The sequence below is a fragment of the Talpa europaea genome (genome assembly GCF_964194135.1).
Source record: "Talpa europaea genome assembly, chromosome: 4".
NCBI classification, from domain to species: domain Eukaryota; kingdom Metazoa; phylum Chordata; class Mammalia; order Eulipotyphla; family Talpidae; genus Talpa; species Talpa europaea.
In genome coordinates, this window is record NC_140070.1 from 117,233,556 (window position 1) to 117,305,644 (window position 72,089).

Genomic DNA, 72,089 nt, shown 5'->3' on the forward strand with positions numbered 1-72,089 from the left:
CTGGAAAAGAAGACTCAGGCCACCTCTCCCCCAGTAGGCGCCTTTTCCAAGAGGCGTGGGAGACCCGGGCCGCACCTCCGCGGGTCTGCGTCCCGCTCAGCCAATCACCGCTAGGAACGCCGTAGTCTGCTCTTTGATTGGTCCTGGCGGCGACGCCCCCAACAGCACCAGGAAGGGCCTATTACTTTGCTTTGACCTGGACGGTGGCCGGCAGAGGACAACAGCCTCGCGAAGCGGAGGCAAGGCTTTGCAAGGTGTGGGACGCAGCTGGTGTGCGCTGGGCTTGGAGAGCGGCGGGGCTTCAGGCAAATGGCAGCGGCCTCTGCAGCATCGGTGCTGCTGGTGGCGGCGGAGAGGAACCGGTGGCAGCGTGTCCCGAGCCTGCTGTTGACACCCAGGTAATGGTGGGAGCAGGGTGGTGGATCGATGTGCAGGGGCGGGGATGGAGGTGTGTGGGCGCGAGGTGAGAGGTACGGAGTCGGGAGAGGAGATGTCAGAAGAAAAGGACCCCCCAATTCTTTTCGGAGGGTTCTGCTTCAGTTTCGGCTTTGAGGCGGAGACCAGCGCACACCCAGCCCTTCCTCTTCTGCCTCCTTTCAAATTTGCGTACAAGAGCTTGTGACAAAACAGCTTCACAACCCAGTAAAAGGTGAATTCACGTTTTGTTAACGTGATTCATTCCAACATTGAAATCCACCCTTCAGCCCTCCTTTTGCCTCGCTAATCAGTTATGGGAGGGGGGAAGAGGGAGGAAGGGTGTGGAGCTGGAACTGCCAACTCCAAGTTCCTTCACCTCCTCCCTTATCCCTCCTCTTGCCACTGACATTTGCTTAGTTCCTAAGCCCCAGGGCAATCCCTGTGTGCGAGCAGTTTTAAGCCCAAAGGAGTCAACAACTTGCCTTTGTTAAACAAGTTGTAAGAGATGGAGCCAGGTCACCCTGAAACCTGTTCAGTTTCCCTATCCCCCAGTTCCTGAGAAAGACTCCTGGAATTCTTTTTCAATGTTGGAATGAATCAAGTTAACAAATGAATTCACCTTTTAGTGGGCTGTGAAGCTGTTTTGTCACAAGCTCTTGTATGCAAATTTGAAAGTTTGAGCAAAGCTATTGCTCACTCTCGATAACCTGACTCAGGAGCAGTTCAAATTTTGAGCTGTAAGCTTTGGTGACAGTGACTTTGAAGAAGCAGCCGTTTTACTGTTACACCTACCCAGGAATCTTATCAGAAACTTATCTGATAGAACAGATAATGAGTTAGAAAATGCCTTATAAAGTTCAGGGAAGATGATTTCCTCCTTGAAAATAAGAAAGTAAGGTCAGATGAATTGGAAAGGTGTAAGTAAGCAGCAGCCTTCTGATGAAATCATTTTGTTGGATTCAGGCGACAAAACTGTGGGTCTTCCCATCAACCCTTCATGACAGCAGCATCTACTTGAGTGTGTCAAGGCACTGAGTGTGTGGGGGTCTCTATGTAATCCTGCTGGCTGCATCTTTGCCCCAGAGAAATGCTAGTCTTGTTCAGTTAAATGCTTGTATACATAGTATTGATACCGGAATTGTCAGGCCTAGTCTCTCAGCCAGGAATGGATCCCAGGCTGCAGGGCAGCACTGAGCCCCGGCCACTAGACTCCCACGGGTTGGAGTCTCACAAAGCCGCAGCAGGGACTTTGCAGACGCTCAGGCAAGCAAGCAAGAAGAGGCAGGTCAGGTTTGTTTAGAAGAAAAAGTTTATTGAGGAGGAAAAGAGCAGAAATAAAGTGGGACTCCCAGGCCAGGGAACCAGGCCTGGGAGGGGCAAGGAAGCCAAAGTAGAGTCGTGTCTTAGGGAATATATGCCTTTTTTTCCCCCTCATTATTCTAAAGCTGCCCCAGTCTCTTTGTGATTGGTTAGTTCTCTGCTGTCTCACTTAATTTGCTACTGAGTGGGGATCTTCATATTCCTTATCTAACAGCTTTCTCTTTCCCCATTTGTTGCATCTTTAAATTTATGGCCCAGTCTTCTGGATGGGCATCCCTGCATTGGAGTTAAACAGCTGCCCTTCTAATGTGACCATAAATTAAACCACTCTCCATTTCTCCAATCTCCGCCTCCCTTTACCACCTGAAGGAAACCAGGACCAGCATTAACAATGTTGTCCTTGGTCCTGGCATGTTTGTTTTTCCTAATGGAATGGGTTACTTTCCCTTGCTTGTCCTTATCTCTGAAGCCTCCCTAAATTTTTCAGAGGTCCCCTCCTGCACTATCCCTAAAACTGCCTAATAACCCTAGCTTGCCCTGTCTCAGTATGTACATATTATACATATATCATTACATAGTATCTAATCTGCATTGTGCTTTTTAGGGCTTGTTATTTAGAGGATCTAAAGTGGTTAGTCCTTTACAACCATAGTTTTGCCAAGTCTTCCAGATATGCATAGAAAAGACTCAGGTGAAATTGCTTCTACAGTTTGATAGTTGCTCAGCTTATTCTTAGCTGACATCTAATGAACATTGTGTTTTTTTCCCCCCACGAATCTGGCCTGCTCTCTGTCAGCTCTTGGTTAAAGTTTCAGTGTTAATTTATTGCATTAGTAAATAAGACAGAACTTAAACATTGTTTAGCTCTCCTCCCATAACTGCCTTAGGTGATCTCAAAATAGTTTCACTATTCTCTTGGCCCAGGAAACCCTACAAAATTATGCCAGGCTAAAGGTTCAAACCTTCATGTTCATTTTAAGAACACTTGTGAAACTGCCCATGCTCTCAGGGCATACATGTACAAAAAGCCACCGAGTATCTGAAGGATGACGCTCCACAGAAGCAGTCTGTGCCATTCTGATGTTACCTTGGTGGCATCAGTAGGCCACACAGTGGTATTGAACAGAGTCAGTGGCCCAAAAAGAATACTGAATTTTGACTGCACCTGCTTTAAAATGCCAAATTCAGAAATGCTGAACTTAAGAGTTTAGATGTAGATTCTCTGGCTATTGAGCACATCAAGGTGAACAAAGCCCCCAAGATGCAGTACAGAATTTACAGAGTTCATGGTCAGGTTAACCCCTGCATGAGTTCTGCCTGCTACATCAAGACAATCCTTCCTGCAAAAAGAGCAGATTGTTCCTAAAATAGAAGAGGAGGTTGCACAGAAAAAAGAAATTGAAAAAGCAAAGAGTTATACCACAGAAATAATTTCAGAATAAAATAAATGCAAGTGAAAGTAAAAACAGAAAAAAAATTCTTAGTCCTTAATGAATTTTATCTTAAGACAACTCTAGTGATTTAGTCTCTCTGTTTCTCTGTTACTTATTAATGCAAGAACTCAGACTAAACTTGTATGCTTTTAAAACTGAAAAGTAGGGCCTCCCCAGTGGCGCAGCAGGTTGAGCACAGTGCTGTGAAGCTGTCCACAGCCTCTGCAGTGCGGGTTCAGTTCCCGGCCTGCTAGGGAGAGACCCTTGTGGTGCAGCAGAACTCTCCTGTCTTGCCCGCTGCTCCCCTCAGCAGTGTATTTTGGTCAGCCTGCCTGTTCTGTTCCCCGCTCTGTCTCTGGTGAACTCTCTCACCCTCTCACGCCTCTGGCCTGTACCCCAGTTCTTGTATAAAAAAAAAAAAAAAAAAAAAAACTGACAAGTATGGCAAAATCTTATTTCTTAGTAAGTTTTCTCATTAAGAGGTAATAATGAAAAAAATATTGAGAAATACTGACAAAAAGTGACTTTCTGGGGTTCCCAGCAGTCAGTGGGTAGGGACTCTTCTTGATCCCCACAGCCAACATTCTTCCTGCCATCCTTGTGTAGATATTTCCCTTTACTTCTCTGAGCTTCAGTGTTCAAACCTGATTTATCAAGGATTGATTCAATCAGTGCCTTTCAAAGTTTAGTTTGATCAGCATTTTAATAAAATGGAATCATATAGAAAGTATCCAAACATAAGAAAACCCTTGTGTGTGTACTTGGTTGTGAAGTCAAATATAGTTTTTACTTTGGGTTCTAGTAAAAAAAAATTGGGAAAAAATTAACTAGATGATCTTGAAATGCCTTGATTTTCTTTTTTTTTTTTAGGGAGAGAGATTTATTTTTATACAAGAACTGGGAGGTGCGGGAGGGTGAGAGGATTCACCAGAGATAGAATGGGGAGCAGAACAGGCAGACAGACCGAAAGCACTGGTGAGGGGAGCAGTGGGCGCAACAGGAGAGGACTGCCGTGCCATGTGGGAATCTCCCTGGCGGGCTGGGAATCAAACCAGTGCCCAAAGGCTATGGACAGCTTCACAGTGCTGCACTCAACTTGCTGCACCACCGGGGAGGCCCCGAAATGCCTTGATTTTCTACACATCTCTGGCTTGTGGTCATATGCCAACTTCAGGAATAAGCAGTTTAAGTGATTTATCCAAGAACATGTTGTACCTGGGGGAACAGCCAGAGCTGTAACTTTTGACTTCTATTGTTTAACTAAGGTCATATCTGGATTTAGTTTCAATTTTTTAAAAAGATTTATTTATGCATACAAGAGCTGGGGTAGATGCCAGAGGTGTGGGAGGTGAGATGATTCACCAGAGACAGAGCTGGGAACTGAACAGGCAGACTGATTGAAATACACTGCTGAGGGGAGCAGTGGGTGAGACAGGAGAGGTCTGCCACGCCATGTGGGTTGCTCCCTGGCCAGCTGGGGATCGAACTCTTGTTCCAGAGGCTGCAGATTGCTTCATAGTGCGGTGCTTAATCCCTTGCACCACCAGGGAGGCTGAGGTTTCAGATTTTTTTTTTAGTATAGTCTTTTGAAAGAACAATGGTGAATCTTACATATCCTGTTTAAATTATAATTCCATTTGGATTCATTTTTTAGGAGATGGACATGGAAGCAAAGAACCATGAAGTATGCAACAACCACAGGTACTAAGTCTTTGTTGCTACTTGGCTTTGATTGTGAACTAAGTAACTACTAATTAATGTTTACTCCCTTAATTTGTGTATCTTAGATTGAATGCTCATATACTTTTGAATTTTGGTCTTTTCATGATAATTTGCTCAGTAAATACTGAGTTATGGTTTTCACCTCTTTTATGTTCTTGCTTTTGAGTTTAAAATGTATAGAGAAATAACTGAGACATTTTTATTTATGCCCTCATCCCTGCCTATCTGACCCCATTAGTATTTTGACTTGGAAAAGCATGACAATGAATGGTGTCAGTGCTTTAAAACAGTCCTTTTAAGTAGCAGAATCTTTTTTTCAAATAAAATTTTACATGGAATTCCCAACTACAAAAACATATAAAAGTATAATTTTTAGTTGATTGTATGTAGCCTCTCCCCCCATACACATGCACGCATACTTATCCTAGTGACCCACGTCCTGTAACAACCCTTAGGCCTACAAATGTCAAAGAACATTTATATATGTGATGATGGAAGTATGTTTTATTATATAAATACAAAAGCATAACATAGCACCAATGCCAGGAACAGGCTCAATGCTTATTTATATTGCAAGAGCTGCATATCCCTATGTACTAAGTGATAGAGGCAGTGGGGCAGAGTTCTGGAGTGAAGCCAGTCTGGGTTCAAATCCTGGATCCATTATGTCTTTTAACTGTGTACTTTCCAGAAAGTATTGTCTCTTTCAGTCTTAGTTTCTTCTAAAAAATTAGATAATAATAGTATCTACTTTATAAGATTACTGTGAGGATTTAACTCCTCAGATTGAGTCTTTTTGAGGTCATGGGGCATACAAATTACTCACTTTTGTGAGTTATTAGTAACTGGGATGTTTGGGGGTTTTCTTTAGGTTTTATAATTTAATCTTTGGCATAACAGAGCATCTTTTCATTTTATTTTAAGTTGAAAACTGAGTAGTTTAAAGATTTTTGTTAATCAAAGTATCTTGAATTTCAGTGTGAAGAAAGCTGCAACTGTTTAATATTAATTAAAATGGTTATATTAGACTCTGCTATGCTGATGTTAGCAAAACAAGTGTTTATTGGTTGTTAACTGTCAGAAAATATTTATTTTTTATTCTCATTCCTTGTCCCCAGTAACATTTGTGTTTCATTTTCATGGTGTTTTAAACAGGACGAAACATCACTAAGGTCCTTATTGCAAACAGAGGTGAAATTGCCTGCAGGGTGATGCGAACAGCCAAGAAAATGGGTGTACAGTCTGTGGCTGTTTATAGTGAAGCTGACAGGAATTCCATGCATGTAGACATGGTACGTTGTTAAAACCTGGAAATCAAATGTTGTAAGTGATTGTATTTGTTTATTGTTAAGTCAGTTTTAGATCTTTATGTTGACATTTGTAGATGCTAATGTTATCTGTGTTTAAGTAGATAAGTTCAGAATCTCACTAGTACATTTTCCAGACATAATACCAGTTGAACTAAATAGTGTGCTTTGTTGTACAGTTGACTTATATCAAAGACTCTATCTCATCATGGGTTGGTGAAAACTGTTCACAGAATGTAAATGATCCCAAGCTCTCTTTCAGTGACACATGTCCAAATCCCTGATATACCAAGAGAAGGGAGAGGGTTCCAGTCTTAGCAATACTATTTACTGGTCACGGGATCTTAGACAAGTTATTTAATGTTTCTGAGCTTCAGCTTAACTGTGAAGTCATAACTGAAAGGGCCCTATTCCCCTGAGGTTGTGTTATCTATTAATACTAGTTACATATTTAAACACGAGACAGAGCCCAATTGTTGACCTTCTTAATGCCTGGAGCAATACTCCCAGCAACTGACATAAAATTCTTGGTGACCAGCTTCTCCTGGTTTTTCAGCACTGCCCAGCAAACCCATTGACTCTTACTTTTCTTTCTTATTCTGTTCCATGACTCAAACCTGTTTTACTCCATTCTCACCTTTAACTCTCCTTCTACCCACCTATTCTCAACATGTGATCTGATTTCACAGAAAAAGATAAAACTGAACTTCCTACCACAGTGTGCTTGCCTGTATTGTATCTTACCCTCATCCTTTCTTAGGCCTGTTGTATACCTGTGCTCTGACTCCTCTCACCTTTTAAAGAATCCTCCATATTTTCTTTTATCACTGTAGTCTCTCATTTCATCTACTCCTGTGACTTTGCTGAACTTCACCCTCCCATTTAGCTGAGACTTTATTTTGGGGATGATACATCCAACTGCTCACTCAACATCTATCTATAACTGGATGTATCACAAGTACCAAGCTAATCTGGCTGACTTGAACTCATGACCTGTCTTCTGTTCTAAACCTGCTTTTCTTACAGATTTACCCCACCTGGTAGATGGCAACACCATTGCTTATAAAAATAATGCCAGAGGTCTAGGAGACTTACAAGACTTTGAATATATCTTCCTCATTTTTCCCACTGTACAGCCTTTACCTCCCTCCATCTAGGTGAGCACCAAGTGCTAGTCCATTTCCCAAACACTTTTCATTCTTTCAGCTCTCTACCACTTGTACTTTAAGGGCAAAGTGAGTATCATTTCTTACCATTCAAATGCTATCTCCTCATACGAGGCCTTCCTCCTTCCACTCTTGACCCCTTCTCACATTTCCCAAAATGATAGTTTAAAATAAAAATTGTTACTCCTCTGCTTTAATGCTTTAAACTTTTTTTCTGATCCACCATACTAGTAATAGTTGAAAAAGACAAAAGGAAAGGTATTCAATATTGGTTAATGTGGTAAGAAATTAGTGTGTTGGTGGAAATGTGTTGGTGATATCATTTGAAGGAATAATTAATCAGGAATAACTAAAATTTCATGTTCTTTAATCCAGCTGTGCAAACATTCCTTTAGATCTCTCTCCAGAGACCTGTTTGTGCATATGTATGTACAAGTAGAAGCATGTACTGAATTGCTGCCCACTTTAATATTTGCTCTTACAACCTAAATGACTATGAAGAACTTCATGATTAAATGAACTATGATATCTCCATATTGTAGGTATTATGCAATTGTTATAAAAAATGGGGCATACATGTTTATATAAATTTGTATCAATAAATAGAAATATGGATGTGTGAAAATATGCCCAGGTTGATCATAGAGGTTCTATCTGAAAGGGGCTTGTGATGAGGGAGGGGGCAGTGTCAAAATGCTCCTTTGCCTTGGAGTATTATTCACATTCTCTAGATGAAGAATGGATTTGTGCTTTGTGGAATTACAAATTAAAAAATTCACTTGAAAAAACTGATGTGTTCCCTTGGTGAAAAAATCCAAGCCTTTTTTAACCAATCCCACAAGGTCTCTGAAATCTGTGCCCGCATCTGTCCAGCCAACATTGATCCCTGCCCTTTGCTTACTGTGCTCCAGTCACACAAACCTCCTTCATTTCTTCAAATGTACCAGGTTTCTTACCTCCTCAAGACCTTTTTTTCTGCCCCCCACCTCTATTCCCATTCCCAGCTCATCCCTCCCCCATTTGCCACGCCAAGTCCTGATCATTCTGCAGGTATACCTTCCTTCCCAGTCTTTCCCTGACTACCTTCAGTCTTCCTCTTATGTGCAATATATTCTTTGTTTTTCCTTCCTGGCCTTTGTCACAGTTACCATTAAGTGTATGAATCTACATTTGGTGTCTGTATCTCTCTCTAGACAGGGACATTCATTTTGCTTATTGTGATGCAGACAGTTCCAAGCCTCAACACACAATACATAGCAAGAATTCAGTAAGTCTTTGAATGAAGTTTTCTGTCTTCTTCAAGGGATGCTTATGGTTGTGTGAAAGTTTAAAAGGAACAGTATAAGATCATCCACAAATGTATAAAAGGAACATTGTCACCATACTCTAATTATATAAACTTCAGTAAGCTTAATTTTATTTTTTGCTATACATATCTATTTCTTGTCAAATTGCAAATTTTTGATCTTAAACACATTTAAGGTTATTGTTGCTAATAATGATACCATGACTAATGCCTATTATTTTCTCTTAAGGCACTTCAGTTTCACTTAAGTATGTGATTTATACATAAAAACAAGTATTGGCACTTTCTTCATGTAAATGATTCTAAGACTGACTTTGTAACATAGACGCTTCTCAATTCTTGAATTGTTTTTGGAGAGCCAGCATTTTATTTACACTAACAAAATGACCCTGAAGCAGTTCTATAGAGGATACTAGCTGTGTAGGTTTTTAATGTTTCTTAAACAGGCAGATGAAGCATATTCCATTGGCCCAGCTCCCTCACAGCAGAGTTACCTTTCTATGGAGAAAATCATTCAAGTGGCCAGAATTTCTGCTGCACAGGTAAGAGTCACGTAGTTGCAGATCTGAGACACTAAGGAGGGGAGGAGGAGGGTAGAGAGCAAAGGGTGTTTGAGGTGGGAGGAGAACGTGATGGAGTGTGGTAGAGGACTGTGAGGACTTGGTGTTGGGAAAACTATGTTGACCTCACCTGAGGGGAGAAATATTGTGAAAAAATAAACAAGGATGTTTGAAAAAAATCTATTTTAAAAAATAAAGAGGCCAAAGAGCTTAAAAAAAAAGTCATGATGAGATTTGTAATGCAAAAGGAAAAAGCTTTGTACAATTTAAGCAATATTATTTCTTAGTTACAGAAATCTTTTTCTAACTTTAGCCCTTCCCAAGATTTTTACATTTGATTATTGGGTTGTCAGTGTAAATCTTTTTCTTCTTGATTTCCCAGTCTTACTCTAAGGCCCCACTCCCTGGTTTTCTAATATCCTAGGCTCAAAACTTTGATGTTATTATATTATGTCTTTATCCTTCAAAATAAAAGAGAAACCAACTTGTATGGAATTTTTCTTTGAAATGTCTCTACAAGTAATTTATTTTAGTCACACAGCCAGATACTTTGACCTCTTATCTGGATTTCTGACTCTCGACTGTTTCTAAACAGTTCTCTCTATCGCTGTGTTCCTAAAACACTAGTTTTATTATTATCCTCTGACTTTCCCCTCAAGTAAATTTTTGGTGATTATAAGATAGAGTTCAAACTCTGAAGTCTGACGTTTAAAAACTTTCCAATACTTTTCAAAACATTTCATTTCTCATTGCTGGTTCTGTATTATAGAGCCATAAACTTTTCTCCATCTCCTTATACCATGTATATTTCTTCTCCTAAGCATTTGCTTATATTGTTCCACCGCCTGAAGTACTCTTCCTCCTTCTCTTAGCATTCATACATTTACTCTCTCAGCAAGCATTTACTTGTCTCCTACGTTGTGCCAGTTAAGCATAGAAACTGAGATGAACAGGATAGACACAGTTCCTACCCCCAAGTAGGTGAGACAGATAATATACCTCTAAATAAATATTTGATACAACTAAGAGTGTCATAAAGTTATAAGTGGTTGGAAGAAAGTAAAGCAGGATGGGGGATAAAGACTGGATAGGGTGCTGAATGGCTGCCTGCCCCCATTTGAATGTAGCTGGAGCCAGTCATGTGACCAAAGAGGGAGGATCACGCACAGGGGCTTGAAAACAAGCTTGGTGTTCAAGGAATAAAAGTGTTCAACGCGGAGGGAGGAAAGGCAGTGAGTGTCTGTCTCATTCTATATTCGGTCAGTAAAATTGAAATTCCATTAGATATTTCAACAGAGGGAATTTAATTTAGGAATTACTTCTACCAGCATTAGAGGGCTGGAGGAGGGACTTTTTGCAGCTGTTACTCAGATCTTTGTGGAGGGGCCTCCCCTGGCTGCAGGGGTATAATGAAGCTGATTCTGAGCATAACAAAAGAAGCGGAAGACTAACATTGTGCTGTCTAGCCTGAAGAATAGGGAAGCTTTTCTTGTTTGCACTTTACCCACAGTGACTCCTGCTGGCGGAACCTAACAGGAAGCCAACCCCAGGAAAGGTATTTTGAAGATCACCATCACAAAGACCAGTATGGAAGGTTGGGCTGGGAGCTAAAACCAGCTGTCACAGGAAGAAAACGGTAGGGCATGGTGAAGCAAAGAGAAGTGAAGGCAACCTCATTAGGGGCTTTACGGACCTACATTATTCCCCTTTTTAGAATCAACATTTCTGATCTGAATACCCTAGGCATTAATTTATACATGCAGATATTTAAAGCATTTCACACTAAGTAGCTAATGGATTTTAAGCTGGGGAGTGTGAGGTGATTAGATTTATATTTTAATAAGATCATCATGGCTGCTGGTGGCTATGGATAGTGGGGAGGGGCAAAGATGGGACTAAATCAAAGAAAGCTCGAAGAGTAATTAGGAGTTTACTACAGTAGACTTACCCTTCACTGCTACCTGCATTCTTGCTTCATAAAATCTTTCATGTCTCCTCCAGTCATGTTGAGGTCTCCCTTTAGCTATTGATTTGCTGTTCCAGTCATTTTTGCAGTTAGCTTTTGTCAGGGTACAATTTATTAAAGTTAAAAATTAAGCCCCCACTACTTGCCCAGAAGGCAGGTTTGGGAGGCTGAAATAGATAAGGGAATTGATAAGTCTGCCTTGGGGATAAGGCCATAAAACTCACCACTATGACCAGAAAAACCAACCCAGCTCTAGGAATGCAGAAGCAGAGGCTAGAACCTGTTCCTGTGTCAAGGACCTGCTCTTGCTGGGAAAAGGTAGTAGTAAACCCTGGCTGCAGATTGGAATGACCTGAGGAGCCTTGTAACGCTAATGAAATTAGTGGCTTAAGGCAAGGGCCTAGAGTAACCTGGAAGGGAGTATAAAGGGATTTTCTGGAATGCAGTTGATGTTTTGTTTCTTTACCCTATTGCTGGCCACACAGGTGCATTCAGTTTATGAAAATTGTGTTGTCTGTAACAGTTATACACTTATGATGTGCAATTGTCTGTGTGTATATTATTCCTTAGTGAAAAGTTAAAAAAAAAGTTTGCCCAGGCCTCAGCCCCTCAATTATCTGGATTAGCTAAAAGCATGAATATTGTATGAAAGTGATCCACTTTCTTTTAATGTGCCATCAGGAATGAATAACTTTATTGCAGCTATTTTGAAATCACTGACAAGTAACTTTAATGAGTATAGCAAGTTATTAACTAAATTCTGGTTATCCATATGGTTGACCAAAAGGAAATCCATTTGTCTCAAGTATCAAAGGTATGGTAGGAAAGTATTAGTAGTAATACTTTAAGGATACCACTTGTTCATTCACCAAAGAAAGGAAGCATCTCATTTCTGTTTGAAGGCAGTCAACAAGAACTTTTGATCTCTTCATATGTGTAAAGAAGCACAGGGCAGAATAGGTACAAACTAATGAAAAAAATTATTTGGCAAAGAAGAGTAGGAGATAGCAGTTGTCTATCTTTACTCTTAAAAACATGTTAATACTATGGCCTGAACCATCTAAATAGGCATGCGATCCTGTGACCCAACAAAGTGAATTGGTAGCTAAATATCAATATATGCTTGATGATAAGGAAATTAGCCTTCTAGTGATAGTAGAATTTTTTTTTCCTTTTAACTCATTTATATGCTCAAGAGTGCTCTGATTAGGATATATCAAATTGTTCTTACAAAGAAAAATTAAACTTCTTGAGGCCATTCCTAGAATGTATGATTGAACTTTATTTTTATTAGAAGCTAGCTGCTTTTCTTTTTAGTTATGAATGGAGAGCATTTAATTTATCATAGTTTTAGTGAATGAAATGATACATTATTTATATGAATAGATATACATATATTTATATGAATATATAAATGCATAATGTATTTATGTGAATATATATGAATAAATATAAATATTAAGAAGGGAGGCTAGCAACAAATACTTTGAAATTGAAATTAAGGAAACAGTTACATTCAAGTAACATCAATAAAAATCTAATGCTTAATAGTAAAGCTGGCAAAAGCGGATCAAAACCTATGTATTGGAAACTAAAACAAGGAAAAAACCAAGAAAGGCATAAGCAAATTGATACATCTGTATCATTGGAAGAATCAATATTAAGATGGCAGTTCTTTCCAAATCTATAGATTTAACAATGTGGTCTTTATCTAAATACCAATAGATTTTTTTTGTTGCTATTGACAACTTGATCCTAAAATTGTTACAAGATATAGGGTACAATGCTCAGCAACCTGATTTAAAAATAGTTAACATTCATCAAACACTTAAACATTAAAGGACTCTGGAAAGATTTAAATTAAAAAATTCTATTCTGTGGCTTAATAAAATAAATTTAAAATAAATAAAAATTGAAGCAGTAAGCTTCAGATGTCGAAAAAGTTTGCCTTTTTACAGTCTCTTGCTTATGTACATACTGAACTATTATTCTAGCAGTACAGAAATTCTGTCAATGCTATTGAACTGGGAGCAAGAGTTGCTTCTTTCCTCTTTAAAATATCTACACCTAGTCTGCTTTTTGCTTTCCTCTCCCTTTTTCAGGTATTTTTTTCTTCATTTTATTATAAATAGTGCTATAATGAACATCTGTGTATATGAATATTTATATTTCTCTCTGACTTTTTTTTTTTTTAAAGATTTATTTATTTATTTATTTATACATGCACTGGGTACAGTCAGAAGCGCGGGAGGGTGAGAGAATTCACCAGAGCCAGAGTGGGAAACAGAACGGGCAGACCTCTCCTGACTCACCCGCTGCTCCCCTTAGCAGTGTATTTCAGTCAATCCTCCTGTTCTGTTCCCCACTCTGTCTCTGGTGGATCATCTCACCCCACCACCCCACCGCTGGTCTGTACTCCAGTTCTTGTATGTATAAATAAATCTTTTAAAATAATACTGAATGAAATAAGCTGACAAAGGACAAGTATCGTATAATTCCACTTATATCAGGTACTTGGATTAGGCACGTTCATAGAGACAGAAAGTTAAATAGAGATTACCAGGAAATGAGGAATTACTATTTGATGAATACACCTTCTGTTTGTGATGATGAAAACATTCTGGAAATGAGTGACAGTGATGGTTGCACAACATTGTGAATGGACTTAATGCCACAAATTGTACACTTAACAGTGGATAAAGTGATACTATATATATATTTATATATACGCACACATATATACACACACACATATATTACCATAGTGAAAGAAGTACAGATTCTTCTGGTTCAGGTAAGTCTTCAGAACTTAAATATAAATGTTTTAAACATCTCTTTGGAAACAGATTTTGATAGAAACAGAGTGCTTATTACCAGCTTAAAGAGAGGCCTTAAAGAGAGGCAGAGGAAAATATTGCCTGCATTAGAGTTAGCCAGTGGACACTAGAGGAAGTTTATCCTTTCATTTCTCACTTCTAGGCTATCCACCCAGGTTATGGTTTCCTTTCAGAAAACATGGAATTTGCTGAACTATGTAAGCAGGAAGGCATTATTTTTATAGGTCCTCCTTCATCTGCTATTAGAGACATGGGGATAAAGAGGTGAGTTTACATCTTTTTAAATATAATCATATTAAAAAGATCAATTGAAATGATTTATTTTACCTATAATAGACAAAGTAATTATACCATCTTGTTATTTACCTAACACTTCAGTGGTTAACAAAAATACTCAACTATTTCTAGTAATTTATTAACTTTTTGGGATTAATTAGCTGTTTCTAATCAACATAAATAGCAAGGTGGAACGAACTACCACATGGAAAACTGGATGGAGGAATACTAACTAGTAGACATTTTTATATTAGTATTTGTTGTCTTAGACTGTAGTTCTTTATCTATGGGATGCTATATTTTGAAAGTTCTATTGTATTTTACAAAAACAATGGACTGTGTTTATGCTTCTCTTCTATGAAATAATTCATAGAATTGGGGCATCTTCTGGGTTTGTTTGTTTGTTTTTATTTTACAGCACCTCCAAATCCATAATGGCTGCTGCTGGGGTACCCATTGTGGAAGGTTATCATGGTGAAGACCAATCAGACCAATGCCTGAAAGAGCATGCTGGAAGGATTGGTTACCCAGTTATGATTAAAGCAGTCCGTGGTGGTGGAGGAAAAGTAAGCTTGGTATCCTCAGGTTTTCCTTTTAAGACTAATCTTTGTTCAATTTCTTTTTGTAAGACAATTCTCTTTCTATCTTAGGGTATGAGGATCGTTAGATCTGAAAATGAATTTCAAGAGCAGTTAGAAGCAGCTCGCAGAGAAGCTAAGAAGTCTTTCAATGATGATGCGATGCTGATTGAGAAGTTTGTGGATACACCCAGGTGGGTTTGGCTTTTTTTCTGACTCAGATTTTTAAAACTAAATTATGAAAGAAATGCGTGCACATTATATAGAATATGAATCCTAGGAGTATAGAAACACATTAAGTTTCCTAATCCCATCCCCTGATTATAGTATGGTAGACATTCTTCCAGGCATTTTCTTTCAGAACCTGGAGTCCCTGCTCTAATGTCGCCTGCCTTGCGGTAACTAAAAGATAAAGGACAGTTAGTGGAAATGGTAGAATTTCACAATTAGAATTTGAAAAACAAAACAGTTGGCTCTGATATTCCAGTTTGAAAGTTGTGACTCACATTTGAAAAGCAAGTAAAGAGCTGAACAGAATGAAAGCCAATGACTTTTATATCCATCAGAGAAACAAGACTGCAGGGTGAACCACCACCCCGAAATCTGATGGGTATGTGAATACAGCAAATCATAGCTGAGATCACTTCACCTGGAACAGAAGCTACAGATTGCATAAACTGATAGGAACATTTAGGAAATTTTCAGATTACTGCAGGTTAAGTGTTGACTAGCACAACAGTGAGAAACATCTTGGGGCCCAACATTAGGGAACTCCCCCCAAATTTTCATGGATTTTTATTTCCAGGAACCCTACCAGGTTCTCACAGAAAAGATCTGAGAAAAAAATTGGAACAGGAAGTGGAAAAAATAACTATTTCTAAAGTGTAGGGACCATGGATGGAGCTAGAAGGGATCATGCTCAGTGAAATAAGTCAGAAAGAAAAAGAAAAATACCGGATGGTATCACTCATAACAGGAATTCAGAAAACCTAAATAAGGGACCAGGTAAAAGACTAATTATAATAAAGTAGAAATCAAAATCAGCAAGTAACTATAAACTAGAAACACGCTATAGGGGTGGTGGTGGTGGTGGTGGTGGTGCTGATGGAGGGAGTAGGATCAAAAGAAGGGGGGGTGGGAATTGTATGGGGTCTATAACCAAGATGAAAATGCATACATTGTGCAAAAATGAAAAATGATGTAAGAATTATATAAAATATAAAAATATAAATAAAAAGTTAAAAAAATACAGGGTAATAGTTAAAAAAAGTTTCTTCTCTATTTGACAATGTTTATTTTTATTTTTATTTTTTTTAAAGATTTATTTATTTATTTATACAAGAACCGGGGCCAGATTCGTGGGAGGGTAAGAGGATTCACCAGACACAGCATGGGGAACAGAACAGGCAGACTGACGGAACACACTGCTGAGGGGAGCAGCAGGCGAGACAGGAGAGGTTTGACACACCATGTGGGACCCTCACCGGCTGGCCGGGATCGAACCGGTGCTGCAGAGGCTGCAGACAGTTTCACAGCGCGGTGCTCAACCGCCTGCGCCACCAGGGGAGGCCCCAATGTTTATTTTTAAAAATAAAGAGAAAAATTATTTGCTGATCACTGATTTCTAAAACACTCACATATGAACATATATATGGATATGTGAGTGTATAGTGTGAACCTGAGAAAGTATCCTTCGTGTTTACCAAATGATCTGTGTTAGTCTTATTTTCATGTTTTGTGCATTTACCCTTAATATGATTTCTCATAATTTTACTATCAATACTCAACATTAAAGTACCTTTTTAGGGCCTCTCTGGTGGCACAGGGGCTTAAGTCTCAGCAGTTATGTCTCTATGAAGCTATCTGCAGTCACTGCAGCACGAGTTCAATCCCCAGCCAGGGAGCTACCCACATGCACTGCAGATCTCTCCTGTCTTGCCCACTGCTCCCCTCAGTGTATTTCAGTAGATACACCTGTTCTGCTCCCCACTCTCTCTGGTGAATCTTCTTATCCCCCAACCCCTCACACCTCTGGCCTACACCCCAGCTCTTGAAAGCATAAATAAATAAATCTTTAAAAAATAAATAAATAATGCTTTTTAAAATACTTTTTAAATTTATGATTAAAGATAATATATCCTTTTGAGTATATATAATTTTCTAACTGCAACAGTTTATAAAAACTGAATATAAGAGTTGATTTAAAAGAAATCTGCCTAAAGTTTTTATTGACTTTTTGAGCATATATGTGATGCAGCTGTAATTGACATTTTGGTGTTCTCAAATTTACACGCTTTCCGATGACAATTTGTACATTTTGTGACCTACCCCTATTTTGATGTCATAGTCTCATATTTTCTGTCTTTTCTCCCAGCCCATTCATATATAATTTTTCACTTTAGTGGTCAACCATAAATGGAAATTTTTCATTGATTTTTTTTTATCCGATTGACTCTAGTTCTATTTCTAAATTCATATCCTCTATTCTGAGGTCAAAATATCACTTCTTAGCTAAAATAAAAATAGAGGAATTCTGGCCACCTTGGCCAACAGTTTGGCTTCATGAATATAATATTTGTCACCCTTAATGAAGTATATTAACATGTGCATTTGCTTTTAAATAGGCATGTAGAAGTTCAGGTGTTTGGTGACCACCATGGAAATGCTGTGTACTTGTTTGAAAGAGACTGTAGCGTACAGAGGAGACATCAGAAAATCATTGAGGAAGCCCCAGGGGTAAGGAAATTGTAAACAAATTTGTGGGTTTCTCTATAATATAAACCTTAGTCACTCTGATTTTCACATTAGAAATCTGTGACACTAGGGGCCTCCTTGGTAGTGCAAGGGGTTAAGCACTGCACTATGAAGCAATCCACAGCCTCTGCAGCTCGAGTTCGATCCCTGGCCAGCCAGAGAGAAACCCACTGGTGAAGCAGACCTCCTGTCTCGCCCGCTGCTCCCCTCAGCAGTGTATTTCAGTCAGTCTGCCTGTTCTGTTCCCCACTTTGTCTCTGGTGAATCCTCTCACCCCACTGCATCTCTGGCCTGTACCCCAGCTCTTGTATGCATAAATAAATAAATTTTAAAAAAAAAATTAAAAAAAGAAATCTGTGAAACTAAATGTCTACCCCTAAGTCCGCTGGACAGACACTTCCCAATAGTAATATAATGTAAACATCCAATGCAGTGTTGGGGATGGGGGTGAGGGGGCTCCTGTTCTTAGACTACCATCCAGAGGACGCAACAGGGCCATGTTCCTTCTGCTTGGTATTGAGGAAAGTCTCCTCTTACCCAAGTATCAGGCTTATCGTGAGTAGCTGTATAGTGTTTCCATGTAGATTTTAAATTGTAATTAACTAGAAAGTTTAAGACACGGAATGGTTTGATTAATGGAATGTAATTTTTATGAAGAAGTTTCTCTCATTTTAACTGTAGTTTAAGATGTTTCCAAAATACAGTAGTCATCTTCCTATCTTAAAAGTTCTGTTGTGAAGAGAGATTTACTCCTGTTTGTTAACTTTTGCCCCCCTTAGGATTATTTACATGCCTAGGAGCCTACCTCTTGATTGATTTAAGATGTTATCTAGGTCAAGGCCTACCCCTCAGATTAAAGATTTTAAGATTTACATTTCTCTGGAGCCTGTAATGCTATAGAAATCTTTCTTGTCTGAAGTTACATAATTGGTTTTTTTCAATATGTATTTCTAAAAGGTCAGGAATCTGAGGTTTCTGGTTAATCACTATTCAAAACTTAATTTCTGTTGCAGTATATATTAAATCATTTGAAGTTAATGTGAACAATAATTTCAGTAAAGTCTTATTTTCAAGCAGTGATGGCTTATATATATGTGTATATATATATATGTAGAGCAGTGTTTTAAAATGTTAGAAGCCTTGCCTACCTTTTTTTTTTTAATTAACCTTTCTTGTTTACTTCAAATCTCAAGGTTTACCATTATTCCAAGATCATTCTTGGACACGTGACCCAGGGTATCAACTTGAAACAAAAGTTTCAAAGTTTTCATATTAATATATATAATTTCAAATGACTGTAATGCTTGAAAGCTGATATTGTAGATAGGGATAGAGATATGTCACTATACTGAGTTTTTTTCTGAAATGTGTAGAAATTATTAGAGCCATCAAACTTGGATACAGTCACAAACTGGTATATCTTGAAATGTATAACATTAGGTTTTTTTCTCTCTTTAATTATTTCTTTATGCAATATTTGATACATGGAAATGTAATATTCAATCTTAATGGAAAGTTTAATAGGGTAAGATAATAATGGGATTTACTTTAATTATTTTTTCTAGCCTGGTATTAAACCTGAAGTAAGAAAAAAACTCGGTGAAGCTGCAGTCAAAGCTGCCAAAGCAGTAAACTATGTTGGAGCAGGTATGTTGAGATTTGCTTTAATGGTGCACGGGTGCCTTGGGGAAGGGAATTCTATGGGGACTCAACTTGAGGGGGTGAGGGGAAGCAAATATTGTTTTAAAAAAAATTAAAAAAAAAAAAAAAAGATTCCCTTTAATGAAAGAAAGGAAATAATCATTTACTTGTGTTTCAGAAGTCAAAAGAACATAACTTTTGAATCATTGACTTTCAGTCTTTGACCAAATTCACTTTAAGAAATATATTTTTCATTGAAATTGACTATGTATGCATTAATGTTTGTGCTTATATACATTTGAAAAATACATTTCACTAAGTCCTAATTATGTGTAATGCTGTTTTGATATTTTCTATCCTATTTTAAAAATCACTGAAAATTTTTTTAACAAATTTATATACTTTCATTTTCTAGAGCAGTTTTAGATCACAGCAAAACAGCAGAAGTAGTTTCCACATACCCCAGCCCTTCACCCACACAGCCTCCTCTACTACAAACATCCCCAACAGAGTGTACATTTGTTACAATTGACAAACCTACACTAATATATATATAATTATCACACAGAAAGCATAGTTCATATCTGGGCTCAATCTTGGTGTTGTACATGCTAGGAGTCTGGACAATGTAAATTATACATATCCACCATTATAGTATCATAAAGAGTACTTTGTCCTAAACATCCTCTGTGGCTTGCTCTTCATCCTTCCCTCTCCTCTTCATCCTTCAAGACAGTATATCATGAAGGCATATGGTGTCAGTCTTCAGAAAGTTTTTCTTTAAAATTGAACTGGCTATTCTGGGTAATTTTGTCCCTCCACATAGACTTTACTGAGTCTTCCTACCCATGACTTTAGTCCTTAATATCTTTCCATTTATTTAATTCTTTTACTTCCTTCATCAGGATTTTGTAGTTTCCATATATGGATTTATACCTACTTCATTTTTGGAGTGTTAATGTAAATGGTTTTGTGTTTTTAATTTCAAATTCCACTTGTTTCTCACTAGTATAGAGGAAAACGATTTACTCATATATTAACCTCATGTTTTGAGACCTTGATGTAACCATTTATTAGTTGCAGGGGGTGGTTGATTCTTTCAGGTGTTCTGAGCAAGTCATTTATGAGCAAGTCATTTATGACCACAGACAGTTTTATTTCTTTCTTTTATGTGTATATTCATGTCTTACTGCATTCACTAGGCTTTCCAACTGCTTTTTTTTTTTGTGATTCTTGTATTGTCTTTAATCTATTGATCTAATGAATTGCATTAATTGTTTTTCAAATATTGGACCAGCCTTGTATACTTGGGATAAATCCCACTTGATTATGGTGTATACTTCTTTTTATACATTGTTGGATTCAATTTGTAAATATTTTATTAAGGATTTTTAAAATCTTTGTTCATAAGGATTATTGGCCTGCAGTTGTCTTTTCTTCTATAATATTTATAAGGTAATGCCTTTGTTTGGCTTTGGTATTAGGGTGGGAGCAAGTCCTTCAAGCTGAAACAATACTTTGATAGAGAATTTTATACTGTCTAATAGAATGCCAGTAGATAGGTATTCACATAAGCTTTAGTTACTATGCAATCTTTCAGTGGGTCACCAGTAAAATAATTTTTAAAGTAAGCTTCCAAAAGCCCACAGTTAGAGAGAGAGAGAGAGTGTGTGTGTGTGTGTGTGTGTGCTTGTGTATATGGAAAGGGGTTGCATTTTTCACCACAGGGTTAGAGTGAGATGAGTGAGATGGGAAGTTGAAGTATGAGATTTCCAGGGATATTGGTGTGCTGAAGTATGACACAGGGTCCAAGTATGGTCTCAACTGCCACAACAGCTAAGACTGGTTTCATAACTTGGGCTTGCCATTTGCTTAAAATCGCAATTATCCTTTCTGTGTCTATTTCATGTGACTCCTTATTTTGACTAAGGCTCATTTGCTGCTGCAAAATGTGAAATGTCTTCATGAAATGCAAAGTGTTTACTAATGAATGAAGGCAGCAGAGATAAGTGATATGTCATGGAGGATTTTGATATGCTTCTGATTAAATGCCATTGAAATGTGATCATTGCATTTTACCTTTTAGGAACTGTGGAGTTTATTATGGACTCAAAGCACAATTTTTACTTCATGGAGATGAATACGAGACTGCAAGTGGAACATCCTATTACTGAGATGATCACAGGAACTGACTTGGTGGAGTGGCAACTTAGGGTAGGAATATATATATTTTGTTAAAGATCTGTCTTGAGAATATGTTACTTTCTTGCCTCTTAAAAGAAGAAACTGTTTTGGACCTAGGTTGAATTCTAGGTGGTTGTGATGAGTCCAGGAAAATGAGAGGTTAAAGTGACATTACATTTGATGCTATGACGGTATTGTCACTCTCTGGACTTAGATTCCTAATTTGCCACTTGCTACCATTTCCCCTTAGACAGGGGCAGCCAGTGAGCATGTGAGCCACACTGAGGCTTCGTTGTGACCATATTGTCCCAGCACTAAAACCTTGTGATCTGCATGAGAACACCGCATTCTAGCCAGGCCATAATAGATTTTAGAGGCAGGATATTTACTTGCCAAGATGAAATACCCTAAGGTAGGACTGGGTATAAAGAACCAAGGAAATGGTCTTGATTAATAGAGTGGTCCAGATGCAAATGCTGACTTACAAACTGTTGCTGGTCCATAGGGAGATAGTATAGCCATTCAAAGTAATTGTTGGAAAATTTTCTGAGCTTTTTTGACATTGCAATGACATGTCTACTGTTCTTTTTCAAAAATATAAACCCATAACTGTTCCTTTATTTAGTTTGAGAAACTCTGACCTGAACCAGAGTTTCAGACAGAATATTTCTTCAAATATTAATAATAAAAGCTTAGTCTGTTTTTGTCCTTTATTGAAGCAATAGATTTTCACCTTAGCCTTTTTTGCTCTTTTAATATGAAAAAAAAATTAACTAGTGTGAACATTCTTGATCTTTGTAGAGTTCTTAGGGTTCTTTACATGTCCTGACTCTTTGTTGTTTTTTCCATGCTATGATACTAAAGTTTTGATTATCTTGATAATTGTGTTTTTTCAGAACTTCTGTAATATGTAATACTACAGTTTATGTAATATATAATATGAAATATGTCTCTCTTGCTGATTCGTTGGGAGTGATTGGTGGTTTTCATTGAGTAAAAAAATTCTTCTGGACCGCTAGATCTTTGGGTATAGGATACCCAATGAACCAGGCTAATGAACCAGCCATATCAAACTAGTAAGTGTTAGGAAAACTGTAGTAGATTTAGAAAGTTCTGGAAAGATTGCTTATGTTTCCAGAATTCAAGGAAAGACAGATTTTTTTTTTTTTCTGAAGCAGTAACCCAAGAGAATCCAGAGTCTTGAAATCATGGAGGATTAAGGATTCCTATGTATTAAGAAAAAGGTTTAGATACTAAGGGAGCAGGCAGACCTTTATTTCTGCAACTCAAGAAATTGTAAGAACTTTGATGGCTCTTTAGAAAGAGAAGTGGGCCTTTATACTTTGGGAAGGAATTCTGAGTTTAGGGACACTGCTGGCTTGGTTTATAGAGTTCAAGGCACTTTGGACCCTGTTTTTGAAGCAGGGGAAAAGAAGGGAACTTAACATTTGGTGATTCAAGAGTTCAAGTTTCAGCACTTGCCTCTATAGTCAAAGTTTTTCTAGAATGAGGATATAATGAATATATAATCCAGGCTGCAGATGCAGATGATGAGTAGTGTTCAGGGAGAAGTGATGAAAGAATCCAAAGTGAAGGGGTTCCAATGAGTCACTGTCTAAGCCGGATAGAAGTCAGATGGCATGGACTGCATACCCAGAGGCATGGTTGGGGCCAGTCATTTCTGGGCTTAGCCAACTTCAGAGGAAAATAGATAGGAAAGGTAAGCCAAGTAGAAATGGCTATCTAGTCAGATACAAGATCACATTTTAGAATATGGAACTTAGAATATAAAACAAATATGGAATTCTTTATTAAAACATTAGAGTATTTTATAAAAGACAAGAATGAAATGATAATAGCTAACACTAATATAGTGCTTCTTATATGCCAGATACCCTTCTTTGAAGCATCCAGGGTTATAAACTTGCTCAGTACCCTATACAGAGTAAATATGGAGACAGAAAATTTGAACCCAGGCAATGTGGGTACAAAGTCTGAGTTTTGAAACAATATGCCATAAAGGTATTCGATTTAGTCCTTTGTCCTCTCATTCTTAACTGCTGTAGTTCCTGATACATTTAAAGTGACAAAACCTTAGTTTGTTTTATGTTAACCTGTTTACTTAATGTTGTTTTCCCTGTATCTTTTGCTTTCTCAGGTTGTAATTTTCTCATCTTGGAGGAAAATTTAAGGGGAGAGTAAAGAGAGAGAGAGAGAGAGAGTGGCAGCATGTCCTCCAATAGCCTTTTCCAAATCATACTAGCTGAAGAGAGAGGTTTGTTGTATTGGTACTTGATAGCAAAAATAATAATAGTAGTAGTAGTAATGATAAGCAGCAGTGCAGTGATCACCTGTTTATAGTCTAGTATCATGCAATACACATAAACATAATAAAATTAAAAAATCATCTTCCCCTTTCTTCACTCACTTGTTCATAAAGATTACAAAGATGACTAATGCCACACTTTAGCCAAAGCTGTGGATGTGTCCTATACACCAACTAATTTTTTGTGGTTGTAAAAGTTATTTATATATGCATACAAGAATGGGGGTATAAGCCAGAGGTGCAGGGGGTGAGAGGATTCACCAGAGAGAGCAGGGAGCAAAACAGGTGTATCTACTGAAATATACTGCTGAGGGGAGCAGCTGGTGAGGCAGGAGAGGTCTGCTGTGCCATGTGGGTTGCTTCTTGGCCGGGGATGGAACTTGTGCTGCAGTGTCTGGTGACAGTTTGATATTGCTGTCTTTAAAACCCCTGCGCCACCAGGGAGGCCCCACCAACTAATACATTTCTATTAAAAAAAAGATTGATTTAATGTTTTAAAGGAAAACTGAGTCTATCTTGCTGGTGAGAAATTTTAGTTTCAGTTACATACCAAAAAACACTGGTTTTTATATTTATAATTTAGTTATCAGCTTGCCTACTCTCTCTCTTTAAAAACTATTGAAATCATACATCATTTCAAGCTGCATCTGCTTTTAAATCTGTTTCTGCTTTTGCTCAACACTCACGTGGGTAGATAAAACAATCGTTTTTATTTGGCTTTATCATAAGGTCCAAATATATATTTTATGTAGACAAGACAAGACCAGAGTCTCGTGGCTGTTATAAGGTGGATTTTCATAAGAAGCACATATTCTTTTACCAGATTGCAGCTGGAGAGAAGATTCCTCTGAGCCAGGATGAAATAACTTTGAAGGGTCATGCCTTTGAAGCTCGAATATATGCAGAAGATCCTGACAATAACTTCATGCCAGGAGCTGGACCATTAGTGCATCTCTCTACCCCTCCAGCAGACCTTTCCACTAGGATTGAAACTGGAGTACGGCAAGGTAGAGTGAAGGAAAACAAAAAGTCTCAGTATTTTTGAATTTTTAGTGCATTCTTATTTTTGGACACGATCTTTTTCTTGTGTCTTGTGGAAATGTCGAGTTTGTTTTAACATAAAGACTTTAATTGATTTCTTGGTCATTTTTTCCTTCTGGAATAATATTTTTTTTTTAAGAATAGCTTGTAATGGTCTCACTCATAGCAGGAATTTAGAAAACCTAAATAAGAGACCAGGAAAAAGACTAATCAATATACAGTAAAAATCAAAATCAACAAGCACTATAAACCAGAGACACACTATGGGGGTGGGAGGAGGGAGGGGCGGGGAAAGGAAGTACTAGAGTCAAAATAAGGGGGGAGATGCAATTATATGGGGAATATAACCAAAATGAAAATGCATACATTGTGCAAAGATGAAAAAAGATGTAAGAATTACATAAAATAAAATAAATTAAATTAAAAAAAGAATAGCTTGTAATTTTAAACAATACATTCTTGTTTGAAATACAGTGGTACTTGGTCAAACCTAAAGAAAAATATTTCATGTGTACTGTTTTATTTTTTTATTTTGCCGGGTTAAAAAAATGATTTAAGGTGACTGATGTCTGCTATATCCAGGCATTCTACCTTCAAGTCAAACTGGAGAATTAGACATAAACTTGGTACAAAATAAACTGTAATAAAAGAAGGAAAAAAAAAACCACCCAAAACTGTAGAAGAGCCATCACAGATCAGCATATGATTAATAACAGTAGTCATAACTCATAACCCCACTTACTATATATAGGCCATGTTCTAGGTGTTGTGTCTATATGGACTCCTTTAACCTTGAGAACTACCCTATGGGTATTATGTAAGTTTTGGGTGTATATATTATGTATATACTTCATCATGATTCCCACCAAAAGTCTTATTTCTATCCACCACCATAGAATTTACTCCCTTTGCCTATTATACCCAGCCTATAACACTTTTCCCCTCTGGTAACCACCAGCCTGTTCTCTCTATCTATGTATTTGCTTATTTTCATTTGCTTTGCTTCTTTATATTCCAATGAGTGAAATCATATGGCATTTGTCTTTCTCAATCTGAATTATTGCAGTTAGCATACTATCTTCAAGTTCCATCCATGTTCTCATAAATGGCAAGGATTTATCTTTTTTTAAATAGTCAAGTAGCATTCTGCTGTGTAAGTTTAGTGCATCTTTTCTCCCCATTCATCTGTTCCAGGACATTTAGATTATTTACATTTATCTTGGTTATTGTGAAAAATCCTGCAATGAAAACAGGGGTAAAAATATCTTTTCAAATTATTGTTTTCATGTTCTTCAGATAAATAACCAGAGGTGGAAGAGTTAAATTATATGGTATTTCTATTCTTAATTTTTTAAGGAATCTCCAAACTATTTTCCACAGTGGCTATTCCAGTTTGCATTCCCACCAGCATTATATGAAGCTTCCCATTTCTCTGCATTTTTGCCAACACTTGTTTATCTTTTCCATAATGGCCATTCTAACAAGTTTGACCACCCTGATTTTTTTTTTATTTTTTTTTTAAGATTTATTTATACAAGCACTGGGTACAGTCAGAAGCACGGGAGGGTGAGAGAATTCACCAGAGCCAAAGCAGGGAACAGAACAGGCAGACTGACGAAATACGCTGCTGAGGGGAGCAGCAGGCGTGGTAGGAGAGGTCTGCGCTCCATGTGGGACCCTCGCCGGTGGCCGGGGATCGAACCGGCGCTGCAGAGGCTGCAGGCAGCTTCGCAGCCCAGCGCTCAACTGCTGTGCCACCGGGAAGGCCCTGACCACCCTGATTTTTGATGAGGCAGTCAGGGCACAGAGAACTTAAGTGACTTGGTCAAGATTATCCTTGAAACCAAGGTTTAGATCCAGGCAGTCTGGCTCCAGAGTCAATGCTCTGAAACTATCTCTGTCTGCTACCATCGTAACTTTAGTTGCCAGAGAAATTATACAGGTGTTGAGTGATGGAATATAGCAGTTCTCAGAAATAATGTTGGGCTCATGTAATTAGGGCACAGTTTTTTTTCCTAAAGATTTATTTATTTATGCATACAAGAGCTGGGGTACAGGCCAGAGATGCGGGGTGGTGAGAGGATTCACCAGAGACAGAACGGGGAACAGAACAGGCAGAGTGACTGAAATACACTGCTGAGGGGAGCAGCAGGCAAGACAGGAGGGTTCTGCTGTGCCATGTGGGTAGCTCCCTGGCCGGCCAGGAATTGAACTCATGCTGCAGAGGCTGCAAATTGCTTCATAGTGCTTAAACCCTTGCGCCACAAGGAAGGCCATAGGATACAGTTTTAAAAGGAAGTCTAGCATGAATAATTGGAAATGCAGCTGGAGACATAGGTTGAGAGCAAATCGCAGAGTCGTGAAGGCCAAAATGAGAACTGGAATTTCTTGATGATGTTGAATTGGCAGCATTTTGAGAGTTTTGGTTTTTTTTAAAGATTTATTTATTTTTATATAAGAACCGGGGTACAGGCCAGATGCGTGGGAGGGTGAGAGGATTCACCAGAGACAGAGCGGGGAGCAGAACAGGTGGACTGACGAAATACACTGCTGAGGGGAGCAGCGGGTGAGACAGGAGAGGTCTGCTGCACCATGTGGAATTCTCGCCGGCCGGCTGAGATTGAACCCGCGCTGCAGAGGATGCTGACAGCTTCACAGTGCAGCACTCAACCACCTGTGCCACCAGGGAGGCCCTTGAGGGTTCTTGCTAAATCATAGCAAGGTTTGGTAGGCAGTGAACTTTCAACTTAGTAGTAGAAGATCTTAGAGAGAAAAGAGGGCACTTGTAATAGAAAAGAGTGTTCAGGGCCTCCCCTGGCGGCACAGTGGTTGTGCGCTGAGCTGCGAAGCTGCTTGCAGCCTCCGCAGTACCGGTTCGATCCCCGGCTGCCAGGGAGGGTCCCACATGACGCGACAGACCTCTCCTGCCTCGCCCACTGCTCCCCTCAGCAGTGTATTTCACCAGTTTGCCTGTTCTATTCCCAGCTCTGGTTCTGGTGAATTCTCTTACCCTCCCGTGCTTCTGACTGTACCTAGCGCTTGTATAAATAAATAAATAAATCTTTAAAAAAGAAAAAGAAAAGAGTGTTCAATGTTCTGTGGGACAAGCAAAGCTTGCAATGTAGCTAAAAACTACTCCAAGGAAAATAGAGACAATTCTGAGGGTTCCCAGGTTCATATCTTGATACTAGGAAAGATAATCTAGTCCATGAAGCTTCCCCCAACCCTCTTCATTTGGGTTTCCTGAGTCCCTGTGCATTCCTCAAATATTGTCCTAGTTATAGTATCTTACGGAAGACTTTTTTTCCTTATCTAGTTTCTCCATCAAATTATAAGATTCTTAAGGAAGAGACTATCTCTTCCATGTTATATTTGCAGCATCTTGCCCAAACCTAGTCCTAGAATATATTCCATATGTGTTAGTGAGTTGGGGGTGAGGGGGTTGTGGAGAATGGGGGGCTGGATGGATGAATAAAAGTAATGTAATGCCTTAATGCCTTGATTTTATAGAAAACCCTGAGGTTCAGAGAGGTCAAGTAGTCTACCAAAATAACAAAAAGCTCCTAGAATCATATTCTTTATAATATACCACAACCCTTTTGACTTGAATCATTTCTAACCAGTGAGATATGCATAGTTCAGATTCCTGGTCACTAAGATTATGGTAGTCTTACTACTATTTGGTAGCTTACCATGCTAGCTCCCATTTATTTGTTGACTATGCCAGGTAAAGCACTTGGCACTTTATTGTCAATCCTTCCAACAACCCTACAGGATAGAGGAATTATCAGCTTTATTTAACTGAGAAAACTGAGGAGGTAATGGAAGAAGAATGCTTAGGGCAGAATGATTGTGATATGATTGGGTAGAGGAAGTTTGCACTGACTTCCAAAATGAAAATGGGAAAGAAAGTTCAGAAGAATGTGGGGTGGAAAGAACCACTCCCATATTAAGACTTGGTGCTCTTGGATGACCTCATCCTCCCTGGACTTTTTTTCATCTTTTTAAATACCCATGAGCCTCAGTTCTTATGAATAAAATGGTGGTAATGATATCTATTGTGTAAGGCTTTGTGAGGATTATCTGTGAAATATAAAGTCCCAGTACAATGTTTTGCTTGCCATAATTTATTCCTTTAAGTTTTGACTTTGGTTTCTGTGGTTTTTCAATTTCAGGAGATGAAGTTTCAGTGCATTATGACCCCATGATTGCAAAGCTGGTTGTATGGGCTGCAGACCGCCAGGCAGCCTTGACAAGACTGAGATACAGCCTTCAGCAATACCACGTGAGTGACCTGGGGTCACTTTAGTGACCCTGATGCTCTCTATATCTCTACAGCCAAGCATGTCTGTGTTGTGTCAGGCAATACCACACTGACAAAGGAACGGGAATCGTGGAGCAGGCTGCACAATGCAGGATGCTGCTTGAGAGCAAGATCCTGGCCATTTTTATTGATAGAATAATCATACAGCATCAGTTACGTGGGGTAGAAGGACAAGGAGAAAAAGATGGGTGAAACTAAATAATTTCATCTAGGGCTTGGGGGGACATGAGTCTGCTGACCAGATAATTGTTATCAGCTTGATGATCAAGTGTTGTAATTGAAACCATACCTCAGACCCCCAGCCATGGTTCTAATCTTATCAACAAGGCATTCTGCTGATCAGCTTCTGGGGTCCCTTGTCATACATTGGGCCTCAGCCCCCCCCCCCCCCCCCGGGCATTCCCGGTCATACCTCATGATGTATGAGTCGGGAATAAGTTTATGCAACTGTCATCAGCCCCCCTGGTGTTCCCGGTCATACCTCTTGATGCATACCCTTCCCAGAGTGATCAAGCTTTCTGCTCTTGATTGATTTGAAAGGCACCTTTTAAGGTTTGGCTCCTCTGACTGATTGACTGGTTTCTGAAGGGCAGTTCTGACCTTGTATAGGAATGCAGAACTGTAGGTAATAATAGTGGTGGCCAAATAGGCCGCTTAAGTCTAGCAGACCCACATGGTCATTTTTTGTCCTTGTCAACTTGTTTCCACCAATTGCCCATATATCACAAACAACATAATTTAACATGGGGAAATTTCCCATCAGTCAGAGTAGGATTTTAGGACTCTTGATTTCAGTTAGAAAAGAAAAATTGCAGGACCAAAACTATTATTGTCAGTGTTATGTACTTCAGTAAAATCCAATATGAAATTTCTGTTCTTCCTGTTAACAAGGCCTGCTACACATTTGGACTATTTTTTTCTTCAAAGGAAAACACTTGTGTTTAGTTTCATCCTTTTGATAGTTTTTGCTCTTCTGCAACACATTAGTTCCCTTGGTGCAGTAAGTTCCATGCCACACTGATTTAGGCTCATAGATGATTTTTTATTAACCTGTGATATTCAAATTGTTGGTGTATATTATTAATTTGATTGAGCTTCTGATCTTTGTGGTTCTAACCACACTGGTTTCTTTGCCATTCCTTCGATACACCTAGCATGGAGCCAAGTCTTGCCAGGCTCTCTCCCAGAATGTTCTTCCTCCACATGATGACCAACTCCCTCCTAACCATCTTCAGTGCCTGTTCAGTGCCTCAGAGTCCTTCCTAGGCTGTCCCTTTTAAAATGGGACCTTTTGCTGTTCTCTAGCCCTTTAGCCTTTATTTTATTCATAGCATCTGATGTTATATTTTTTTTTAATTTTTTTTTTTTTTAATACAAGTACTGTGTACAGTCAGAAGCACGGGAGGGTGAGAGAATTCACCACAGCCAGAGCAGGGAGCAGAGCAGGCAGAAGGACCAAAGTACACTGCTGAGGGGAGCAGCGGGTGGCAAGAGAGGTCTGCGCGCCATGTGGGACTCTCCTCCAGTGGTCGGGGAACAGCCGGGAATATAACCAGTGCTGCAGAGGCTGTGGGCAGACTCGCAACCCAGCGCTCAACCGCTGCGCCACCGGGGAGGCCCTGATATTATATTAGATACTTGTTTCTAGATATTTTTCTGTCCCTAAAATGTAAGTTCTGTGAGGGCGGGGACTTCTATTTTGTTCCTTACTATATCCCCAATACCTGAATCAGTATCTAAAAAGTGCTTAGTAAATGATTATTAAGTAAATGAGTGAATGAATAAATGAGTGAATGCATAACCCCATGGCTTGGGTAGTTGTTTTATCCTTGATCCCATTTACTGGGTAGATTTGGATTAATTTTAAACCTTTTCAATTTTGTAATCAATGTGTAAAATTTGGATATTAGAGTCGTTTAATCCTGTCCCCTCCTATGATTAGCAATCCTGCCCTAGTCTTTTATGTTGTGGGCGTGTTCTGAGCAGCAGGTCTTCAAAATTGTGCAAACAAATCTCATTTACTTTTCATACACTTATTGCTTTCCTAATTTGAATTAATTAAAAGCATCCATATTATAGACTCTAACACCTTTTTTTTTATGTCCTGATAATTTTATATTTTATTTTTTTTAAAGATTTATTTATTTATGCATACAAAAGCTGGGTTATAAGCCAGAGGTGTGGGGGGGAGAGGGGTGAGAGGATTCACCAGAGGCAGAGTGGGGGAGAGAACAGGCAGACTGACCAAAGTACACTGCTGAGGGGAGCAGTGGGGTGAGTCAGAAGAGGTCTGCTGCGCCATGTGGTTTCTCCCTGGCTGGAGAACAAACTCATGCTGCAGTGGCTGCGGTTAGCTTCATAGGTTGCGTCTTAACCCTTGCGCCACCAGGGAGGACCTAATTTTAAATTTTAAATCCAAATAGATAGTGATGGTGAAGTGAGGGTGAGGGGGTGTGTGTGTGTGTGTGTGTTTGTGTGTCTCCTGGGAGTTGTCCTATCACTACGTGGATACCTTAAGAGGTTTTTTATTTTTTTCTGAGAGTTGTCAAGAGTAGAAAATACTTAGAAAGAGCAGATGCCACGGTGATGTTTTTCTGATTAGACTGTCTTTTCCCCCATTTCTTTGGGGGTGTGGGTTTTATTCTCTTCCTAGATTGTCGGACTGCACACCAACATTGACTTCCTGCTCAGCCTAGCTGGCCACCCCGAGTTTGAAGCTGGAAATGTGCACACCGATTTCATCCCTCAACACCGAGATGCACTGTTACCCAGCCGGAAGGCCACAGCCAAAGAGTTTTTATGCCAGGCAGCACTGGGTCTCATCCTCAAGGAGAAAGCTATGACTGATGCTTTCAGAATTCAGACACAAGGTACAGAATGCTTTTTTCTTTTCTCTGCTTGTCAAGATTTTATGACTAAACCTTGGACATGCTTGCCTCTCTTTATACCACTCTTGCCTCCTTTTTCTTCTCAGCGATTATTGACACCATCCTTGGCTAATGTTTGTTGTTGTTTTTTAGTATGGGATAGAGCTTTTCAGATGTCATAGATAAACACTTTTTAACCCATGAAACATAACTTGACAAATCACCTAACAATTTAGAGGTGAATCTGTTTTTAACCAAGCTCTGGTTCTTCCCAAATTCTGGGTGACTCTCTTCCAGGTTATTTTATTAGTCACTCTTCTTGGTCTCCTTTATTGTATCTTTGTATATGCGGCAACTTCCTTTATCGTGGAGACTAAAGATAAACTCTCAGATTCCCTTGGGTTGCCCATGATTTATTGTTGAGATACTTACTTTCACCTTTTCCATTATATGATCCAATTACTGACCACCTAGAGACCTACATACTTTTCTTTTCATGCCATAGGTTGCCAGTCTAGGAAGGAACATGGCAGAGGATCTTCCTGGCTGCCACATGCCTGGGTTCCTGCTTCAGCACCCCTACTGTGTTGTGCCCAACCTCTTACTAGCACCTTAGGAAACTGAAAATTCATTAATGTTTTGTAATTTCAGTCAGTTCTCCATTAGAAAACTCTTCCCTCTAAATTGCACACTCCTGACCTTGCTCCATGATATTTACTCAGCCTAACTCTGACCTTTGGAATAAATAGAAAATAAAAAATTGAATTCATTTACGCTCTTCATTATTATTAGGATTATTATTTTATATAATTATAGGATATTATAATTATATAATAATTATATAATTGAATGGATTCATTCAAGAATGAATGGATTCATTCAAGAATCCATTCTTGAATGGATTCATTCAAGAATGTTAGATTGAAAGCATAAAATGTGTCAGTACATCTTTCGGAAATTTGTGTTCTGTCTTTGTTTTGTTCTTTTACATGAAATGAAATGCATCAAAATGTGCGCAGTATGGTTTTCCTGAGCCTGAACTTAGCTTTTGGAAGATAGTGTCCACTTACTCACCTTTTTTATTTTATTTTTTTTAAAGATTTATTTATTTATTTATACAAGCACTTGGTACAGTCAGAAGCGTGGGAGGGTGAGAGAATTCACCAGAGCCAGAGTGGGGAACAGAACAGGGAGACTGATGAAATATGCTGCTGAGGGGAGCAGCTGGCACAGCAGGAGAGGTCTGTGTGCCATGTGGGACCCTCACCGATGGCCAGGGATTGAACCGGCGCTGCAGAGGCTGCAGGCAGCTTCGCAGCCCAGCGCTCAACCACTGTGCCACCAGGGGAGGCCCTCTTTTATTTTTATAAAGGCTTTTTTGTTCGTTTTTGTGTAGAAGAACTGGGGTATAGGCCAGAGCAGGGGTGGAGTGGAGTGAGGGCTGAGAGGATTCACCAGAGACAGAGTGGGGAGCAGAACAGGCAGATCTACTGAAATATACTGCTAAGGGGTACAGTGGATGAGACAGGAGAGGTGTGCTGCACCATGTGGGTTAGTTCCCTGGCCCGGGATGGAACTCAGGCCTTAGCAGTGATAGTGCTGAAACTTAACCTCTAGGCCACCAGGGAGGCCCTACTCTGCTTTTTTAAATTTAGGTTTATAACTAGCACGAGTATTAACTTCAGAATAAATTTCTTCTATTCAGCTATTTAGTAGCTCCCAAACGTTGTGCAATAGAGGGTGTACACAGACCACTAACACAGAAGAATTAAAAAGGTCGGATGAAAGAAAAATAGTAAGTGGTAGAGATTCTGGTGACATGTAAGCCACCAAAGGATTAGGGTATTAGCTGCATATATTCTGATTTTTTGAGAGAAGCTGGTGTTTTTCATATGAAATTTCCCAGGACATAAATGTAAATCATATTTCCTTCACTGTTTAGAACTAAATAGTCCCATTTGGTATGATTTGATAAATTATGGGGGGGGGGGCATGAGAACACTATTACCATTAACTTATAAAGGAAATATTTTGAGCATTCCCAGACCCCCAAAAAATCCTCTACCACATCATACCAAATAGGAATGTTTTGCTTTTGAATAGTGGTGGAAACTTGTGTCTAATAAAATTTAAAACAATTAAAGAAAACGTATTTGAGCTGTCAGTGTCTTACAATTTTTTTTGGTAAGGTATAAATTCTGAAGGCTTCATGTTCATAAATTTGTTGTTGATAACTTTTGTTTTTAGACCGATACTCTCCATTTGCTTTCAGCAGTGGAGGAAGATTGAATAGCTGTTACACCAGAAACCTGACTCTTAAGGATGGTAAAAACAGTAAGTAATGTTTTCTTGAAGGAGAAATGTGATTCATTTCACATTTACATGAAAATATATCACAATTGCATGGGGAAAAAAAAAAGAATTCAGTCTGGTCACTATCAGTCAATTACATTTTTTTAAAAATCCCTAGCTTAAAAGATTGGAAAGAAGCATGCCAAAATAATAGAATTGATTGGTTCTCAGAAGGAGAGTTAATGATATTTCTTTTTCTTCTTTCCATTTTTTCCTGTATTTTATAAGCTAAAAATATGTCATAAAGCATATATAGCAAAACAACTGAAATAAAGTATGCTGAAATGTTAGTGAGGTTACCAAGGAGGCAATCTTCACCCCTTGCTTCTTTGTACTTTGCTTTGCAATTTCTCTTCAGTAAGAATATTTTACTTTTGAATAAGAAAAGCAATACCCAAAACTATATGGGAGGGAGGATTACCAGTGTTTCAGGTGAAATGGGCCACTAAAGAGCTGTGATTCATTAAGGGCCTTATCAACATGTGAATTTTTTTTCAACAACTTGTGGGGATGGGAGTGGGGGTTGCTGTTATACCCATGTGTATTGGGTGAATTGGAGACACAAAAGGTGAAGTAACTTCTTCAAGGCTAGTAAGTAGCAGTCTTTATGACCTTGATTCCCTTGCTATTTCTACCAACTTTCTAGTGGGAAGTTGATTTTGATTGCACACAAATTTGAGTAGGCTCAGAGTGGGGACTGATTTATTGTGATTGAAGTCAGGAGAGGCTGACACCCAAGCCAGAAGGCAACTTATAAATTTATGATTGTGACAGTGTAGCAAGGAGGTTGGAATCCTTGATAGCTGGTGACCATACCCCTTCTGCTACAGGAGTTTATATGGGAAATCAGATGAGCACTAAGTCAGAGCCAGGAGGGCTGGATAACCTTGAATGTGAGGTGTCTTGAACTGTGATGGCACCATTGTGAAAACATGCTGTCTATCTAGAATCTTCCTCCAGCTCGTGACTGCATCCTCTTCCCTGGACAGAGTAGGCTCTTCTTCACCTCAACTCTGTGTAGACATCTACTTACATATTAACAAAACCCTGGCTCAGAGAAGTTTGATAGGGAGGAGTATTGCTCTAATTTCTTTATCCTGAGCCTACATGGCCATTACTTTATGAACACTGGGTACATCTCTAAGAGTTTATAAAGAAAGTATGCAAATAATCTTTGATACAGAAGCATTCTGCAAATGATAATCATGTTCATTTTTTGTGGTGTGTTTATTCATCTCGTCATAAAAAGAAGCCTTCAAAATCAGGGAGTATCTTACTCTCTAGACTCCCATATATTGAATACAAATATCAGCAAGAGTAACATTTCAGAGGCTCCTTCAACCTTAATTAAATAGAAAAACCATGTGTAATTAAAATTCAGATGAGCCAACTGTGTCATTTGGCATGGGATTTCACCAAGGCACTGAGCAGTGTTTTGAATTATACTGTATCTCTTGGCTTTTTTTAAATGAAAAAATTACAGAATTCAAAAGCCAACAGGATTGCTATTCACTTTGCCCTTTTGGCATTATTTTTCAAAAATGATACAGGTCTAAATGTAACATTTTTCAGAAATGTTGTGGTGAGTCTCTAATAATGTTATACAGCAGTGGCTGTGGTTGAATAATAGGGCACCATACAGGAGGCTTAAGCCCTCAGAGTATTTATGAATATAAATATGGAAAAATATCCTTCAACGTTGTTACTAACGACCATGTTTACAGAACCCTGCCCTACCCTCAGTAGTAATAATAACAGCTGAGATTTACTGAGTGTTTGATATATGTCAGATACTGTGTCCAGTATTTTATGGATTATTTCATTTGCATTTTCAAAACAATGAGTCAGTATACTGTCAACTTTATAAATGGGAATCCAAGACTTATATGAGAAATTAATGATTTTTTTAAGGTCACTCCCAAAGTAATTGATGGAGCCGAAATTGGAACCAACTCTCCAGGGTACTTGTGCTTACTTAACTCTGCAACTTGCTAAACTCCCATAGCTTATTAAATATGTGAAAAGGTTTAAGTCTTGTGGAGGAGGGAAGAGCAAGTTCATTTCCCCTATAATATATAAATGTTTAGAGTTTACCTGCCAGTAGCTTTACTATATTTTTGTTTGCCTTCATGTCAGTTAAATATGTAATTAGATGCATTCTCTCTTCAAAGGAGTAAATCTGTTGACTAAGGTGGAGAAATTTTATTCATTCAAACATTCAGTACAGGTTTATTTAAAGAATAGATACTCTGAGTGATGTGAAGAATAGAAAAAAAGGATGTCTTTGTTCCTTTTTTTTTAAGATTTATTTATCTATGCATGCAAGAGCTGGGGCACAGGCCAGAGATGCGGGGGTAAAAGGATTCACCAGAGACAGAGTGGGGAACAGAAATGGCAGTTGACCAAAGTACATTGCTGAGGGGAGCAGTGGGCAAGTCAGGAGAGATCTGCTGCGCCATGTGGTTTTCTCCCTGGCTGGCCGGGGATCGAACTTGTGCTGCGGAGGCTGTGGGTTGCCCCATAGTGCGGTGCCTAAACCCTTGTGCCACCAGGGAGACCCTATTCCTATTGTTTTCCATTAAACAAATTTACCATTTGTCAAAGAAAAGTGTTGAGAAGATGCATGGCATGGGTAAAAAGGTTTGAATTCTGGCTCTCTTGGGCAAGTCATGCACACCCTCTAAGTCCTCAGCCATAAATGGGTATGGGAGTGGTCATTCCGTGGCTTGTTGTGGCTATTAAATGAGATGATTCATGTAAAGTATTTAGCTCCTGTGTAACATACAGCAGTCAATAAATATTAGCTGTTATTATCACTAAACTGTCCCCCTACAATTATTGAAGAGCAGAGTAGACATGTATGTCACATGTTAATTTAAAAGCTGGTTAAAGAATGATACATATAACTATCCAATTTTTATAGAAAAAAATATGTATTTTCAAGGTATGAGGAGATTCACACATTAAAGTGTTAGTAGTAGTTATATCTTGACAAGAAAGAGGAATCACTTTTCACTTTATATATGTCAGCATTGGACTTTGGTGAACAATTTTATTTTTGCAATTTTTAAAACAACCATAGAGTAGAAAAATCACTCTAGCATACAACTTGGTAAGGAAGATCAGGGCTGGACACTGATTTGAGCTGGCTCCATCAAATGATGGCTGGCATCAGTAGGTGAAATGACTTTTGTCTGCATTCTCTACCCCATAAAACTTTTGATTTCCACCTCCTAGAATAGTCTTCAGCCAATTCAGTATTCATGTGATCATATGGATAGGTTGTATATTGTATTTGTATAATTTGTTGCCATATTTAAAGCACCTTCACATTTATTTGATCATTATTACTTTCTTATACCCATTGAATGGTTCAAACTGGATCAGCAAATTCAGACACAGAAATTTTAAATGATTTAGTCAAGATAAGAGGTGAGTGTGCCACATATGGCAGATTTGGCTCTTAAACCGGAATTTCTCTTTCCCAATTCATTGCATTTTCTACTATAACACTGCAGCCTTTCTTGTTGAAAGAAAAATATCTAAAATATTCTACAATCTTAAAAGAGCTAAAGCTCCATTTTTTTAAGAAAGAAAAATTTTAAATTCACCATTATTGAAACCTGCTTGTAAGATACATGTATATTTTTTTAAATTTTTACTACCAAGGAGTTGAAAGATGCCTGATACCTCTTAATAGATTCAAAGTGAGATTTGAGGTATCTCTATTACTGAATAATGCTTCTAATTTTTCTTCAATTTTCCCTTTTTCCATAAAGATGTAGCCATAGCTGTAACATACAATCGTGATGGGTCCTATAGCATGCAGGTAAGCCTTGTTTTGTTTTACAGGTCAGAGCTAACTCTCTTGGGTTGAATAGGGTCTTTAATACTCTCTGGTTTCTCTTAAACCACTGATTATGATGGCTGTAACAAGGAGAATGTCAGGTACTTTTATTTCAGAGCACTATGGTAAAATTCCCCTCTATATAGTTTCGGATTGTTTACTCAGTTTGACTCAGTTTCCTTAAGAATAAAAATTTGACAAAAAAAATATCTTTGAGTCAGACACCTGACATTATATTAGGTGATTATATTAGTGATTCCTCTTTAAATGTAAATACATTTAAAGTAGCTGTTTTCAAATTTTTTGGTTTTGGGAACCTTTCACACTCTTAATATTATTGTGAATTCCCCAGAGAACTTTTGTTTGTGTGTTGCATCTTATTAACTGTTTCAAAAATTAAACTGAGAACATTTAAATCTTTTTATTATTTTGTTAATGTATATGTTTTCAAATATACACAACATAAAGTTTACCATTTTAACCATTTTAAATGTACAGTTCAGTGACATTAAATACATTCACATGGTTGTTGATACAACCATCACCACCATCCATCTCCAGAATATTTTTCCTCTCACAAAACTGAAAATATTTTAAACAAATAACACCTCAGTCCTCCCAACCTCCTCTTCTTTTTATCTCTAGGAATTTGACTGCTCTAAGTACTTCATGTAAGTGAAGCCATTAGTATTTGTCCTTTTGTGATTTCCTTATTTTACTTGGCACAATGCCTTTAAGGTTCATCCATGTTGTAGCATGTGTCCGAATTTCCTTCCTTTTTAAGACTGAATCATATTCCACTGTTTATATTTGCCACACTCTGTTTATTCATTTATCTACTCTGGGTGCTTGAGTTACTTTCTGTCTTTTGGCTATTATGAATAATGCTGCTATGAACAAATAGCTTGAAGTCCCCTTTCAATTCTTTGGGACATATACCCAGATGTGATATTGCTGGGTCATATAAAAACTGTAGGTTTTTTTTTTTTTTTGAAGAACTTCTATAATACATCAGTTTACATTTCCCCTAACAATATACCACATCCTTCCTAACACCTATTTTCTGTTGTTTTATCTTCTCTGGAGAAGTATCTATTTAGATACTCTTTTTTTTAACAAGTTTGTTTATTTGTTGTTGTTGTTGAGTTATAGGATAAATTGAGAAAAGTTTAATACCTAAGATTGTATAAGCACAAGTGTAATTAATCGCCAGAACAATAGCATTATCACATGTCCTGCAGAAAAAGAATGAGGTTTTAAAAAAGTAGCATTAATATTATAAGGAAGAAGTTTGAAGAAGTGAAATCCCTAAAAAATCTTGGGGACCCCAAGGGACCCACAAGTCATACTTGGAGAATCTCTAGTCAAAAGTGATAATCCTCAGCAAAAAGAAATAACATTACGCTGCAAATGAAATGTGAAAAAGGTTTAAAAACAATGTGATAATTCAAAATCTTATACTAGGGCACACATTCAGAGTAGAATAAATTTATTTTATTATGAGCTAAGTGGTTTTAAGTAATTTATCATTGATATGCTTTAGATCTCCCAACACTTTAATAGATATTGGTTTTTAATAGATATTGGTTTTAATAGATATTGGGGTTTTTTTCTTTTTCTTGGTTATATCCAAAACGTTTAGATTTAGAGGAAAGAGAGAAGACACTTGCACAGACACAAGCCCACATTGGTTTTCCTTCTCTGAAATTGAGAAAAATTATGGGAAGCTTACCTACTTTAGTATATGAGTTGTAATTCATATTAGTACCTCTGGCTTGGCAATCCCTTCTTGTACCCTGGTAAACAGTAAAGTAAATTGCAGATTTATCCTAATGTGCTATGGAACTACATTAATAAATTTAGATTGTGCCTTTGTAAATCTTTAAATAAAACTATTGCCAGTCTAACCTTTATGCCCTGAGAATTCCACAAACATTCAAATGGCTTTTTACTAGGTTACAAAGCAGAGTAAAATGTCATATTTAACTTAGAGTAGATGAGAACCAGTGTATAAATACTGCCGTGTGACCAGTTTCACCATAGCTTACACAATATATTTGAAAATAATAAGCCAGAAGACTTTCACACTAATATCAAGGGAATTGAAATGAAAAGGAGAGAGACAAGATTTAAATGGATTTTCTGTGTGTAAGAAAAATGTTTTTCTTTAGCATATATGTGCGAAAACGTTCTTTGGAACAAAAAGGTTGCCTGGGAATAAATTTAATCAAAGAAGTGAAAGACTGTATACTGAAAACTAAGACACTGTTGAAAGAAATAGAATACACAAAGAGATGGAAGGGTGTTCTATATTCCTCATGGATTGGAAAAATTAGCATTGTTAAAATGGCTCTATTATGTAAAGCAATATACAGATTGAAAGCAATCCCTATCAAAATCCCAGCAGTATTCTTCACAGAAATAAAACAAAAAAAAGTCATGAAATTTATTTGGAACTAAAAAGGAACTCTAATAGCAAAAAATCTCCTTACAAAGGAATAAAAATGGAAGTATCATCCTCCCCAACTTTAAGCTATATTAGAGAGCAATAGTAATCAAAACAGCTTGATATTGGAATAAAAACAGACCCAGAGATCAATAAACAGAATTGAAGGTCCAGAAATAAAACCACACAGATACAGAGAACTAATTTACAGCAAAGAAGACAAGAGTTTACAGTGGAGCAAGGAAAGCCTGTTCAATAAATGCTGTTGGGAAAACTGGGCACCACATACAAGGTTTGAAACTACTACTATCAAACACTAATCATGAAAATTAAATCGAAAAATGAATCACAGAGTTGAATGTAAGACCTGAAACCATAAAATACATGGAAGACATAGCTAATGGATTTCTTAATATCAGCCTTAAAGAGGTGTTTAGAGACATGCCTCTAATGACAAGGTAAGCAAAAGCAAAAGTAAACAAGTAGGACTACATCAAACTAAAAACCTTCTGCACAGCAAAAGATCTCTGCATCATAATGAGAAGACATCCAATAGAATAAGGGATCTTTACACGTCATTCAACAAGGGGTTAATATCTGAAATATACAAAGAACTCATAAAAGTCAACAGTAAAAAAGCGAACAACCTGATTTTTAAATTGACAGAGGATATGATTTAAAGATGGTCACTAGGCACATGATAAGCTATTCATCATCTCTTATAAGAGAATGCAAATTAAAACAACGATGAGCTATCACCTCACACCTGTGAGAACAACTATTTTTCCAAAGAAGAAACAGGAAATGTTAGAGAAAATGTAAAGAGAAGGAAACTTAAACAATATTGTTGGCAATGTAAATTGGTGCAGCCATTATGGAAAGCAGTGTGGAAGTTCCCCCAGAAAACTTAAAAATAGAAATTCTATATGATCCTTTATCCCATTCTGGGTATTTACCAGAAAAATACAAAAACACTAATTTGAAGACATATGTGCCTCATATTTTGGCAGCACTATTTTCAATAGCCAAGAGCAGGAAACAACCTCAGCAACCATTGACAGAAAAATGGATAAAGGTGTGTTATATACACACAATGGAACACTATTCATCTATTTTAAAAACAGCATTTGCAATAATATGAACCATCCTAGCAGGAATTACTCTTAGTGAAATGAGCCAGAGAGAGACAAACATTGTAGGATTTCACTCCTATGTGGTATATAGAGAAAAATAGATAAAACAAAAATAAACTTTTGTGCTCTAAGTCCAAGTAGTGGTTACCAGAAGGAAGGAGAAAGAGGATACGTAAATCAGGTAAAAGGGAACAGTGGTATGGGAAAGGATAGATTTGGTCTTTCAGTGGTGAACTAAATGTAGTATATATACATGTTGATGCTCAATGATGAACACCTGAAACTTACGTAATATTATAATGCAGTGTTATTTCAATTAGAAATGAAAAAATAGAAAGGTTTCATGTTCTTTTGTCTACTTCCTTGAAAAATTAAATGTGAAATCTATAATTTGGCACTCTGTCTTAGAGTGAGAAAATTATGGTCATTCTCCAGCTAACTTATCTTTGTAAATCATACCTGAAGCCCATAAATTGGGTCTCTGTGTTGGTGAGATTTTTTTTTTAAATACTATGTAATTATGTAGTTCTGCCATTTTTTTTTATTACTGACGTTGGCACAGCAAAATCAGACTTTACTTTGTGTAGTCAAAAATGAATACTAAATGTAATATGTAATCTACTCAACTGAATTTTAAATTATTTTGCTTTTAGTATTCTATTTCTCATTGTTATTGCTATTCTATTTTTTTTTTAAGATTTATTTATTTATACAAGAACTGAGGTACAGGCCAGAGGCGCAGGAGGGTGAGAGAATTCATCAGAGACAGAGTGAGGAGCAGAACAGGCAGACAACTGAAGACACTGCTGAGGGGAGCAGCGGGTGAGGCAGGAGAGGTCTGCCGCGCCATGTGGGTTTCTCCCTGGCCAGCTGGGAATCGAACCTGTGCTGCAGAGGCTGCAGACAGCTTCACAGCATGGCGTTCCACTTGCTGCGCCACCAGGGAGGCCCGTTATTGCTATTCTTAAATTAACCTTTATCTGTGGCAATATGTTGCTATAGATATGTTATAGAATTTTTTCTTTTAATTATCTTATTATAGTTTCCTTTTTTTCTTTTGGTATCATTTTTTATTGCGATAACATTGGTTTACAGCTATATGATTTAGAGATGTAGGTTTATATCTCTTCAGGTATACTTTGCCACACCATACTTGCCCAGTGCACCCACAGTCCAACACCACAGTCCACTGGACCCTCTTCCCCAGCACCCATCCTCCCTTCCTGGTTGCCACAGTTCTGCAGTCAGACTTCTCATTACTGATTCCAACTAGAATATTTTGCTTATAGATCTTAGGCAGAACGTTGCTACATGGCTTTTTTAAAAAATTACCTATTACCTTCTGACACTATTAACAGTAAAGAACTGATTCTGATTTTATTAGTTCTATAGGGTTTTTCATTTATTTTAAGGATCTTATTTTCCTGTTTTTTTTCAGATTGAAGATAAAATTTTCCAAGTCCTTGGTGATCTGTATACGGAGGATAACAGCACTTACCTGAAATGTTCTGTTAATGGAGTTGCTAGTAAAACTAAGCTAATTATCCTGGAAAACACTATTTACCTATTCTCTGCGGTAATGTCTCTTCTTTAAAACAACACCATTGGGGTTTGGGGAGAAGTTGTTTGGCCAGAGGCATTCCACTGAAAGACATTAGAAAGATCCCATTTCCCAATCACTGCTATGACCTTTTTTCTCTCCTCCACTCAATTTTCTTTGCTACCTTTTGCCTTCTCTTGTTTTCCACACACCCCTTTTGCTCACAGAATCTCACTGATAGACACATATCCATCTTCTTCCTTTAATTCTGAAAACTGTCCTTGCACCCTTTTTGTCAGAGTTTCTTCCTGCTGGGTGGGTGTGTTCTCAGGTATTTGATACCTGAACCCCTTCCCCAACCACCACCCTCCTGGTACTGGGGATGGGAGGAGGTGGCCATTGGGGGAGGAGGTGGCCATTGGGAGAGGAGGTTGGATGGGATATTCATTTTGTGGGGAAGGTGGCAGTAGGAAGGTGGATGTGCTGTTAGTTCTGGTCTCTTGGCGGTGAAAGAGTGGTTAAGGCAAGCTTTGCATAGATTTAGTGAAGTGTTTGTTTCCTAACCCAGTGCTTTTAGCTAGGAGCTTTCTGCCCAATGAGCCATTAGCATTCTGCATGAGCAAAAGAAAGAGAATGTATTGTCAGATCTATTCTAGCCTCTTCAGTGTCTTCTCAACATTTGGAAACCATCTTATTGATCATAGTCCTTTATGGCAAGTCGCCCATAGTATTCTAGTAATTAAACTATTTTATGTGGAATCAAGGATGATCTCATTTTATCAGGCCCTCCTTTTCATATGCAGTTGTGCTGTAACAATCTGATGGTAGAGGTGTAGAATGGAGTGGTGATGAGCAGTTCGGGAGTGTGAAATTGCTTTGGGTCAAATCCTGGCCCTACCACTTAGTAGCTGTGCAACCTTGGGCAAATTAGAGTTTCAGGCCCCCAAGCTATAAAACAGAATCGGGTTGCTCTCATAATTAATGACATGATATATATAATTGTTAAAAACAGTTTCTGGCATCAACTAAGCACTTGATAGTAGGGATGTTACTGAAAATCACTTCTGTGCCATGGTTGTCTTCAGTTATATGCTGGTACAGTTGCTACAGTAACTTCTTTACTCCCCTGAAAAGTATGTGTACCATTTCTCCTTTATAATAGGAAACCAAGACTGAAAGGGGTTTAGTAATTTGTTCAAGGTCAGAAAGCTACTTGAGAACCCTAAAATTATTTTTTTTAAGATATTTATTTATTTTTAGCTGGGGGGTAGCCCAGGGGGGGCAGGGGATGAGAGGACCCACTAGAGACAAAGTGGGGAGTAGAACAGATGGACCAACTGAAATAATACTGCTGCGGGGAGCAGCAGGTGAGATAGGAGAGGTCCACTGTGCCATGTGGGCCAGCTACCTGGCTGGGGATCAAACCAGTGCTGCAGTGGCTGCTGCTAGCTTCATACTGCTGAGACTTAACCCCTTGTGCCACCAGGGAGGCCCAGAACCCTAAAATTACTAAAGATGGCTAACATTTAACAAATGTCTTAAAAATAATCATCACCATATATTAGTAAAAATACAGTGATAAGATCCTGATTTCATATTCCTTTGTCTTTTTTTATAGGGAGGAAATGTTCAGATTGGCATTCCAGTCCCCAAATACTTATCTTTGGAGGGCTCAGAAGGAATGCAAGGAGGCACCATAGCTCCAATGACGGGAACCATTGAAAAGGTAATGACATGAATGTGTAGAACAGCATTCAGCAAGGCCCGATAAATGTCTGTGTTGAACTTTGTCACAGATATCCTTTCTCCCTCTGTAAACCTTGCTCACTGGAAAACATCCATTTCAAGAAAACAAGAGGATCTATGATAGATTCAAGTTAAATATTATAGTCTTCAATGAAATTGCCCATTTACTAATTTACAATAAAAATTGTTGATTTTGAAAGTGGGAATTTACATCAACGTAGACTTAGGTTGTTTTTTTTTTTTTTTAAGATTTATTTATTTATGCATACAAGAGCTGGGGTACCGGCCAGAGGCGCATAGGGTGAGAGGATTCACCAGAGACAGAGTGTGGAACAGAACAGGCGGATTGACCGAAATACACTGCTAAGGGGAGCAGCGGGCGAGTCAGGAGAGGTCTGCTGCACCATATGGGTAACTCCCTGGCTGAGGATTGAACTTGTGCTTCAGGAGCTGTGGATAGCTTCATAGTGTTGACACTTAACCCCTTGCTCCACTAGGGTGGCCCAGTTTTCTTTTCTTTTTTTTTTTTTAAGATTTATTTATTTATTTATACAAGCACTGGCTACAGTCAGAAGCGCGGGAGGGTGAGAGAATTCACCAGAGCCAGAGCGGGGAGCAGAGCAGGCAGAAGGACCGAAGTACACTGCTGAGGGGAGCAGCGGGCGGCAGGAGAGGTCTGCGCACCATGTGGGACCCTCCTCTGGTGGCCGGGGAGCAGCCGGGGATCGAACCGGCGCCGCAGAGGCCGCGGGCAGCTTTGCAACCCAGCGCTCAACCGCTGCGCCACCAGGGAGGCCCCCAGTTTTCTTTTTATGATTAAAATGAAGCATTCACCAAATATTATCAAAAAAATGTTTGTTATTTTTAATGTTAAATTTAACAGGAAACAATTTTATCATAAAACAATAATATTTTCTCTAATGTACATAATTGTGTCTGTGTTAAAATAAAGTTTGAGGGGGCCTCCCCGGTGGCGCAGCGGTTGAGTGCTGGGTTGCGAAGCTGCCCGCAGCCTCTGCAGCACCGGTTCGATCCCCAGCTGCTCCCCGGCCACCGGAGGAGGGTCCCACATGGCGCGCAGACCTCTCCTCTCCTGCCGCCCGCTGCTCCCCTCAGGAGTATACTTTGGTCCTTCTGCCTGCTCTGCTCCCCGCTCTGACTGGTGAATTCTCTCACCCTCCTGCGCTTCTGACTGTACCCAGTGCATGTATAAACAAACAAGCAAACAAACAAATAAATAAATAAATAAAACATGCCTCTATTTAAAAAAAAAAATAAAGTTTGAAAGGCAGTTTTGGTGAAGGACAACATGGTTTGGTGTTGAATGCAGTATACATTCAGAGCTGAGATCTACACTGACAATTTCAAATGATGATGGACTAGTAGACTCCTTTTATATGCTTGAATGTAGTAAAGTCCCCTCAAATTTATTTAAATCTTAAAGTAAATTCTCTATTTTTACTACCAAAAAAAGGGCAGAGGAAAATAAATTGTATAAGTATAATAAAACATTTCACCTCTGAAATGTTTGCCCCAGGGGGTTTCTGAGCTAGAAACTGGAGACTTCGGTCTGCCTTTAGCTTGTCACTCTGAGTTCCCCCAGACCTCTATATTATGGACATCCCTGCAAAGGGTCTTATATTTAATGATATACATTTTCCCCATAACTGTCCCCAGAGTTCATGAGCACTACTAAATTATCACCCAGCATTTCAGGGGTGTTTCTAAAGTTTTTCACAATTTTAATTCTACATGTTGACTTTAGAACCTGACTCTACTATATGATGTTTCAAAAAACTCCTTGATAACCATGTTAACCAAGAAGATACTGAGAGCTTATAGGATATATGTGTTCATTTATACATTAAAAAGGAAAAGAGGGGCCTCCCTTGTGGCACAAGGGGTTAAGTGTCAGCATTATGAAGCTATCAGCAGCCACTGCAGCATGAGTTATGATCCCCGGCCAGGGAGCTGACCCACATAGTGCAGCAGACCTCTCCTGACTCACCCACTGTTCCCCTCAGCAGTGTATTTCAGTCAGTCTGCCTGTTCTGCTCCCTACTCTGTCTCTGGTGAATCTTTTCACCCCTAGTATCTCTCATGTACACCCCAGCTCTGGTTGGCATAAATAAAATAAATCTTTTAAAAAATAATAAAAATAAAAAGGAAATTTTGTTTTTCTGAGGTTGTCAGTCAGGTTTCTTTCATATGATGTCACCTGTACTTTTACTACTCAGACCCTAAAGACTTGAAACACTATCCTGAGTATGGTGAAAATTTAGTGGTTCTTCCCTGTTGTTGGTATGTCTTATCTGTACTTTCATGGGGAAAAAGAAGATCCTAAGATATTTAAAACATATTGATCTGAGTCAAGCAAGTCTATATGGTTTGGGGTTGGGGATGGGAAGCTAAGTAGCGCCTCTACTCCCCCTTCACCCCCGCCACTGTCAAAAGAGCCCACAATGCTAGATTAACCTTTGGGTCTCCAGTTTGCAGCAGTACATTTACCTTTGGCAAACAACCACATGTAGGCTCTGTACATTTATATACCAACTCTATGAACCATGAAGGACCTTGTGTTTTTCAATATTAACCTGTCACTCTGAATCTCTAGGTGTTTGTAAAAGCTGGAGACAAAGTGAAAGCTGGAGATTCTCTAATGGTTATGATTGCCATGAAAATGGAGGTAAGTGAAATCACAGGTAAACTTTGGGAGCTATCAAACCTAATCATTAAGTTAATACCATTTAAAATATTAAGAACCATGTATTGATGAACCATTAATGTCAGGAAACAAAACAAAACCATCCTTCTCTTAAAGTACTTTTTCACTTAGCTTAGATTTAGGCATTATCCCAGCTGAATGCTAACTATTGGTATTTTCTGATGTTGAACTTAGGATCCCACATATTCTAGCCACGTAGGAGTTTTCTTTTTTAAAAAAAAAATTGATTTATTTATGCATAGAAGAACTGGGGTATAGGTAGGCCAGAGGTGCAGGAGGTGAGAGGATTCACCAGAGACAGAGTGGGGAGCAGAACATGTGGATATACTGAAATACACTACTGAGGGGAGCAGCGGGAAAGGCAGGGGAGGTCTGTTGTGCCATATGTAAATTAGCTCGCTGGCTGGGGATGAAATCAGGCTGCAGCCATGATAGTGTGAAAGTGCTGAGACTTAACCCCTATGCCAACAAGGAGACCCAACCTGGGGAGTTTTTAAGATGTACTTTTCCATACCAATTAAATTGACTCTCCCAGGTCCTCCTTGGTGGTGCAAGGGGTTAAGTCTCAACACTATGAAGCTATCTGCAGCCACTGCAGCATGAGTTAGATCCCAGGCCAGGGAGATGACCCCCCATGGCACAGCAGACCTCTCCTGGCTCACCACTGCTCCCCTCAGCAGTGTTTCAGTCAGGCTGCCTGTTCTGCTGTCCACCCTGTCTCTGGTGAATCCTCTAAGCCCTCTGCCACCACACACACCCCTCTGGCCTACACCCCAGCTCTTATATGCATAAATAAATAAAATAAATCTTTAAAAATAATAAGTTGAATCTCCCAGAGTGGGACCCAAAGGTCAGTAGTATTTTAAAAGTTTCCCAGTGAGATTCTACTGTGGAGCTTGCATTGAGTTTTACCTGCTAGATCAGAGCTCCCCAATTAGAGACCTTGAGTGGGCTGTAGTTGTGTACATTAGTGAGGGTGACTCCTCCCAACCCCAGGCACACCGTAAAAATGTTAGTTTCTATGTGATGTGATTATGGATGGGATGATTATGCATTGGGATGACTGATAGATGACACGGCATCAAGACAGATGGCTTCATTTTTCATTTTTCATCTAACTTTCTTAACTGCTGTATGCTCAGCACTCATTAATTTAACAACTATATGTTTTGCCATGTTTTGTGTCTCTGCAGCATACTATAAAGGCTCCAAAGGATGGCACGATTAAGAAAGTGTTCTATCAAGAAGGTTCTCAGGCTAACAGACATGCTCCTTTAGTCCAGTTTGAGGAGGAGGAGTCTGGCAAAGGGGAAGAAAAATAAATTCCATCAAAGAAATGACAAGCTGAACTCTACTTTAAGTATGATATCTTTAGGGGCCTCCACTGGTGGCGCAGTGGTTGAGCGCTGGGTTGCGAGGCTGCCCGCAGCCTCTGCAGCGCCAGTTCAATCCCTGGCCACCGGTGAGGGTCCCACAAAAAAAAAAAGTATGATATCTTTATACCAAAAAGAGAAAGTGCCTTTTTGTTTTTCTTGGGGTCTAATAAACAGTGGTTTTACTAAATGATTATATGGTTGTGCCAAAACCTTTCATATTTAAGAATCATGTACTTGGATCACAAATACAATAAACTCTCAAAAACGTTCCTATTAATAAAACTGAATTATACATTTTTATTGGAAGCTAATATGGTTTGTTTCTACCTTGAATTTTATGTAATGTAATGTCTTTAGGAAAGTGGGAAGCTACTTAATCAAAAGAGAATGATTAGAAGAGAAAAGGTGGTTTAACTAAATGAATTCTTTCCCATTTATAATTGTAATGAAAATTGGCATTAACATAGTTTGGAGACAGATGCCATAGAATTAAACTTAACCAAGGTTTTGCTTTCACCAAAGAGTAACTTATTAGGCAGTTTAAAGATTTAGATGTGGGCCTCCCCGGTGGCGCAGCGGTTGAGCGCTGGGTTGCGAAGCTGCCCGCGGCCTCTGCGGCGCCGGTTCAATCCCCGGCTGCTCCCCCACCATCGGAGGAGGGTCCCGCATGGCGCGCAGACCTCTCCTGCCGCCCGCTGCTCCCCTCAGCAGTGTACTTCGGTCCTTCTGCCTGCTCTGCTCCCCGCTCTGGCTCTGGTGAATTCTCTCACCCTCTTGCTCTTCTTACTGTACCCAGTGCTTGTATAAACAAAACAAACAAACAAATAAATAAAACATGCCTCTATAAAAAAAAAAAAATTAAAAAAAAAAAGATTTAGATGTTACTTGTTTCTTATCTCTGTGTTTGGAAATTTCCTATCTAGACTGCTTCTGCTTTTATTTTACTTTCTAAGCTTGTACAAAATAGATATGTTTATACAGATACATATATATATATACACACTTATGGTTTTATATGTATATATTTTATATATTTATATCATATTTTATTTAAACTAATTTTGTTAGGATGGTGTTTAATTTGGATAAATTTGAAAAAAAAAGTTACAGGAAATGGATAAGTATAGAAAACCTGACTGCTGAATACTTTTTCTAGGAGTACTCTGTAATATTTTCTTTAGGGGAAATAATCTTTCAATTTTATTTCTTTAGTTTTGTCTAGATTCTCTTTGTCACTACTATTAAGAGACATAGAACCCTCTGTATTTTCACATATCCACTGAAGTGTTGAATTATTTGTTGAATTCTTGATGAATACATAAGACTATGTTGACTGTTATGGAGAGTACAAAGGGATATAAAAGATGGTCTCTGTACTTTAAGATGCCTATGATTTGATTGGAAAAAAAGACATAATCATGTCAAAAGTTATACAGCAAAGTATTAAATCCAAAATTAATCCTTTCTCCTAGCTGCCAAGAAAGCAATTCCATTATCAAGAGAGTGGTGAGAAAGGTACCAAATACTAAAATTGGAAATGCTGAGTTCTCAAATAAATCTGATTACACAGCTTAGTCAGAATGTCCATTTTTCCAAGAAGGCAACATGAAACTCAATATCCTAAGGTTGGGAGGGGAGGGGCGATGCAGAGGCTGATGTCATGTGACTGATGCACAGAAAATTGGTATTTTAGGAACTAAGGAGAGAATGCTGTGGGCAGATGAGATTGAGTTAAGTTTCATAAAGGAAGGAGAACCCAGGGGAAGTAGTGGAAGGTAGGAGTTAGAAACTAGAAATGAAGGAGCAAACTTCATTGTTGAAATGACTAGACTGTGTTGTATATCCAGGAGCAGATCTGCTTAACTAGAATGAGAGGTTGGGGGAGGGGCTAAAAGAAAAGGTGTGAAATTTGGGTTGGAGCCAGATTGTAATTGGCATGGAATAATAGGTTTGAATTTTACCTTGAAAGTAATGGTGACATTGAGTTGTTTGTTTTTTTACAAGGTTGGACATTTGTGTACGTTATGGCCTACCATCATGTTTCTAGAAATTCTCAAATACACTTTGTGCATCAAAAATCTTCACAGCCACATAACCCATAATAGTGAAACATTGGAAAAACTCAGAGTTGGTTGGCAGAAGGAGTAAATAACTAGTATGATAAACACTGGAGTACTGTGTAACAACAAAATAAGCAGGTTAAGTGTATAAATATGGGGCTTTCCTGGTGGCGCAGGCATTAAAGTCTCAGCACTATCAAGCTATCACCAGCCACTGCAGCATGAGTTTGATCCTCGGCCAGGGAGCTAACCCACATGATGCAGCAGACCTCTCCAGTCTCACCTGCTGCTGTTCTCCTCACCAGTGTATTTCAGGAGATCTGCCTGTTCTGCTCCCCACTCTGTGTCTGGTGACTCCTCTCACTGGCACTCCCCATACCTCTGGCCTATACCCCAGTTCTTGTATGCATAAATAAATAAAAATAAATCTTTAAAAAAAAATCAACATGGATGAAATCTTAGAATCATAATTTTTTTTAAAGATTTATTTATTGACTGAAATACACTGCCGAGGGGAGCAGTGGGCAAGGCAGGAGAGAACTGCTGCCTAGCCATGTGGATTGCTCCCTGGCTAGCCGGGACTCGAACTCGTGCTGCACAGGCTGCGGATTGTTTCATAGTGCGGTGCTTAACCCCTTGCGCCACCAGAGAGGCCCAGAATCATAATATTGAGTGAAATAGCATGTCTCAGGATGCACACAGTAGGGTTCTACTTCTACAGACTTCCAAAATCAATAATACAGTGTGTATTTATGTATATATGGGTATATATGTATATATACATATACATGTAGTAAAACTATATTCTTAAAAATAATAGAATAAAAAGTTCAATGTTAAAAGTTAGCCCTGGGTGGGGCCTCCCCGGTGGCCCAGCGGTTAAGCGCTGGGTTGCGAAGCTGCCCGCAGCCTCTGCAGCACCGGTTCAATCCCCGGCTGCTCCCCGGCCACTGGAGGAGGATCCCACATGGCACGCAGACCTCTCCTGCCGCCCGCTGCTCCCCTCAGCAGTGTACTTCGGTCCTTCTGCCTGCTCTGCTCCCCGCTCTGGCTCTGGTGAATTCTCTCACCCTCCCGCGCTTCTGACTGTGCCCAGTGCTTGCATAAATAAATAAATAAATCTTAAAAAAAAAAAAAAGTTAGCCCTGGGTGGTAGGCAAGGGGCTGAGATAGATGCGATATATTCAGGTAGGTGCAAGGTACTCTTAATGTTCAGATAATAGGGTTGGACGGTTAGTTGGCTTATATTTATTTTACAGTTATGTTTCATAACTTGTTACTTATAAACTTTATAATTCAAATATTTTTTTTAAAATTTCATCTGTCAACAATACACAAGTTGAATGGAAGAATAGGCTAGAGGTTAGAAAACTACTTAGGAAGAAGTTCTTATAGTTAAGCATGAGGTGACAAAGGCATATAGACCAGTGCCTTTTAAACTATATTTTTAGCAATAGACCCTTTTCACTTGTCCAAACAAAATATTCTTCATTTGCAAGGGGGAAAAGCAAAGGTGCTCTGGTGGAAATTTGGGGTAACCCTCTGTCCGCTCTCATATCCTTCGGTGGAGTAAGTGAGGTCTTCTCTACTTCATTGCTGATCACAGCAATGAATGTGTATAGAAGGAATTTGTATAGATGTGTATAGAAGGAATTTGAGGCCAGCTAAGCTCATTTACTCAAATCTTCATAAAATTCTTCAAGAGCATTGGCAATTGTGGTGCTGTGTGAGCAGAGTTCCTTTGCATCTGTTTCCTCTATAAACAGAGCATTAGCTGAATACCAGGATCCCTGGGGGGTAAAGATGGTAAAAAATGCCCTAGTAGATGGGAAACGATTCAGCTGCATAGAAAAATATAATGTGGTTGGAAGTGAGTAGCACCTTTTACCTGTGTACTAGGTGCTGTGGGGGTTGGGTGAATGTAATAAATTCTACTCTGGGTCAGGAAGCTGAGGGAGAGGCAGGGACATATGAACTGGACTTTGGAGGATAGCCATTTGCCAGATGGAGAAAGAGGTAAGACAAGGCCATTGCAGGGAGAGGGACTAGCAAGGGCTAATAATAACAGGGAGGTGTGAAAGTGCACACAGGGTTCAGGCACAGAGCAATCCAGCAGGAGCTAGACCATAGGGCCTGTGGTAGAGAGCTGGAGAGCAGGCTGCCCAGCAGGGAAAGGACTTTATTCTGGAGGGAGTTGGGAGCCCTGGAGATTTTCAAACAGACAAGTTTTTCAAAGTTATTTCTGTCCACAGTCTGGAGTACAGATTGGAAAGTGGAAAGAGACTGGAGACAGAATCCAAAAGAGGCACCAAATACGGAAGGAAGCCTCTGCTGGGTGGGCCCCGTTAGAGAAGACCTTGGTTCACATCTCCTTGACTTAAAAGTAACTCTTCTTTTGGCAAAGATCCATTTGTAGAAAAGGATAAAAAACTGAGTAATACAGTTGGAAGAAAACTTTTTGCTATCATATTGTAGACAACTGTATTCCAGATGCTGTGTGGTCAGGCCTATAATAACCAAGAAAACAAAATTTAAGAGCCCTGATTGTTGCTAGGGAAGTCACCTTGGCAAAGCAGCTTTGGACCTAAAATTTCTTTCATTCAGACCCTAACTCAGCTTCTTACTGTGGTGTCATGGGCATGTCTTTTAGCCTCAGCTTTATCTGTAAAATGGGAGAGGCACTGTTACCTCATAGGCTTGTTTGGAGATTAAATGAGAAAATGTAGAGGCTGCTTTCAGCGCTGTGCCTGGAAAATCATTTATATGCAGCTGGTAGTTATTATTAATTTCTAGCTCCAGCTATTGCTTGAGAGCATTTAAGAAACTGCACTAAATTCAACCCAGCTGGTTACTCTTGCCAGCAAAATCCCCAGGTCCTATGATGGCGGAAAAACCCAGCCTGGACATGCATTACCCTGTCCCCTCTTTTTGCTCCCTCCCCCAGCTCTAGCCTGCTCCAGTGTCACCCAGGCACCTGGCAACCACAGCAGATTGTGGTGCTGTCCCCATAGCTTCCATCACCCCTCCCTCTGTGACAGTCGGGCTGCCAGATTGGCAGGTCCTGGAGCCTGTGTGCTTGCAGGACAGCAGCATGCCCAGAAGCAGCCGAGTTTTGCTTAAAAGCTAGGCCTGGACTTGATTTATTTGTCCTATTAGCTGTCAGTGTCTGTGTGTGTGTGCGTGTGCATGTGTTTGTGTGTAGCTGGCTCTGAAGGGGAAATGGTGTCTTGTCTCAGTTTCAGTGGGCATGGGCATTACCACCTTAGCTGGGCAGTAAAATAGGAGGTCTCTTACCCAAACTCAATGTCTTCTTTTCTTCCACTATTGGCTTCTCTTCTCACTCCTGCATATTTACTGTTCTTAACCTTCAAGCAATTCTCCTAAGCATATTAGAAGTTGAAATGTGCACCTATATTCTACCTACTCATGGCACTGCTGCTATTGTTAAAATATTTACAGTGTTGGGCCTCCCTGATGGCACAGGTGTGAAAGTCTCAGTGCTATCACCAGCCACTGAGGCCTGAGTTAGATCCCTGGCCAGGGAGCTAACCCACATGTTGCAACAGACCTCTCCTGTCTCATCTGCTGCTCCCCTCAGCAGTCAGTGTATTTCAGTAGATTTGCCCGGGCCCCACTCTGTCTCTGGTGAATCCTCTCACCGCCTTCCCGCCCCCCACCTCTGGCTTATACCCCAGTTCCTCTATGCATAAATAAAATAAAATAAATCTTAAAAAAAAATTATAGTGTTGATAGTAATACTTTGCACTTCTGTTGCACCTTTCATCAAAGGATCTTAAAAAGCACTCCTAAATATTCACACTAAGTTTCAAAATACCCAAGAAGAAAATGTGACTAAAACTCCGTGGTGAGAAGGTAGAAAGCGAATGTGCCCAAATGTTTTGCTCCATGCCCAGAGCAGGGAACCTTGGTCAGTAGCCCCTTCCTGCTAATGTCACACTGCTCCTGAGGGCTGGCCCCAGGGAGAAGCAGCCTCCTGGTTAGTGGTTCTTCCCCCACAGACTCCAAGTACAGGCCATCCCAGAAGGCCCCGCCCAGGGAAGGCTGGGTGGGAGTCTTGTCTGTCTGCCCCCATCTGTCCTCAGGGTTCTGGGGACAACTTTCCTTCTGGACCAGAGGTGCCTGCCCACTAGCTGATCATAGCTCTGATAGCAGTGATTACCCTATCACCCTGACATTTGTCTTCCATCTGCAGGATCCCAAGAATCAGAATGGCTGGCTGCCTCTAACTGGCTTAGTCTCCTGCAGTGAGCTGCATGCATAGCCAGTGCACAGCCCCTTCAGCCTCCAAGTCACAGCCCTGATGTAACTCCCTCCCTCCTAAGAGGGCAACGTCATTCTCTGCACATACCACCCCTTATTAGCAGTGCGCTACATGCACCCTTTGACTAGATTAGAAATAAATGCTCTCTATTCTGGAGGCAGTTGAAAACATTCTCTTCTTGGCTGAATACCTTCTCACTCTCAGATCTCCAGCTGGAGAACTTAATGGGACCACAGCCCAGTACTTGCTGGACCAGAGGATCACAACCATGCCACTTGCCAGACCTGTCGTCATCAAAAACTCAGTGCAGCTTAGGGTGGAATTGGAATCTCGGAAATAAAATAAAGATAAATACTCAATGGCTTCACTTACATGCAGAATATGGAGAAACCAAAGGGGGCAGAGGGGGCGGAGACAAAACTTGCATATGCGTATGCATACTTGCTGCTGGCATCAGAGGCTTACAGCAGGGGATGGGGAGCGGAAGGGGAGAGTGATAATGTGAGGGAAGAGCACAAGGGACTGTGGTGATGGAATAGGGTGCTACAGGGGATAGATACAGGGACTACACCAAGGGGAGAAATCAAATACTATCCAAAAATTAACAAAGATGTAAGAGAATAAATAAGGCACTTAAAAATAAAATGAATTCTTAATGATTATAAATTTTAAAAAATATATAGGGATTAACAGCAAAACATCCTTCAGATAAACTGATCTTCTGAACACCTAACTTCCAGAACAAGATTATTCACTTTGAAAACTTACTAACAATAGCATGTTTTTAACTTTGACAACCTGTTGGATCTCTCTCCATAGTGGGAATGCACGCCAGCAGCTACAGTGCCCCAAATAGTGGAAGACATGCTACCAATTTTCTCCCCTGGGGCTTCCAATTTTTCTCTGTTTCATTTGCTCATCCCCATTTTATTTATTATTTTTTTAAAGATTTATTTATTTATTTATACAAGATTGATTGATTGATTTATACAAGCACTGGGCACAGTCAGAAGCGCGGGAGGGTGAGAGAATTCACCAGAGCCAGAGCGGGGAGCAGAGCAGGCAGAAGGACCGAAGTACACTGCTGAGGGGAGCAGTGGGCGGCAGGAGAGGTCTGCGCGCCATGTGGGACCCTCACCCGGCAGCCGGGGATCGAACTGGCGCTGCAGAGGCTTCGGGCAGCTTCGCAACCCAGTGCTCAACCGCTGCGCCACCGGGGAGGCCCCATCATCCCCATTTTATTAACATAACTCCCTGTTTAGATTTTCTGTTGTTGCTGAGGTAATAGTATATTTAATACCATATAGGTTTCGGGTGTGTGTCATTGAAAATCAACATATGTATGTATATATTAACTCCAATTTCATCCTTCACCAAACAATTATCCCCCTTTACCCGCTTTACCCACCTCTCTTGTACTTTTCCTCTTGGTAACCACCAGTTGGTCTCATAGTCCAAAGTTTATTATTTTTTGTATTATTTAGTTCATCTGTTGTTTTGTTTGCTCTATATACCATGTGTGCATGAAATCATACAGTGTTTGTCTTTCTCTGACTTATTTCATTAATCATAATACCCTCTAAGTCCATTCATGTTGCAAATGGCAGGATTTCATCTTTTTTATATATGCAACTGAATAGTATTCTGTTGAGTCCATCTTCTTTATCCGTTGTCAATTGATAGGGACTTTGGTTGTTTCCAGCTCTTGGCTATTACAAATAATGCTGCAACAAACACAGGAGTACCTTATCTCTTCAATTTAGTGTTTTTGTATTTGAGGGATAAATACCCATAAGTGAAATAACAGGAATGTATGGAATTTCTGTTTTTAATTTTTTGAGGTATCTCCATATTACTCTTTAGGTTTATTAATCCACCAACTATTTTATCTTTCCCTAACCTTTCTCATTTTAAGAATCACTTGGGGGGCCTCCCTGATGGTGCAAGGGGTTGAGTCTCAGCACTGTGAAGCAATCTGTAGCCACTACAGCACAATTTCGATCCTGGCCAGGGAGCTGACCCACATGGCGCAACAGACCTCTCCTGTCTTACCTGCTGCTCCCCTCAGCAGTTTATTTCAATGCATCTGACTTTTCTGCTCCCCACGCTGTCTCTGGTGAATCCTCTCACCCTCCTGCACCTCTGGCCTAAACCCTAGATCTTGCATGTATAAATAAATCTTTAAAAAAAAAAAAATCACCTGGAGTGCTTGACAGAAACAGATTGCTGGGGCCTCCCTGGTGGTGCAAGGGGTTAAGCATCAGCACTTTGAAGCAATCCACAGCACCCCAGCTCTTGTATGCGTAAATAAATAAATATTTTAAAAAACAGATTGCTCCTAAGAATTTCTAAGGGAAAGACTTGGCATGCTGTATATTTTACAAATGTCCTAGGTGATTTTTACCAGATTGACTCGGGAACAAGTTAGTCCAGGGCATCTCAAAATCTAATGTTCCTACAAACCACCTATAGATCCTGATTTCACTGGTCTAGAGAAGAACCAAGATTCTCCCTTTCTAGCCAGGTGACCATATTTAGGTAGCATACATCACTGGTTCCCAAGAAGCAGGTCAGAGCCAGCAGCATAGACAATACTTAAGAACCTATTAGAAAAGCAAATTCTTAGCCCCTCCACCAACCAAATCAGAAAGTGGGGATGAACCCCAGCAATCAGTTTCAACAAAGTCTCTAGGAGAGATTTTGACACTTGCTAAAATTCAACAACTTCATATCTATAGTCATGCTTAACTTGTTGCTACTTCTGGCTAGGAAGTTATTTCATTAGAGATCAACCTTTGCAGATTTCTAATTTTATGTATCAAACTGTACATTATTGTGCACTTAGATTGTTGAATGTCATTTGGTACCTCATGAGCGCCTTTACAGGAAATATTTCAAGAAAGTTATCTTGGCGCATTTGGGGAAACTTGTTCCTTGTTATCTTTAGCTTTAATTTTTAAAGATCACCAGAGAAACCATTTTGTGCAACAGAGCCATTTTCAGTGTTTGCACATGTCCGCAGTAACAAATCACCTGTAAGTAAAGTGACTGGGGGGCCTTGGTCCTCACAAAGCCCTGCTCAACCCGACAGGCTGGTGCCATGCCAGGCAGAAATGTGAGCCAAGTGGTCGCATCTTCCAACAATCTGAAATAAGCGAAAAAACCAAGTTTTTGTGTGAAACCTCTTCATTTTTCAATGTTGGCAAATTATTCAGATTGTTGCAAATATTCTGTGTGCCTAACAAGTCAGCCTCCCATTAGTAATTTCCTTTTGGAGGGACTAGTCAGGGAGGTGATTCTCCGTGCCTTGTTCTATTCTGTGTGTCATTGTCTCAAAGGAGAGAAAGCCAACAGGTCTACCCCCAAGGCTGGTTGTCCCCTGCTGTGAAATACAAGCACAAACCATTTACCACACTCCTGTGAAAGGCCAGTCAATTTTTTTAAGTAGCTCCCTAAGCAAGCAAGGGTTAGAACTCATGGAAATATTTGGGGCCTCCCCTGGTGGTGCAGCGGTTGAGCACTGGGCTGCGAAGCTGCCCGCAGCCTCTGTTGCCCGCAGCCTTGGCAGCGCTAGTTCGATCCCCAGCCACCAGGTGAGGGTCCACATGGTGCCAGGTGCCATGCCCGCTGATCCCCTCAGCAGTATATTTCGTCAGTCTGCCTGTTCTATTCCCCGCTCTGGCTCTGATGAATTCTCTTACCCTCCCGTGATTCTGTCTGTATCCAGTGCTTGTATAAATAAATAAATAAAAATCTTAAAAAAAAAAAAAAAAGCACTCATGGAAATATTTGGAAGATTTTTAATTGGGGACAGTTTCACATTGCATAACCCATCTGGAAGTAAAGAATACATAATAATCAGGATAGTGGTTCTAGTGGCAGGCCAGATTTTTGGGGTCTGGAAGCTTATATATTTAGGGGGGACTGTATTGAAGAGTAAGAATGTGAGATTATTAATGCAAAATTAGATACGAATTAGAAAGCAGTCTTAATTGAATGTGGTAAAATGCTTAGTTTTGCACATTTTACAAAAATTAAATGACCAGGCCTTGGAAGGAGTCTACACAAGCTGGGAACTATGGGGCTTCCTGTGTGTCATCAAGTAATCTCTATCCTGTTGATCACTAGAGTATAGGGAGGGGGTCAGGTTCAGGAAAGAAGTGTTGCTCCTGAGGGTGTGTGTGGAAGGATGGTTACATGAGGAATCCATCTTATAATTTCTTTAGTCTGGCCTCCCTGGTGGCGCAAGGGGTTAAGTACCGCACTATGAAGCAATCCCTAGCCTCTGCAGCACAAGTTCGATAGCTGGCCAGCCAGGTAGCAACCAACATGGCGCAGCAGACCTCTCCTGACTCACCCCGCTGCTCCCCTCAGCAGTGTATTTCAGTCAGTCTGCCTGTTCTGTCCCCCACTCTGTCTCTGGTGAATCCTCTCACCCCACCCCCACATCTCTGGCCTGGACCCCAGCTCTAGTATGCAAAAATAAATAAATCTTAAAAAAAAATTTCTTTAGTCATACACTTATATTTTTATAATTTCATGTTCATTAATAATATTTCATAATTTAATAAATCATTTGGTCCTTTTCTAAATCAGTGGTAATACTCATTTCATTGGATGAAGTAGGTCTTCAGTAAATATTTGTTGAATGAGTAAACAGAGAGTAAACAGATGAGTAATGATTTCAAATCTATTTGGTTGATAAATATCAAAGACCTAAATATGTAAGCATCTCTGTTAGGCATTATGCTATTAAATACATTATAGTACTTCCTGTTTAATATTCATTAAAAGAAATAAAATTTAATGAAAGAACTAAAGTAACATAATTTCATTTCACCATTTGCTATAAGTTAATCTTATTCTTTCATTATTGTTTTATATATATATAAAACTGTTGTGTCCCCCACTCTGTCTCTGGTGAGTCCTATTAGCCCCCGCATCTCTGGCCTGTAACCCAGCTCTTGTATGCAAAAATAAATAAATCTTTAAAAAAAATGCAGATATACAACTATAACATATAACATAGATACATATTATTTTTTATTAACAATAGCAGATAGTAAAAAATTAAAATTATATGCATGCTGAAAATATACTTTATAAAAGAAAATGTTTAAATTTAAGTTATCCAAAGTTTTATTATTTTTAGTTTTCATCTTTTTAAATTTACAAACATACAGCTTTAAATAATGTTAAGTAAAGTAAACAGGAAAGCAAAATAAATTGTTATTTATTTAATACCTATTAAATTCAAGGCCTCCCTGGTGGCGCAAGTAGTTAAGCACCGCACTATGAAGCAATCCACAGCCTCTGCAGCACGAGTTCGATCCCTCGCTGGCCAGGGAGCAACCCTCATGGCGCAGCAGACCTCTCCTGTCTCGCCCACTGCTCCTCTCAGCAGTGTACCTCGGTCAATCTGCTTGTTCTGTTCTGTCTCTGGTAAATCCTCTCATCCCCCGCATCTCTGGCCTGTACCCCAGCTCTTGTATGCATAAATAAATAAATCTTTAAAATAAATAAATAAAATTCATAGATGCATCTTTCTGCAATCAGGTATGTTCATTTTTTCTTTGGTGATTATGGAAGATGTTGTAGCAAAACTGACAGAGTAGGTCACTCTCTGGAGAATCCATTTTTCCAGCTGTCAGAAATTATGATAGCTCTTAAGATTCTTAGTAGCCAAATATTTCAGATTTGCAATTGCCTAATATGTGCCATTTTCTTTTTTCTTTTTTTTAAAGATTTATTTATTTATACATACAAGAGCTGGGGTACAGGATAGAGGTGTGGGGGTGAGAGGATTCACCAGAGACAGAGTGGGGAACAGAACAGGCAGACTGACTGAAATACACTGCTGAGGGGAGCAGTGGGCAAATCAAGAGAGGTCTGCTGTGCCATGTGGGTAGCTCCCTGGCTGGGGATTGAACTCATGCTGCAGTGGCTGCAGATAGTTTCATAGGTTGTGTCTTAACCCCTTGTGCCACCAGGGAGCCCCAATGAGTAGGATATAGATGAGACAAGGCTGGCCTTGAGTGGATAATCGTAGAGGTTAGATAATAGGTACCTGGAGGATAATAATGTCATTTGATCTACTTTTGTATATATGTGAAAGCTGTTTTAATAAACAATTATTATACCTTTTTTAGTCTTCCTTTGATTGTGAAATCAAAACACTAAATTAGTATGATTGGAACCTTATTATCCTCCATTTGATGCTCTCTCCTCCTTCAATTCCCAACCAGCTAGCCCTTTCTTTCCTCCTGGACCATTATGGTCTGATCCCATTATTTTCCCAAGTTCACTTAGAGGCTTCTAACTGGAAGGGAGATATTGACAAAGAAGTTTGGTTAGTGAAAGACTATGCTTACTTGACTCCTGCCTGAACTTTAAAATCTAACCTTATTTGGGAATAGAACAGAAATGATTCATTTTATGTGTTTCCTCAGGAAACTGTAATTGAAACTTCAGCATAGAAATTGGTTAACTCCTCTCTGATATATTCTGTTAGAAACAGCAACATCTGCCAGCATCTCAAGTCCTGCCCTCCCAAACATTTGGTTGAATTAATCAATAGCATATATAGCTAACACCACTACCACCACCACAAGAAAACCCAAATCAAAATTCTTCCAGTAAAACAAATGGAAAATTATGAAATAAAAGCTTAATTTTCTGCAGTTTTTCCAAGTAAGGTGAAAAGGGTTCATTTTTCTTTGGATTGAGTTGATTCAAACTAAAATTGAACTTGATAGTCTAAGCCTGCAGTATGTTCAGAAGCCGTGTCTTTTGTTGTGTTCCCTCTTCACTGAAATCGTTTCCCTAATTCATTGAATTATATCACTATAATGACTCAAGTAACTGTTTTTAAATAACAAATCTGATGTCCCCTTTATTGGATTTTTAAAAAAGATTTTATTTATTTATTTATTTATACAAGAACCGGGGTACAGGCCAGAGGCATGGGAGGGTGAGAGGATTCACCAGAGACAGAGCAGGGAACAGAACAGGCAGACTGATGAAATACACTGCTGAGGGGAGCAGCAGGCGGCAGGAGAGGTCTGCCGTGCCATGTGGGACCCTTGCAGGCGGCCAGGGATGGAACCTGTGCTGCAGAGGCTGCGGGCGGATTCGCAGACCAGCTGCGCCACCAGGGGAGGCCCCCCTTTATTGGATTTTAGATTAATACTATCCATGATGTTCCCACCAATGAGAAGGAAGTAAATTTTCAATATCTGGAAGGCTTAGTTTTGAATATCAATTCTACTATATATTAATATCTAGTTTAGTCACTCCCAATGGCTTTACCCTTTTAGATTCTCCTTAATTATTTCTATCAACGGAAACCTTTGGTGTTAAAACTTTCTCCTAAAAAAACAGCATGCATTTATTAAGAAGCCACGAAGTAATTTCTCCATTTTTCAAAAAGCAATCAAAGACAACATCCGATTCATCATGAGCTTGGAGTAACGTGTATTACCACATTGAATTAAAATAGACTCAGCTGAAAGGAAAGAGTTCCAATCTGTTAGGGATAGAAAGCTTTTCTTTTTTCTGCAGCTAAACTATTTCCATTAGACTTTTCTACATATTAAAAATGGTCTGTATCCATATCACTACCTTTACAAACAGTAGCTGGGTGACAACTCTACGCAGTTTTATCACTCAGGGTCCCTAAAAAAGAGGATTGGCAGCAAAAACAATGAATGAATATTCTTTTTTAAAAAGATTTATTTATTTATTTTTTAAATTTATACAATAGCTGGGGTACAGGCCAGAGGTGCGGGAGGGTGAGAGGATTCACCAGAGACAGAGCAGGGAGCAGAACAGGCAGACAGAACAAAAGCACTGCTGAGGGGAGCGGTGGGTGAGGCAGGAGAGGTCTGCCTCACGCTGCAGAGGCTGCGGACAGCTTCACAGCGCTGTGCTCAACCCACTGCATCACCGGGGAGGCCCTTGAATGAACATTCTTGCAGATGATTTCCCCCTCCTCATCGACAGGCACCAGTACAAGTAAAATTGCATGAACTAGTAAACAGTTTTCACTGGTATGACTTCTTTCATTCCTCTTTTTCTGTGGTCTCTTGGTATAAGACCAATGTCTCCAGTTACTGCTGTAAAGAAGATGCATCCTAAGGCTCACATGTGGACATGCATGTGTTCAACTATGGAGGTGGTAAAACAAGTGACTTACTTAGGTTTGTTTTTTTTTTTAAAGATTTTTTTATTTACGCATACAAGAGCTGGGGTACAGGCCAGAGATGCGAGGGTAAGAGGATTCACCAGAGACAGAGTGGGGAACAGAACAGGCAGACTGACTAAAACACACTGCCGAGGGGAGAAGCAGGCGAGTCAGGAGAGGTCTGCTGTGCCATGTGGGTAGCTCCCTGGCCAGCCGAGGATTGAACTTGTGTTGCAGGGGCTGTGGATTGCTTCATAGTGCTGTGCTTAACCCCTAGCGCCACCAGGGAGGCCCTTATTTAGGTTTTTTAAGTGGATTTGTGTTGATGCTCTTTATTTCCCTACCAATCCTCTCTTCTCCCCTTGAATATTCAGTTCACTTCCATTCAGTTCATTGCACAGAGTGCTAGGTCAGTAGAAGACACTCTAGGAGACTGAAAAATGTATGACACATGGTCCCTGCTCTTGGAGATCTAGTGTTAGGTAGAGGAAAGGTAACAAGTATATCTAAGATGAAAGGCAAAAAGAGCTAAGTGCTCTAGGAATTTCAAACAGCCTTCTAGGGCTGTGTAACTACCTGTACGTATGGTGGGTATCCCGCCTGGCCTTAGGGTGTGGGCAGCTTATAGTGGAAGTTTGTGGGTGCTGAGAGAGGAGGAGATCTATGGAAGGTAAAGATGAGCAATGGGGACAATCAGTGGGTTCTTGACAGGGAAGCAGAAGCATGAGGACATATCTGTGGAACTGGCCTTCCACCTGGGGCTAAGCAATCTGTGTAAGGTTGCAGTCTTCATGTATAACGTTGGAACGTAATGTCTACGTCACAGGCAGTCAGCAACAGATGGTGAGTACAAAGAAGAGATCAAGAGAAGGTTGGAATCCACAAGTGTAAGCTGGAATCCCTATGGACTGAAAGCTACAGCAGTTTTGTTGCCTCCAATCTTGGTGTCCAGATATTATATAGAAGGTAGGGCCCTATGTCACAGAGCCAAACACAAACACTTCACTTACAAGTGAGAGAAGCTGAAGGAGGATTCAGGGTAAAGAAGAGCAGTTGCAGGCTAAATTGCTGCTTCATGCCAATGATGTGCTTCAGCAGATCAGCCAAAATATGTGTGAGCCACAAAATGGCTGCTGTTTCCCTTCTGCCCTGCAGATCTCCCAAGAATCTTCCTTATGGCCCACCCTAATGGAAAACACACAAGAAAGCAAATTCAGGAATTCCAAGTCATCATAAACTGTACTCAGTGCGGAACATCTGAAAATCAAACCAAAGAGTTTGAATGATGTGCATAATAACTGGCCATGGAATTTTTTGGAGCCAGAGTGACAAGAGTAAAGTAAGAACAATGTAGTGGTGAGCAGGACAGATAGGAGGACCTGACTCAAGAGCCCAGAGTGCCAAGTGATGAGTAGGGGATCCAGGACGTTGGAGCAGAAGTGGCAGATTAATATATACATATCTCTCTCCAATTACACTGGGTCTACTTATCAGTGTTTCCAGATGCCAGAGCCACAGCAAATGTCAGAAGGATCGTGTGTTGATATGGTATCTGGAGGGAATTGATTATCATATAGTGTTTTCCTCATCATGTAGCCCTAATACTTTTTTTTAAAGATTTATTTATTCATACAGAGGCGTGGGAGGGTGAGAGGATTCACCAGAGACAGAGCGAGGAGCAGAACAGGCAGACTGACCGAAAACACTGCTGAGGGGAGCAGCAGGCGTGACAGGAGAGGTCTGCTGCGCCATATGGGTATCTTCCTGGCCAGCCAGGAATTGAACTGCGCTGCAGAGGTCACGGACAGCTTCACAGCGCTGCGCTCAATCTGCTGCGCCAACGAGGAGGCCCTCGCCCTAATACTTTTTATGGAAATAGTTGATTTGGGTTATTTTTCAGTTTATGAAATGTAAAGAACAATTACAGTTGTGTACAGGAGGCTGTCTCACATATAGCCAAATGTAACAGGAAAGAACTGCTTCATTCTAAACCTAACTTTAAATGACTTTCTTCTGAACACAAACCAAGACCCTGCAGCATGAAACTCACTGCTATTCTTTAGAAGTTCATGCGTATGCAACCAGGTCTTACCAAGTGCCCACCACTTGCTTTACGTATTTTTTTTTAAAGATTTATTTATTTATACAAGCACTGGGCACAGTCAGAGGCGTGGGAAGGTGAGAGAATTCACCAGAGACAGAGTGGGGAGCAGAACAGGCAGACTGATGAAATACACTGCTGAGGGGAGCAGCGGGCGTGGCAGGAGAGGTCTGCATACCATATGGGACCCTCATTCTGAGGGGAGCAGTGGGCATGGCAGGAGAGGTCTGCGTACCATGTGGGATCCTCACCTGGCAGCCGGGGATCGAACCGGCGCTGCAGAGGCTGTGGGCAGCTTTGCAACCCAGCACTCAACCACTGTGCTACCAGGGAGGCCCTGCTTTACATATTATATACCCTGCTTTATTTACTCTTCACACAACAATCTGATGTAGGTATTTTACAGATGATAGAATTGGGGCTTACAATAAGAAATATGCCAAAATCACCATTATAACTGGTGGTCTAGTTCAAGAACAGATCCAGGTAACTCATGCCTATCCACTGGGGAGGTCCAAGAGCTTAGATTTTAAATTGGAAGGAAACCAAGTTATTATTGATTCCAAACTTGAGTTAGAGGAACTGAGGCTCCAAGAAGACAGATGTAACTCGCCCAGTCATAAGGAGATCAGCTGAACTAGAACACAACTGTCCTAGTACATGACTCTTTCATGTGACCCTATAGGCTATTTCAGAAGTTTCATAGCTGATGCCACTCCTCCATTTATAAATTATATAAAAGTAATAGGAATGGTATTAGTTTATCTTTTTTAATTGCTGAACAGTATTCCATTGTGTATGTATACCACATCTTTTTGATCTAGTCATCTATTTTTGGGCATTTGGGTTGACTCCAAGTCTTATCTATTATGAATAGTGCTGTAATAAACAGAGGAGTGCAGGTATTCTTTTGAATTAATGTTTTTGTGTTCTTTGGATAGAGAGGATGGAGTTAGAAGGAATTATGCTCAGTGAAATAAGTCAGAAGGGAAAATAAAAATATTGGATGGCTTTACTTATAGGAGGAATATAGGGGAACCGTACAAGAGATCAAGGGAAAAAATAATAACAATAAAAAATATAACAAAACAAAACACAAATAAACAGACAACTATAAATCAGACACATTCTGCAGGGGAGGGGGAGGGAAAGAAATCAAAATGAGGAAGGGACGAGCACAAGGCACTATGGTGATGGTGCATGGGTATTGCACTGGTGCTGGGAATTCTTCAGGGACTACACTGAGAAAAGAAAGCAAATGTTGTAATAAATAAATAAATAAATAAATAAAAATAAACATTAAAATTTTTGGTATGATCCAAAAAAAAGTAAAAAAATGTAAAAAGAAAATAACAAGTTATCTGAGTATCAAATAATGCAAAGATAACATTTAAAAAGAAAATAACAAGTTATCTGAGTATCAAGTAATGTAAAGATAACATTACAAGAAATAAAAAAACTGCAGTGATTTTCTAACTGACACAATTCATTGCTTCTTTTGAGAAATCAGCCAGCGACCCGACTGGAATCAAATCTTAGGTTCTTCCTAGCCACAACAAACAAATAAATGAAACACCTGACTCCTGGGTGGCAGACTAAGAACCTGGGCTCTGAGCCATACACTTCACCCAAGGTATGCGGACCTGTCACATGTCCCCAGCCTGAGCATGGTGTTCTCTTACACATTTCACAGCTATGTTGTTACTCTGCGGAGCTGTATCCTATTGATCAGGAATGAAAATCATCTCTTCCTCTCTCCTAACTCCTCCTGCTGGCTGTTCTTTCCAGCCAGACTTGATCTGCCAATTGTGTTGTCACCAACACCTCCCCAGAGCTACCTGTCAGGCCTGACCCTGGGCCCTCATGCTTCCTTCTTCCCTCCCTTCTCAACCCCAACTCCCAGCCCCTTTTCCAGGTGAGGCTAGCAAAAAAATGGAGGAAGCGTCCTCTTCAAATTCTCTTTATTTTGTTTTAAATTTTCTTTATTTTGTTTCAAAGTGGTGCTCTACAGTCATAACATAGTCATTTTAGCACTTCTGGTCTATTAAGAGTGATCATGCCCTAATTTATCTCTGAAGAACAGTGCCCAATCATCTCCTTTCCCAAATATCCTGAAGGGTTCTCTCTCATCTTCCACAACAGATTAGCTGATTTGGGTTTCACCTGAAGATCCCTTCACTGACATCCTCTTTCTACATATTTATTTCTAAGTGATATTCTCACAATGTTAGCATTTTTTATTTTCTCTTTCAAGATGTGTAGGCTAGCCTGAACTGACATAATTTTTTTAAAGTTTTACAGTATTTACAAAGAAACCATCCCTTTCACAATACTCTTTTCACCCATCCCAAATTATTTCTTTGAGAGGTAGACATAGCTTGAAGGAAATGGAAAAATGGCATTTACTTATTTACTGTATAGGCCTAAAAAAACACCCCAAAACTTTAAGTGTTTGTAAAATGTGTTTCAGTGTTTCATGTTTTATTTTGATTGAAAAATTCTCATGTAGAAATCAGACTTATCTGGATGACGTGTTTAGGGTTAAGCAGCAAATTATTAGTGTTTAATATTTATAATGCTGCATAGATATTAAAATTAAATATTTATATATATTAAAGAATAACTTGTCCTCTTGCTAATCTTCAATTGAACTAAGTTAGCCTCCCAAATGCTAAATATGTTCCTTTTTCTATTGGTTTTATATATAGCTATTTCATTTACTAAGTGGACTAAGAGTACTTCTACTGACACGCATTGAACATCTATGGCCTCAGTCTGTGCTGGGTAATAGTTACCATACATGGGGCCTCCCCGGTGGCGCAGCGGTTGAGCGCTGGGCTGCAAGGCTAACCGCAGCCTCTGCAGCGCCGGTTCAATCCCCGACCAATAGGCGAGGGTCCCACATGGCATGCAGACCTCTCCTGCTGCCCGCTGCTCCCCTCAGCAGTGTTTTTTGTCAGTCTGCCTGTCCTGTTCCCTGCTCTGGTTCTGGTGAATTCTCTCACCCTCCCGTGCTTCTGACTGTACCCAGTGCTTGTATAAATAAATAAAAAAATAAATAAAAATAAACTTCATTTAAAAAAAATAGTTATCAGGGCCTCCCAGGTGGCGCAGTGGTTGAGCCGCTGGGTTGCGAAGCTACCCACAGCCTCTGCAGCACTGGTTCGATCCCCGGCTGCCAGGCGAGGGTCCCACATGGCGCGCAGACCTCTCCTGCCACCCGCTGCTCCCCTCAGCAGTGTCCTTCATCACTCTGCCTGTTCTCCTCTCTGCTCTGGCTCTGGTGAATTCTCACCCTCCTGCGCCTCTGACTACCCAGTGCATGTATAAATAAATAAATAAATAATCTTTAAAAAAAAAAAAAATAGTTATCATACATGGTGACTAAGCACTTGAAATGTGACTGGTACAGATTAAGATTTTAAGTATAAAATACAGATCAGATTTCAAAGAATTACCATGAAAAAAAATGTAAAGTATCTTACTATTTTATATTAAATTCATGTTGAAATTTTGATATTTGGGATATCTTGAGTTAAATAAAATATTAAAAACAAAATTACTTTTCTTTTTACTTTCAATGTCACTTACAGAAAATTTAAAATTTCTGATATGCATCACACTTGTGGCTTGCATTATATTTGTCAGACAGTACTACCATAAACACTTTATATACAGAAGTGAATGAATGAGCAAATGAATGAGACTGCTTATACTTTCCTTATCTTTGAAAACAACTCACAATGGTGGAATCACAAAGGAAGGAATCAAACAAATTTAGGGTTTGATAGAAACATTACAATTCAACCCAATCTTTTCATTTTGTAATTGAAAATAAGGAGCCCCAGAGAAATCTGCATGTGGTAATTTTCCTGAATAAAGATAGGAAAGTAAGGTGTTAATTCAATACCAGCATTTCCTGTCATTATCAGTGGAAAATGCCTTGGGAATATCAAAAGTACCCAGGTACAAACACTCCAATTTCTAGAGGATCATCTACCCTGCTACCTACAGAAATGTTTCTGCTATAATGATTTCAATGAATACACTCTTTGCAAATGACCACAGCTGTCAAAGACACCCAAGCAAAGTTGCAGTCTCATGGAGAAGAGACCAAGCTGGACTGGGCAGAGCAGTCGAGGATGGACACCTTGGAACAGTAGGACATTGTGACATCATCAGTGATGGTCTTGAATGGTTTACCATTGCTGGCCCCAAGTCTCAGTTGTTACCGCAAGCCCATTCCTCTACCATGAGTGTGGAGCAGCTAAAATCCACAGATCCACATGTACCTTGAGGTGACAGACTGGCTTTGGTGAATATTCCCGTTTTCCTGGTTAGAAGGGGACCCACTGCAATATCGCTTTTGTTGTGAAGAGGACAATAGTGCCTGGTTTCTTAGGGATAGTTTTTGAGGTTTATCACTTGTCTTGATTAAGGATTTCTCTTCCAATAGTTCAGAATGTGGGGGAGGAGTGCCAGGCAGTCAGTGGTGTCTTTGGCTTCACTGCTAACACTGTAAGGGAGGGGAGAGCCAAAGGATTCCACGTTTTCTCCTCCTCTGGTGACTCTGGCATGAGTGTGGGACTATGGCTCTTATATTAGAATTCCTGTGATTGCAAGAGCCCAGTCCTGATCCTGTCTGCTTTACTCTTTAAAAAACTACTATAATTCTGAATTGATAAGATTTAATGTCATGTTTTACTCCAAATAGGTTACGTTGGTCAGTCTCATTTACTTTTACATAAGAAGGTAAGCTTGAATTCAAGAACCACATTTATGTAAATGTTGGGCAAAATTGAGTCCACCCAAGTTAAGTGTGGGAGGGTGGTGGCTGTGCATCCTAGACTAGTGTCTTTGAACTGTAACTATGTATATATAGTTACCCGGCAGGCTTAATTTTAGCTAGATGAACTACCAGAAATGTTAGCAATCTGTCTTTTCAGATTACTTTTGCTCTTTCTCTTTGCTAAAAGTCAGATTTTAAAAGTATGGAATCCTTGGTTTACCTGTTTCCTTAAATGGAACTGCAATGTTTTATGAGCAAATACATGAAATTTTAAGCATCTGAGGCAATATTTTCAAATAAATGTATGTTTGACCTTGAAAATTTACAGTATATTAATTTGTCTATGTAGCTATAGATGAATAGTGAATATCTATGTGTCTGTTCTACACACACATACACACACACACAGGGCAGAGGATTTCAGTTCAATGTTTTCATCTTTTTTGTTACTGAATTGAAATTGTCCCTTTAGAAAATGGTCTTGACAAATTTTTAAAAATACCTCAAAGCCTGAACTAAATACTTGAAACCTCATGACAAAAAAGTAATATGAACATGTTGATGAATATTCTTTTAAAATACAAGTTCTGTTTCATCTTCAGGACTTTTCCATTTTAAAAACCACCAGGGCAATTTTAACAAATATGTTTCTCTCACTAAATAACTAGGATTAAGTTCCCATTTCACATTCAGTACTGTAGCTCAGAAGGCAATAATGGGTACAGTTGCTACTACATTTACCATCTGACCATATGGTATAAGATACATCTGCCAAGGAGACAGACATTCCTTTACAATAACAATATAGACACAGTCTTAGGGCAGATTGACAGATATTAATATGTATATTCTTTTAATTTATCCAACTATTATCATGTAGCTTGTATGTCATATATGTCAGGCATTCACTTTTGACACTGGACACTCAAAAATGTGCATATCTGGGCCTCTGGCTTGGAGCAGTGCACAGTTTAGCAGAGGAGTGGTCACATTGGTAGATGTTTATTGTATGATGTCATAAGTGGGTTATAGTTATATACAAAGTGTAACAGAAGTATACATGGAATAACATGCCTAACTACTGGAATTCAGGGATGGGGTTAGAGGACAATCACAGAGAAGATAATCTTTTGAGTGTTGTATGAGGTCTTGGTAGGAAATAGTGTGGTCATACTACTCATTTTAAATCTCAGCTCTACTGTTTACTAGTCAAGGAAATTTAGGAATTAAAGAATCTTATTTAACGTCTCTGTGCTTCAGTTTCTTTATAGAATGGACATAATCCCTAGGCATAGCTCACAAATTGAAGTGAGGATTATGTGAGTTAGCATGAATCATGAGTTTAGAACAGTGCATGATGCCTAGAAAGCCCTCAGTCAGTTTTCACATGTCAGGGATAGCAGAATGAGAAGATGCAGATGTGAGAAAGTATGGCAGGCGTGGCTTATTAAAATTAAAATGTGAGGTGTATTTGTGTGGAAGGTG

General features: G+C 39.4%; 1 protein-coding gene and 1 pseudogene across 2 annotated transcripts; both read left to right on the forward strand.

The window, feature by feature from the left end:
• Window positions 1-309: 309 nt before the first annotated feature.
• MCCC1 (methylcrotonyl-CoA carboxylase subunit 1) lies at window positions 310-49,389 on the forward strand (the record flags this gene model as incomplete). The annotated part of the gene is made up of 19 exons (XM_084231736.1): window positions 310-398; window positions 4,825-4,871; window positions 6,048-6,184; window positions 9,118-9,213; window positions 14,177-14,298; window positions 14,729-14,876; window positions 14,961-15,082; window positions 17,513-17,624; window positions 19,208-19,289; window positions 21,370-21,497; window positions 24,617-24,800; window positions 29,010-29,119; window positions 31,812-32,028; window positions 34,273-34,359; window positions 38,157-38,206; window positions 43,242-43,379; window positions 44,962-45,069; window positions 47,704-47,775; window positions 49,008-49,389. The coding sequence occupies 19 exons, from the start codon at window positions 310-312 to the stop codon at window positions 49,134-49,136; spliced, it is 2,178 nt and encodes a 725-aa protein (XP_084087862.1). The 3' UTR covers window positions 49,137-49,389.
• Window positions 443-3,179, forward strand: LOC311169863 (large ribosomal subunit protein uL22-like; annotated as a pseudogene). Its single transcript has 2 exons — window positions 443-463; window positions 2,640-3,179. The product of its transcript is annotated as a large ribosomal subunit protein uL22-like (transcript).
• Window positions 49,390-72,089: the final 22,700 nt, after the last annotated feature.